Raw genomic sequence first — 72,089 nt, 5'->3', positions numbered from 1 at the left:
ACATTTCTAACTGCATTGATTCAATAACAAAGGAAAAAAACAATTATTTGTCTGTGGTGACTTTAACCTAGACCTTATAAAACACTCAACCCATAACTACACGAATGAATTCTTAAACACCATGTACTCAGCATCTTTATATCCTCTAATTGACAAACCAACTAGAATAACCACTAAAACATCTACACTTATTGATAATATTTTTACAAATGTACTTGACCAAAAAATAACTCCTGGTATTCTTTTTAACGACATTACTGATCACTTTCCAGTATTCCAAATCCTAAACAATTCCCATTCAAATCAAATAAAAAATTTAAAATGTAACAAAAAACATTACTCAAGAAAGATAAACCAAGAAAATATAGCATCTCTAGGGATTAACTTAATGAACACGAACTGGGACGATGTCTACCAAAATAACTCTGCAAATGAATCCTACAATATTTTTCTCGACAGATTTTCTTCACTATACGATACTCACCTCCCAAAGACAAGAACTAAAATTAACAAACGTAAACTTTGTAAACCATGGATAACAAAAGGTATAATCAAATCCATAAACACTAGAAATAAATTATATAAAAAATATATAAAAACACCAAATATGATTAATAAAACCAATTACATTACTTACAGAAATAAACTCACACGACTAATAAGAACATCATGTAAGCAACACTATACAAATAAGTTTAACGACTATAAAAATAACATTAAAAAAACCTGGAATATAATTAATAACATTCTCTGTAAAAACACCACAAAGACGCTACCTAGTTATTTTACAGATAATGGTACAAAAATTACTGACCCATCTCAAATTGCCAATAAATTCAATCGCTATTTTACTGATATTGGACCTAATCTTTCTTCTAAAATTTCGGCTACTCATGGCAACTTTACTGATTATCTAAAGAATCCCACTCAAAATTCAATTTTCTTCCAACCTACATCTGGTAAAGAGATTCTTGAAATAATTTCTAATCTAAAAAACAGTAAAAGTGCTGGCCTTGATGATATTGAACCCACGATTATTAAAAAAATTGGACCTTTTATTACCAGACCCCTTACCCACATTTTTAATCTATCACTAACTAATGGTGTATTTCCATCATCCTTAAAAATCGCCAAAGTAATTCCTATTCATAAAAAAAATGATTCCCATTCCTTTGAAAACTACCGTCCAATCTCAATTTTGCCTTGCTTTTCTAAAATACTCGAACGCCTTATATACAATAGACTTTACAACTTTCTTTCTTCACATAAATCTTTTCATGATAACCAATATGGCTTCAGACCAAAACATTCTACTGATCTTGCAATCCTGGACATTCAAAGTAAAATCTCTAACGCCTTATCTAAAAACCACCATACTATTGGCTTATTTTTGGACTTGTCTAAAGCATTTGACACTATTAACCACACAATTCTTTTAACTAAACTTAGTCACTATGGAATCCGTGGAACTCCTCTATCTCTACTTTCTAACTATCTTCAAAACAGACAACAAATCACCTCTTTCGGCTCCTACTCCTCAGAAGTTCTTCCCATAACATGCGGTGTGCCCCAAGGATCAATTCTTGGTCCTCTACTTTTTCTCATCTATGTCAACGACATCATCAACGCTTCCAACTCTTTTGAATACGTCCTGTTTGCCGACGACACGAACATTTTTTCCTCCCATCCTGACTACAACACCTTAACTAGAATTTTTAATAAGGAACTAAAACATATATCTCACTGGCTTAAACTTAATAGACTCTCACTAAATATAAACAAAACTGAATATATACACTTTTCTCCAAATAGAACATGCAATGACAATCAAAACACAATCCATATAGAAAACACTCCTATCAAAAGGGTTACTTATTCTCAGTTCCTTGGTGTAACTATAGATGATAACTTAAACTGGAAAACCCATATAACAAATATAGCTAATAAAATTTCAAAAAACATCGGTGTCTTAAAAAAACTTAAATATATTCTACCCTCTAATATCCTCTTTTCTTTATATAACACATTAATTTTACCTTATCTATCCTATTGTAACATTGCTTGGGGAATTACAGATACTAAAAATAAAACTCTCTGTCCATGGGCTTCCACACATATTTCTAAATTAGACAAACTCTTTAAACTCCAAAAACGGGCTATTCGCATTTGTACCAATTCTCACTATATAGCACACACAAAGTCCCTTTTCTTTAAACTTAATACCCTAAACATCTTCGATATTAACAAATTACAAATCGCCACATTCATGCACAGATATTCAAACAATCAACTTCCAAATATTTTCAAACATTTCTTCATCAAAAATAATGAATTTCACAACTACAATACAAGAAACGCCAACAATTACGCCACAATAAATTTAACCCATAACACAATCCGGAATTCTATCAAATACCATGGTCCTCTAGTATGGAATAATTTAAGTCAATCCTTACTATATACTAATAACTTAAATACATTCAAATCCAAATATAAACAATTCCTTTTATCACAATACAGATCGTATTAATAAAACTTTTTCATCAAACTTTTTTTTTTGTCTCACCTCCTGCAAGTATATATGATACCTGTAGTACATATACTATACCCTTTACGTTTGTCCTCTTGTTGTGTTTGTATTGTCCTGTAGCGTAATTGTGTATAAAAAAAAATATAAAAAATATATATATATATATATATATATATATATATATATATATAATATTATTTCTACTACTTTAATTAATATTTAATTATTGTCTATTGTAATTGATACAATTATTAGTGTATTTTGTACTGGTGAAACCAGGCTTAAAGCTCTATATTGAGCTTATTTGGTCTTTTCCAGGCTTTGCATTTTTTTATTTAATACTTATTATGTAAAAATATTAAGTTTGATGCATTGTGAAATAAAAACGAACGAACGAACGAACGAATATTAAGTGGGGTTGACCATAGTTGCGCTTCAATATATATCTTGCGCGTTCATACCCTTCATCTGGAAGCAATGCACAACTCTCTATACATGCCCCAGCGTTACCCTTACAAAGTTATAAAAGGTACTGCAACCTAGTTGAGTCATTGCTTAATTTACTCGCAACATTAACTTCAAAGTTTTTAATAAAGGGCCAATACCCAATAGCATTGCCGTGAAACTCAGCAATTTCAGCCTTTGGTAATTCTAAAGCTAACTTTAATTCATTCAAGGCAGAGTGAGTTTTAACAGTGGTACTAGTACTAATCTATATTTGAACTCGCAGGCTCAACCGGATTGCTCTGCACAGAACTGCTTATAGGAGCCTGATCAGGCATACTATTATCATCTATGTTGGAAGCACCATTGCTACCAGATACAACATTGGAACCGAGCTACAGGTTCTGCTAACTCTAACTGAACACTGGGTTCAGATACTCTGCCTATCACTTAAGCCGAATCTACATGGTCATTAACAATATTCACTGACCTCGTTAAATATTTCTCAACCTGTACTCTGGCTGCAACAAAAACAGCTTCAGCCTCTATCATCCAGGCTTCTTCTTTTTCGAATGCTTCATCCTCCTTGAGTGTGTTAACCAGTTCTTGATGCGCAGCCTCTACGGCTTCCCATTGCTGTTTTGATTTTTGATACCTTTCATAAACTGTTTCATTCTCCGCATCTACTGCCATTAGCGCTTCCAACGACTTCAAACTTCTGGTTAACGCTCCCTTTCGATTCCTCCGCACTACCACTAACGTACTGCTTACTACTACTGCTGGTTCCACCATGAGTGCAGTAATTCATTCACTGTAGAATATCTGGGCTTGATGTAGTTTACGAACAATGAGGGCACCAACACAACAACGCAAACTATGTAAAATTCAGTACCTTTATTCTCTGACTCTGAAAATAGTCTGGTGACTAGAAAAATACAAATAATAATCACTTAATATCGTTTAACAAGTCTCAAATAAACGAACAATTTGAATAACTAACCAGAACGTGGTTTTATGAACAATGTAATACAGTATGTTTAACAAATGATCAACTAGATGGTTTTAATTAAATACTACATATGAGTTAAATCCAATAATGTTCAAACCTTACATGAATTATGGCGCAAACTCATAAACCACAAGTCTTCAATTCAGTAATCGTTAAGTTACAAGTTGACTGAAAACAAATATCAATAACATATAACAATCAATTAATGACTTTCTTTCAATAAACCAATAGTAATTAAACCGAAATAATGAAGGTTTATAATCAATTATCAATATCACAAGCAATAATATAAAAAATGTATTAGTTCCGATGGGCGCAGCCATCTTGGAATCTACTGTTTTGACACGTGACCGTAAAGTGAATTATCTTTGTCACTTGACCTTAAGATGCTCGAACATGCTCGAAGCATGAGAACACATACATCGTGTTAGATGAATATCTAACTTTCAAACTAAGAAAACTACGTTAAATTTCCATCAAACATACTGTAGTCTGGCAATTGATGATCTCAAATAATTACTTAAACTAATAATAACAAATTAAAGATAAAACATACCCAAAAACAAGCTTTTTTGATGCTTAAGATTGAGTAGCAGCGACGACGGATGCATCTCATTCGTACCTCTTACTGACGCGCTAAACCAAATACTGTATAGCGCCGCTACAGTTACAAAATGGCATCTATATATAAATTATGGTTAATTCTGATATAGGCGAGCACAATGCAAAACCTTTGGTACAAATCTCCGCCTTATCTATCTGAGATGTACCGCGAAACGTAGATTTGATAACATTAGTGTTCACATCGACGCTATTGTTCCATATTTCTATCTTAGGAATATATTATAAAGAGTTTTTTAACAAAATTTATGATTTCAACACTAGATTTTCATCTCAATTTCAATTCTTCCCGGTCAAAGTAATTTCCGGGTTTAAGATAAGTTCACCTTGCAACAACCTGGTTTAAAATATTTCTCTCTTTTATACACAAGGGAGCAGTTAAAATAATAGATTTGACCCTAAAGGTGACTGGAAACAGGCACTTTCCATCAATCAATACAGTGTCCCTTTGGAAGACGAAAAAAAAATCAGATAGTAGGACTGGAGCTTAAGTTGGCCATTAGTCATAGCCATTTCTGTTTTTTTGTTTATTTTCGCTCGCGTACCATCTAGGTCGTGCCCACAGATGGTTCTCGAATACATAATAATTTCAGCGTTAAAAAACTGGCGATTTCAATAATACATGTCGTTTACAGGAACGAATAAATAGACACTGTGATTTATGTACTGAACTAAAATTAGCACCCTGGGAATGACTTTTGAAAGAGAAACTTGTCACAAAATGAGACCAATTGTTTAAGTCAAATTTAAACAAACTTAATTTGTGTTTTGTATGTAACAGGGTTGAGGGATAGGAAAGAGGATGGGTGCAAAGAGGAACAATTTTTAAATATATTCTTTATCCATGTAGTAACGAAATATTAATTGTTTTCATGTTTTACAAATAATATACCACTAAACACAGTAAAACATTGCGATGTAATACTTTGTTGAAACTATCACCGTCCTAGTCGATTGAAATAGTACAGTACATGTAACGATACATCACTACGACGTGTATGTTTATATAATGTAAAACAATTTGTGAAAACCACCTCTATTCGTGGCAAATCATAAATTCGATTTAATTGTCAATAAATATTAAATTATCTAACTCAACTTAATTAGTAGGCCTAATGGTTTTCAATTGTTTCTTAGAGCCAATTCATACTTAAGTTGGTTCCTACCCTAGTTGAGGAATAGTTTGCTATTTCTCAGTTAATTGTTACAGTATTGCATATTATTATGTACAGTATACTGTATGAATGGTAGTATTTTTTTGTGTTATTGCATAGAGATATAAGAACAATGATTTTGTAAATATTTAACAAATGGTATATGAATTGTAATTGAATTTAATTTTTTGGAAGTTATTTTATTTTAATTTGGTTTATATATATTATTGATTGATAACGGAAATTGATGTTATTTACTGATTTAGATTGTGATTGCATATACAATACAAATATGAAAGAAATATGCATTTATAATTAAATATCTAATGTCACAGTACTCTATAGCTTCTTTCTATTAATATATTACAGATCTTTGACTAAGACATGCTAGGTAGGCTGCTAGCCTTTAACCTGCTGATGAGGTAGCCTAGCCTATATATAATATAGGCCTAGCTAGGCCTGTAGCCTGGCCTACTCTGTACTCCTTTCCCAATATGAATGATTATTAAAAAAGCTTAGGCCTAGACTAGCCTAGGCCTAATTTTTAATTAGGACCAGCTTTAATTAATCAGCTTTATAACAGGTCAACTGTCACTCAGGCCCCCCGAATATACATGTTTACGTGTTAAAAATAAACAGCCATATAGTCTTACATAGCTGGTTTTAACCACGCAAGGGGGCCTGGGCATAGCCTATTATAAGCTAGCATAGGAAAAAATCCAGCCAGGAAATATGAATACGATCCTTGTTAAAACATTCAAGGATATCTAAAGTATCCAACTAAATCAAAGAATTCAACAGAAAAAATTACTTTAAACTGATATGGAAAACAACATTTATACCTACTTTTTAAATGTATCACTTGGGTGTACAATTTTCAATTACATTACCTCTTAAAATCCACGTGATAAAACGACGACAACATGTTTTTCACCTTCATCCAGGGTTGTTTTAATGAATATTCATTATTTTTCTGACTTTCGCGGTCTTTATTTGTTTTTATTGGGGTATTAAAAAACAGTCGTTTTATGCTTGATTGCTTCCGGGTTCCTCATGTGGTTTGTATACAATATGTTTTCGGAATCGCTACTCCATAAAACGCTATGAAACGTTGGGGGTGCTGCACTTAATTCATATTTCTGGAACAGCTGTGTACAGTACTTGCCTTTACGACACCTGAAGGAATAGACACTTGTGGAACAGAGATTGGAATGTTCCATTCATTTCAAATCAATACATTTGTATAAACGTAAATTAAATCTATCAAAATAGTATTTTTTAAAGAAAATCGGCCTGTCTTCAACATTATGATGCTGTACTCAAGCTGTTCAACCGGTTTTCAGCCATTAAAAACAATTATCGCAGGAGGAGATAGGAAAATGCGAAGCATCCTCGTATTATTGTCTGCGGGTATTTTTCAAGATGGACATACATTAGACAGTGTATACCACGATCGGAAAACACCCCTATTTGGGGCAAATCGTTGAACCTAAATTCGTTTTAATCGTCAATAACTAATTATCGAACTCAATTTAATTAGTAAACAGGGTTACATCAGGTGGTTAAAATCAGTACCGAAAGTACGAACCAACTTTATATACCATCGAGTAAACATTCTAGAAATTACGCGCGATTTACCGAATTTTGCCCTTACGTAAATTTATATATAGATACCGCGCGTGTGTGAAGGTACAGTAGTTAAATAATAGAAATTATACTGCAAATTAATAAAGATCAAATTAAATATACGCCATAAAGAATCAGAATATATTGTGGGGAATAGTATTATAAAATTACATAGGGAGATTTGATGATAAGAAATGTTTCGAGTGAAATCCCGATAGCTGAGTTTTATTGAGTAAGCTTGCAGGAATAACTGTAGGCTATCTTCCTGTGACCCGTTAGGACTGAGATGTCTGCCCATGTTGCAAGCCGTAATGTCTTCTTTCTTGGGCCCACTCTGTCACGGCAGTTAGTTTCAAAAGATGATTAAATTAAATAATGTATTAATAATTATTAAGATGGTATTCATTTGAATAATCGCCTCTCCAATAAAACATCACTTTGAATAATAACCCCCCCCCCTCCCCCTCCTCCAACCCAACTATCTAATAATAAACAACGTCCATCCACATATTTATAATAACACAATTATACTATTTGTAGTAGAATTTACCGCACTGTTATCTACAATTTACCAAGCATTTGTTATTCTTTTTTACCACTTTTCATATCTATTAGAGGATTTCATTTGATTATAAAAGTTACCATATTTTTTACTGACTCGAATAAATATATCGACCACTATTATCAGTAAAGTGAAGTTTATTGATACTCTATACTTCAACACTTAACATAACATGACAACGTTTCAACCCAACCTGCGTGAACACACCACGCTGTCCAAAACCCCCAGGTAAGTATGGTACGCCAATCGCGTACAATATTATTAAAACTAAAAAATTTAACATATATCCCTCGAATAAGAACCTCCCTCAAATGACCTCCGCCTCCCCAAAGGGCCCTACAAAACAATAAAAACTATACTTAAAAACTATTATGTTATTAATCATCTAAAACACTGTGAAACAAAGTAGTTTAGTTTACGAATGTCAAGCATTTTCAATAATGGTAACCGACAGAAAACGTATAAGGAGAACATTATCATTCCGAGAACCATCGTCTACACTTCCTAGAGGGGGAGCGAGCGAAGCGAGCTCACCCTCTAGTTAATCTTAAAGTTGTTTACAGGTACTAAGTAGGAACTAATATAAAAATACTCATACATGGTTTAAAGAACATAATTCATAATTAAACATTACCTATTTGATCCGTATGCTCCTATATCGACTGCGGTAAAACAGTAGTCTGCATCTACAAGGGCCAACAAAACGATAGAAAACGACCCCTTGTAATTGAAAAACAAACTGCCTGACTTGTTAGGGGCTTTGATGTATATATGCTTTCCGTCAATTGCCCCTATGCAGTTTGGGTATTGCCATCGCCTATTAAAACTTTCGGCAATCTGCCTCCATTGTTGTTCACTCGGTGATGACATATATATAGGTTGGAGACGCCTCCAGAGACTTAAGCAAACTTCGTTTACAATGGTTGACACGGTAGCCTTTCCCATACGGAAACTGAAACCTATAGTTTTATAGGAATCCCTGGTGGCCAAGAACCTGATAATTAAACATAACAATAATGCTATAGATTAATCTCATAACAGGAACTGTTGTCAGTGTGAAGCTTTACCCAAAAGAAAAAAGGTCGGGTCATCTTAACTCTAGTGTGATGCAGTTTTCCTGCTTTATTTGAGTATAATGATCCAGATCCAGACCTCTGTCAAAGACATTTTTCACTAAATATTTCTTTTATATTGCATTTCTTACATTCTTTTTGAATTAGGCCTATGTTATGCTTTTTATTAAACAGTTATAAATAAATGTCAATTAAATATTTCATTTTCATTGCTTATTAGCGACACAAGACGAGTCGAAACTTAATTGAGTTAAGACTCGGGTATATGCTCAGCTACGGTAATGACACTGTGACTGTGTTGCATGTCATTAGCACTTACTAAACTAGCTACCGTACACCATGTGAGTTTTTCCTAGTATCATAGGCCGACAGTGTATACTAGGCCTATAAAGTATTTTTTTTTTAGGAATTGAAAGTACGTATCTCAAGCATACTGCCAGCCTTTGTTCGATAGAAATACTTGGTCTAAATTGGGTATTTTCTTATGCGATATCGTCTTTGATTAATTCTAGGATTTCATAAAAGCCTTTTGGGGATACTAGGAAATAACTATGTTGATGTTGATTTTGTATTATTTTACGTCTAGATTAGCTGTTAGTGTTTCTACATTAGCTGGAGGTTTCGACATTAGCTGTCGTTTTCTACATTAGCGGTTGTAACACAAACCCTGGATTTTGCTTGCGTTTCATAGACTTATTCTTAAGAAACGGGTTCCAGTGGTGGCGCCAGGGGCCCCCACCCCGTCATGGAAAGCTGGAATATTATTTCTTTTCTGGTAAAAAATAAAACCATATTAAGTGTAGGCCTACTACTATATATTTTAAGTAACTGCGGCATTCCATTTTTGACGTACGTACGATACACTGACAGCGAAGTAAACAGTATGTGGTACGCACGGTGTATCTTTGTACGAATCTTTCAGGGCCCGGCCGCGATTTTTTTTTTTGTACATAAGTTGGGGATCCCCTCATGAAACGTCACAAACTAAACATGAATAATTCATCAGTTAAATTGTCTTGTTCCGTGTGCACCCAAGCGTATAGCAACAAGAAATGATTACACAAGTGCGGTACGATTCTAGGCCTATCTCCGCTGTGGTTGCCGCGTGGGATTTCATAAAAGAATAGCGGCGTTTTGTGTGGATTGTCGAAATAATCAGCCTTTAGTTTACCTCCGCCAAGGAGGTATATGTAATCGGTAGCGTGTGTTTGTTACTTGGCAAAAAAGAATTTTGCCAAGTATAGTATTCACTTTGTTTGTATGTTTGTATGTATGTATGTATGTTTGTTTGTTTGTTTGTTAGCACGATAGCGCCTCCCTACAGTTTTCAAATTATCTTTCTGAATTTTTGGGTGTAGATAGGTATTTACTTTCAGACCATGCCTATTGAAAATCAACAAAATTTGTTTATTAATAACTTCACAAATAACAAAAATGGTATTATTTTCAGACCGGCTAGTGTTAAAAGATAGGAGACAATTTTCAAAAGCCGGCGAGCAGTCTTAAAGTAACAAGTGTACTGAAATTGCATTTTCTCGAGAACTACTTGTCCAAAAAACTAAATTTTTGAACAAGAGGCAAGAGTTATAATTTGTGATTTGTAATTTTAAAACATAATTTGATTTAATGTGCACATTTTTTGATGCGAGTAGTTTAAAAAACCTATTTCTTTTCAAATTCACTCGTTTGATTTTCTCGTTGCTGTTCTATTGTTAGTCAACTGAAGCTATTGTTAATTGAAAGGCTTGTTACATAACCATTACACCAAACTCGCATACACATGCTTGTAATGAAATTAGCCTAAATCACAAACAGCATTAAGACACACACAAATAATTATATATATATTTTTTTTTTTACCGGAGAAATCTCATGTAGGAGAATTTTACAGTAGGCGGAGGTATGCCCTTTCGGAGTGGCTTTCTAGATTATGGTGTTTTTAATATAATTATTACTAAATAATTACATATTAGGCCTAATTATTAGTCTCTAAACCCATGTCTATTCTAGTAGTAGCTGTGTGGGTGTGTGTGATGTGTGTGTGTTAGGTATGACACAGTCCGAGTAATAAGTCAGGAAATTAAACAATTATAACATTACACAAAAGTACATTTTTTATTCTCGTGGGTATAATTTTCACATCCCATGTGCTCATATACGCGCATTTTTAAAGTTCCTTTGAGTACATGCATATTGTTTGATAATAAATGAGCAGAATTAAAAATTTCAGTACACAAATTATACACATTCTTTATTCTTGTGGGTCTAAGCTTTCTTTGCGCTATGTCCAATTACTACTTAGTTAATGTCTTGCCTAGCTGTCGATTAGCCTCGACACATTTTGCATAGTATGGTGTGTGTGTGTGAAAAAGAGTGCGCGAAGGCAATCACGTGAATTGACCTAGAATCCTAGGCCTACTGTAGAAAGAATCGTATCGCAGTTGACCTAGAATCCTAGGCCTACTGTAGAAAGAATCGTATCGCAGTTGTATAATCACTTCTTGTGTCTATACGCTTGGGTGCACACGGAACAACAAATTTAACTGATGAATTATTCATATAAGAGAACGTGTAAATTATGTAAAAAGAACATTGTTGAGGATGAATATCATTTTATTTTGCAATGCACATTTTACAATGATTTAAGAAAAAGTTTTATTCCAAGATTTATTCGTGTTTTTCCTTCTATTAATAAGCTTTGTTTATTACTTTCCAACACAAATTTTACTTATAATTTAGGAAAATACGTCTACTTTGCTTTTGAAAGAAGAAACCATTATCTTAAGTTATAGTTAATTTGTATTTGTTTGTATTAGGGCCAAAGGCCAATATACTTTGAACCAATAAATTCCCTGAAAAGGGAAAGAAGAAGAATTATTCATATTTATTTTGTGACGTGTCATGAGGGTTCCCCAACTTATGTACGAAAAAAAAAATCTACAGTATACACGTCGACATATCTGGGCTGTATCATATTACAGTACATCCAGGAACCAAAATGTGTATTTTCCAGATTCCAGGCGAAAATCGGAAATTCATTTGCAACTACGCATCGACGTACGTTCATACAGGGATAAAGGTACGAGTTATGTTCTCACGGTTGAGTTTACGAATTGTTTTAATTTACCAATAACCATTTGTGTACCGCATATATTTCGCTGTCGATTAAAGGAGTTGGGGTGGGGGTTCGATTGGGAAAAGGAAGTGGTTGGCCCGAACCATAAAACAGGGTCTGGTCACGTTTCTTTTCGCGCATAAATCTCGATCTAGGGGGGTGAATAGGATGGCTAGCCAACCCCCCTAATTCTAAAGGGAAAAAAAAGATGCACCAAACCCACGACCGTAGCTAGACACGGATTCGACGCACTTGACTCTTTTAATTAAGAAGAGTAGGCTAGAGCTATAGTTGTGTAAATAGGCCTACATAGTGAGCTTAGAGTTTAATTACTATTTATGAATTCAAGAGTTTAAAAAGAAAATGCGATTTAAAATCTTCGGAAAATACCCACAACTGAGTTATTTTCAAAACACATGCACTCCCACTACCAGCATCATGTTGTCTTAGGTCGCTTCACGTGTGAATGCTGACATCATCACTCTCTAAAAATACACCATTTTCCGCCCTGGACCGTGTGCAAGCGTTAGCCCCTGTACAGAGTGGAGTGTAATATCGTGAACTTTTTTCTCGCGTATGAATGTGTTCACGCTGCTGCTCTAGCCCGCTACGTCACAAGAGATAAATCATTCAGATATAAAGCAAGCAGCAGTTATAGTACTAGACACTGACATTTTTGCAAAAAATGATTCTCGACTATAATTTATAGGTACCACCTGTTGAATCCGAAAAACCTCTGGGAAAGAAGTCTAACGACAAATCCAAAATCATTTCTGGTATTTATGAGTCCCATGATATTACTATAATTCGCTGTCAGATAATCATTGAATTATTATCAAAACAGTCCATTGAAGTTTTTGTTTGTAATAGGATACTTGAAGTATCTAGGCGTGATGAAGTAACCCCCAGACTTGACCTTAGCAATAACAATAAGCCAGCAGCGTTTTTTGTAAGAAATATTCTTGTTTATATAATGGTATGCAGTATAAACGATAAAAAAAAAGAGAAACATGATGTTCTTTTATTATTATTTCATAGGCATAACATAAACATGAAATGTCTTATTCTATGTACACGGCCGAAAAAAACGTGTGTGGCGTATTTGGCATTTTATTGATTTGTGTTATAGACACAGCGATTATGGCAATCATTGTATACTAAATTACATTGAGTTATTCACCCGGCTATATATATCTGAGGTTAACAGACCACCAAAGCACAGTCGTACACTAAACACATGCACTATCGAGGCATTTTCGGAGTTCCGCATTACCAAATGTTCATTTCGTTTGAAGTGTTTTTCGATCAAAGTTTATTATTAGTTCGTCGAAAAAGATCCGTATTAGAGTATTTAGGAAGGATTTATTTAAATTTACATTATGTGACATTGTTATTAAATGTAATGGAAACAGTTGCTCTAGCCTATTAAACAGTGTGTACGCATCTATTTGTTCTCTTTCGCGCGTACGGCCCCCACGTCGGAGAATTCTCCTAATGATGTGAGCCTCACTTCACCAACTTTGGACATTCCATCTATTGCCGGTTTTCCTGTTTTACGTTGTCATGTGGAGTCTGCTATTAAAAACTTCACAGCAAATAAAGCTCCTGGTCCTGATGGTTTGAGCATTCACATGCTGTAATTATTTCAGCTATTACAAACTTGTTTCATCAATCGCTTTATGTGGTATATTCCCTACTATGTGGTAGCGTGCAAATTTTGTATCCAAAAAAGGTGACAGGAGCATGCAACTAATTATCGTCCAGTCCCTCTTATGTTGGTGATGTGTAAAATTTGTTTTCCAACAAATCTTAACCACTGCCAAAGTAACAGCCTATTGGCAAGTCACCAACAAGGTTTTCTTCCTGGTCGATCCTGTACCCAAGTCTTGGTGTCAGCAACTACTGACTGGTTACGTGCACTTGATTAGAAAACGCCAGCCGTTGACATTATTACTTTGGATTTCATCCGTGCGTTCAATAACATATCGCATGATATTCTTCTCCGCAAGCTACTGTTGACATTTTGTCACAACATGAGTCAAATGTTTTTTTCAAATTTAAACAAACTCAAATTGTGTTTTGTATGTAACATTATGGCTGAGGGATTGAAGAGGGTGCAAAGAGGAACATTTTTTAAATATATTTTTATCCATTCAGTAACGAAATATTAATTTGTTTATGGTTTACAAATAATATACCACTAAACACAGTAAAACATTTGCGATTTAATACTTTGTTGAAACTGTCACTGTGGCATAGTCGATTGAAATAGTAAAGTACATATAACGATACACCATGTACACGATATGTTTTGTAATTAATTTATACAAACGTTAGGAAGCAACTGTCAGTAATAAAGTTTATTTGTATATGTGATTATATAATGTAAAACAGTTTGTTACAAGATAATTTTAATAATAATAATAATAAATAATATATTTATACAGGATAAAAACAATCAGATAACAGTGTATCTGTTTTACATTGTGGTCCTGTCTTAATAAAAATATACAAAAGAGAAACTTAATTAAATATAATACATGTCAGTTTTTTTTATGAAAAGAAATGAGATTTGTATCTAGCCTTAAAGGACGTAATTGTTGGTGCCGATTTAATATTAATTGGTAAATTGTTCCATATTTTTGCGCCTGCAACTTTAAAGGACGAATTCATTTTACTAAGGGTGTATTTAGGTATTGTTACATTCAAATTTTCTACTATACGTGTTAAGTGGGTGTGAATATCGCGAATCAATTCAATTTCATTTACTAATCTAATTGGTGCAAGGCCGTAAACACATTTATACATTAGGCATGCTAGGGAGAAATCTCGTTTCTCTTCAAGAGTTTGCCACGATAGGTTCTGGATGATGTTGTCACCCCTTACATTAATATAATCGAAGTTGTTAGTTACAATTCGAGCAGCTCTTTTTTGATGTCGCTTTAAAATATTTTTGTTTAACTCTGTCGTATTTCCCCAGACTGTTATAGCATAATCACTACAAGGCTGAATTGTACTTATATATAGAGTTTCAAGTAACGGTTTACTTAAACTACTAGCCATTTTACCTAGCATTGTTATTTTATATCCAATATTTTTACTAATACATTGAGTATTTTGTTTCCAAGTTAACATTTCATCTCCAGTATAAACAGTGAAAACTAAAATTATAATTATTATCAAAGTAAATAAATTTACAATATTTAAACATCATGTAGCTGACACATTTTACACTAAACAAGAACAAATAATGCTTTCACCGTGTTAATTGCCACACATCGTGCACCTATTAGTTAAAAACAGCAAGTTGTATTGTTCGCTTATTATCAGGTGGTTTTGTCCCGATATCAGTTACAACCACTATATGAAATGCTAAATGAATGTAGAGTAACATGAATATATTATATAATGACAATCATAATTAATTTCTGTACACCCACAGCCACCTGATTTTTGAGACATACAATGTGACGACCATTTATTCTAATCTAATTTAGTCTAATCTAACTTTTTTGCTGTACAGGATGGAGACACACCGCTACATGTACACTTAAGGCATCAACATGCTAATTTAGAGACAGTAAATAGTCTTATAGCTCAAGGTGCATCAGTCACAGCAACAAACAAGGTACCGTCGATAGTATACATTGAATTTTACAATATTTTTTATAATTAATAACATTATAAATCGTATTAGTACACTACACGTTAAGTTTAATCATTTCTGTATAAAGAAACCATATTTGTTTAATGTCTGTTTAATTGTTAAACAAAATATTAATTATAATTATTATTTAAATAAAAGTAATTTTAAACATCATGTATCTGACGCATTTTAGATTAAACGCTTAAATTAATACTTTGAAATTGTTTTCATTGCTATCACATCTGCACGTATTAGTACAAAATCAACATACCATAAATAGACAATAATATTATTCTAAATTGGTTTTTGCACATCTATAATGGTAAACAAATAATTATAATATAATCATTATAAGGCGTAGTATATCAGTGTAGTGAAAAATAATTTCGCTATGGTTACTATAATAAAAAAAAAGAAATATGAAGATTGATGAAATATACAGATTAACAAGAAATAATAGCACACTTATTAATAACCGTAAATAATACCAATCTACATTTTGTGAACACTTTGTTGACTTATGCACACCGTAATCGTCATCGTGATGGGTCAAAGATGATCGTAAGAAGGAACAATTCGTCATTTTTTCTTTAACACTAACGGTTTTCCATGGTGTAATCTATTTGCAACACTGGTTGTTTAAAGTCAATAATCTGGAAGGTGGTAAAATTCTATCAGTACCGATCATCCTATTATATAATTATTGTTTTTAATTTATTGTTAAAGTGTAACATTCAATCCTACTAAAAAAAGTTAAACAGTTATAAGTGTTGATTGAAAATGTTCATCTGGTTTGTAGGTATAAGTATATTGAAAATATTCTTTTTTCCAAACCAATAAACTGTCAAGGTTAGTTTTTACTAATTATTGGTTTGGAAAAAAGAATGTTTTCAATATAGTTATAAGTGTTGTATGCTGGTGTGTTTGTTCGAAATTAATATTCCCGACCTATGAACATTTTGTTGTTAGGATTTGAAGTAGTATGTCAATAGTTAGTACTTAAGTAACAGTGGATATTAAAATTTTTATAGCGAGGACAAACACCAACATCTGTTTTAAAGAGCAATTACCGTATAGAAAAAGAAGATAAGCAAAATATGTTAAAGTTACTTGACAGTAAGTTAAGTTTTTATCAATGTATTTAGATTGAGTTTTGCATCATGTGAATATTAATCACCAATGACACGTTTCACTTTGTACTAGGCTTTCATGTGATGTGAATGTGATGAATTATTCCTTATACTTTTTTTAGTGTAAAACGTATGTATGTATACAGTATTTTTGTATATCTTACATTATTTATTTAATTGTAATTTAGTTCCAGTAGAGATATTAGCACGAGGTGAGCTTGCAATTAAAACATTTCAAAATGAACTTGAAAATGGTGAGATTGCAGTTGTAAATTCAAGATGTATGTTTCTCGGGAAAGAAGGTGCTGGCAAAACTAGCTGTGTAAAAGCTATGCTTGGAGAAAGGTAATAAGATGTTATTTAAACGTCACCAATAAAATATACTATGAATTTCATCAGTACATTCTTTACTCTCTTCATTTTATAGTTACATACACATTTTTAATTTTAATGTTTGTCTTCCTTCAATAATTCCCATAACAAAAAAAAAATAATAAAGTTAAGATACTCATTTATTTTAAATCTTGTCGATACTTGCAGTAAAGTTTTGTCTTTTAACGTTAACAATTTTTCATTCATATACTAGTAATAATAAATCGGCCTACTGGATTATGTGCTTTTAGATAATTTGTATTGAGTCGCTTATTTTTCTTTTTCTTTTTTCTATTTTTTTTAATTTTTTTTTGCAATTTCAATATCCTTACACTATGTTGTTAATCTGTTATCTTCTTCGCTAATAAACTTGGCGCTAGTAATGAATTCCTACATTGTCAGTTCTACTTTGTCATCCCGTCAAATGTAGCCTGGCCTTATTATTAGGGTTGGCAGGTTTGTTAAAATATCTTCATGTATGACGTATTTGCTTATTTCATTGTAATTTTAGTACGTAATAAAGTAGAGCTATTGGATACATTCTACTTTCTTATAAATAATTTAACCTTTTGGGGTTATTAAACATTGTTATAGATTTAAATCCAACGAACCATCTACGAATGGCATTGTTGTCACAACGACAGTATTTCAAACAATTGGGAAAGACTTTAACAAGTGGAAGAAGGAGGATATTGACGGTAAGAATTAAAAAAAAAGGGATATTACCTATTATTGTTCTACTCAAACCTACTTATCTGATTTAGCCATTCTAGATAGATATCTGATTTCTCTAATTTTAGTCTATTAATTAGTCTGTGTAACTCTGTAACTGCTCAACTGTTTTACCTTACATTGTAGTTTCCTTTTTACAGTCATGGTGCTCAACAAGAACATACGGGAAGATGCACTTTCAGAAAAAATTGCAACACATGTTACAAAGAAAGAAATGCATGAAGGTGAAGGAAGGACAGATATGTCAACATCTAAATCTCAGTCCATACAGGAATCATCAACAATCTCTTCCATGGATCTAGACAAAACAGGTATGATGAATATTTACTACATTTTTTATTATAAGTGTATTTTTAATGTTTACTAAACAAAGTGTATTGGTGATATATAATGCAATCAAGCAGACTTAATAATGAAATGTTAGCCACCTTAATAGATTGTCTCAAAAATATATTTGAATGACCTGCAGGAACATCCCCGAAAACGCCTGAACAAATCACAACACAGATGGAAAAAAATACGTCAACTGAAACCAAACACCATTTACAGGGTGCAGTTTCAACTTCTTCGATATCTGATTCCGAAGGTTCTATATCCTCTGACTCTATGTCTTCAGTGGAAGGTTTGAATAATTATTATTTATTAATGTGTTTGAATAAACAGAAGTATATAAAAGTATTGACGATCATGCATCTGGCAATGTTGCATAAATAATGTTCTGTCGTTTCGCATTTTATTCACTATACTATAACATCACGCGAATATCACCAGATTAATTTGAAGATAAAAAAAGATTATTATTATGATATTATTATTATTATAGATTATTTTTTAGTCTTTGTGAAGGGTAAATAAAAGTTGCGAATTATTAATAGTAGTAGTAGTGCTACTAGTATTAATAATAGTAGTGCTACTAGTACTAGTATTAATAATGCTACTAGTATCAACAGTGAATTTTATACAGGTAAATAAATGATTGTCCTGTGCTCTGGTACACAATTCTAATTATCAATTTTATTCTGTTATGTGACGCACGCTGTGCAACTTGAAACGCGGCCAAATTGTGCAAACATTATCCTTTTTAGCATGTTTTTTTAAAAGTTTTCTCCACTAATATACCTGGTCGGATTTACCTGTTTGAAACAGTAAAATGTGTAGAAATGAAAGCTTCATTTTATTTCATAAATCACATCACTTAAATTATGTTATCTCATCTGAAAAATCCAGTTTTTAATCACAATTTTGCTGCCTTTTTATAGTGTAGCCACTCATACTTTGTAGGGTGCATGTAGTTCAAACCATTGTAATTGGAAGACTACTGTTTTGATTTCGCTGGTTGAAGCGGAATTAGATTTCTAAATGAATATTTATGAAAATGATATAAAACTTATTTCTATTAGTTGAGAAATGACGTCGGAAAACCTGTTTTGTATACGTGATTTAATGAACAGGTTTTAGAAGCCCGTAGAAAAGATATGATACCCAAACCCTCCAAATGCCATATCTTGGTTGTCAATTTTCTTAAGGACAAGTCGGATGATATTATATCGCCTTCTTTTAGTCTGAGTGGTTCCATTTTACAAGTAGTTGATCACATGACGCTTCTTGGTGTAATCATTCAAAATGACCTGAAATGGGAACTTAACACTAATAATATTGTGTCTAGAGCTTCTAGACGTTTATTTTCCTTGTGCATTTTGAAGAAAACAGGAATCTTAATTAATGATCTGTTGACTGTTTATATGGCGTATATAAGACCTATTTTAGAATATGCTGCCCCTGTTTGGCATGGGGCTATCACTAAGGACATGTCCAAGTCTATTGAAAAGGTACAAAAGAGAGCATTGCGTATCATGCTAGGTAACAACTATTTGTGCTATGATTATGCATTGTCTGTTACTGGTTTACCTACTCTTGTAGAGAGAAGAAACAAACTTGTGTTGTCTTTCGGGGAAGGCTTATTAAAATCCGAGCTGTTTAGAAAAATACTTCCCCCTCTTCATAAGCCAGCTTCTGACTGATTTTTATCCATTTTGTTGTACACTTTCTTAATATCCATTATATATTCACTATGTCTACCTCACAACAAATCAGATCAGTCCATTTAATGCAATACATGCGTATTTAATTTCTTTTTAATTGATACATCTGTCAACATCCACTCCATTGATTTGTAGTAATTATTTGAATTTAGAGAGTCAACCAAAAGATAATCAGACAATTCTTCCCGACTCAATTCAAAGAAAAGTTGTTGCTAAAATAAAAAAGAAGAGACAGAAAAAAAGCTGGCTGAGAAAAATGTATAGGAAATTTGTAAAAAGAAAAAGTGATGATTCAGAAAGTATTTCAAGTGACGTAACTACTATATGGGACTACGCAGGTCAGCTGGACTACTACATAACGCATAGGGTATGTTCGTATCTTGTTGTTTATTATTCTGTAAAATTGTCTTAGACATATGAAAATATATGTATTTCCTCATGCTCACAAACTTAAAGATTACGCACTAAATAAACTGAAATGGCTTTCATTCTTTTCATTTGCTTATTCACGTATATGTTCTATTTAAATGCTATTTTAAGTTGAATTTGATTCATATTTAAATTAGACATTGCTTTTGTCCATGTTTTTGTTTCATAAGTTAAAGAAAATAATGGGATTGATCATAGTGATAGTACGTTTTGGTAGTATAACATGTTTGCTTAAATGGTATACATGTATCGACTAAGACATCCCCGATGAATTTATTGGAGTATAGAAAAACAGTTATTATTATCAACTTTGGTTTGTTTAGTTCTTTCTCACAAATAGAGTATCGTACTGTGTTGCGTTTAATGCATGTGATAACTTGGATGAACCAGCTACATCACGAGCGTGTGCTAACTTGGATGAACCAGCTAATCCGCAAGATTTAACCACAGTAAGTTCACGACTATTATTGTTAATTCATTATGTTGTTTATGGGATGCACTTCCATCTTCATTAAGAAATAATTTTACTTACCTAATTGTAGCTATAGCCGAAACATAAACTAATAGTCCATGGGCTGGAGGGGGTTACCGTGCACCCCCCCCCCCCCCCCACAGTTAAACTTCTTTGGTATCATTTTCTTTCCATGGACATATAGAGTAAACAAATCGATGTTAACAAGAAAAATATAGGGATGCATTGTATGTACTTGCGTCATTTGTAATGATCATCAGTGTTTTATCTTCAAATATTTTTTGGGGTAGGGGGTAACATTTATCCTAATAACTCAAGAATCCAACATCTAATTAGTATTATCTTAGTAACATTGTGTAGTATATATCTTTTAAAATCTTTTAAAATTTAAATAAAATTAATCGGAAGATTATTAAGGTCAGTAGAGGTCAAGAGGTCATTGACCTTTTGCAAAATGCAAATTTTTCCCAAAATATAGATAAATTGCAATAAAAAATGATTAAAAAAACATATATACTACACATCGATACCAAGATCGTACTAATTAGATGTTTGATTCTTGGGTTATTGGTATTAATGCTACCCCCTACCCGAAAAATGTCTTTCTATTGCAATTTTGAAGAATAATAAAATTACATTACAATGGTATTAATGCACTGCAATTTTTTTCATGTTAACACACATTTTGTTATTCAATGTCAGTAAACACAAATAAAACACAATTAAAATGAAAAGTATTGAAAAAATTGGAGATTTGATATTGAAATGTATCTCATTATGGCAAATATTTGCAATTTTGCAAAAGGTCAGTGACTTTTCTGACCTCTACTGACCTTAAACATGGTTCAATTAATTTTATTAAATTCTATATGATTAAAAAACACGAATGCTACACAACGACACCAAGATCATACTAATTAGATGTTTGATTCTTGGGTTATTGCTATTAATGTTACACCCTACCCCAAAAAATGTATTTTTATTGCAATTTTTAAGAATAAAAAATGATAATTTGTGTATAATGAACTGCAATTTTAATCTTGTTAACATATATTTTCTTATTCAATATGTCAGTAAGCACAAGTAAAACACAATTAAGATAAAACATATTGAAAATTATAGATACTATGTTGAAATTTATCTATATTTTAGCAAAAATGTGCATTTTTGTAAAAGGTCAATGACCTTTTGACCTCTACTGACCCTACTAATAGTCCGATAAATTTTATTTAAATTTTATAAGATTTTAAAAGATGTATGCTACACAATGGTACCAAGATAATACTAATTAGGTGTTGGATTCTTGGGTTATTGAGATAATTGTTACCCCCTACCCCAGAAGAAGAAGATAAAACACTGATGATCATTACAAATGACGCAAGTATATACAATGCATCCCTATATTTTTCTTGTTAACATCGATTTTTTCACTCTATATGTCCGTGGAAAGAAAATGATACCAAAGAAGTTTAACTGTGGGGGGGGGGGGGTGGGAGTGCACGGTAACCCCCTCCGGCCCATGGACTATAAATTGTATTTGTAAATGCATGATTTTATTTTTATCCTTTTTTATTTAGGCCTAGTAAATCTAGTACAATGACATCAATATTATTATTTTTAATTAATTTTGATATAGGTTTTTATACTTTAACATTATACACTAGAGTATTTGTATACAGTTACACACTTACGCCCGTATTCTTAAACCGGACTTTAGTCGTAGTTCAAAGTTCGACTTGAAAAAGTCGTAGTTCGAGCTATTACTTCAAATTCGATTCAAAATCGAAGTAGTCGAAGTTTGCAGTTCGACTTAATGAAGTAGAGTTTTTAGTCGAGTTGCACACGTCTGGGTAACAAAGGCTAAACATTGGCCAATGACAAGAGAGTATTTGAGGAGCAGACGAAATTTTGCGCATTGATATCACTTTCCATTTTCTTACAAAACTTTTTACGCATCAGGACTATATACATGAAAAATAATTTTAATCGTTAATTATTAGAAAAAGATCAGTATTAATTTAACAGTGAAGTACTTTTGATTAACAACAAACAAAATCTTCAAAATATATTTAGGAACCATGGCGGTACGGTAACTTTCATATTTTCTAGGCATCCAACAAAGTATGATCGCGACGAACCACGCACTTCCTAGTGTGACAAGAAAGCGCTAGGCCCCCTAAACAGTCGGAAAGCCGCGTTGGTAACGCATTGTGATATAACGATATACTTTTATATTTAAGAAATTGACCTTTGTATCGGAATTCAAATAGGTTCACAAACTTGACCCAGAAAGTCCAAAGGAGAGTTTGTCCAGATGTTTTAATGACCATTTAGTTTATAATAGAATCCCTAAAGAAAACCCTTAGCTTAATTTTGTGACTGTTCCCATCGTAAAACAATTAGATATTGACAGTTTTAAGCAGAGATTCGACAGGGCCAATTCATCATTGTAACCTCCCCAGATAAGATCAATCATTCCCACTTAAACACCCCTGGATCAACTTAGGACCAATCGTTACCCTCACAGATGATGTAATGACATTATGCAAATGAACTGAGCCAATATACTCCCAAGTTTCAGAAGGGCCCAGACACACCTTACAGCCACCTCACGGAGCACACACCTTACAGCCACTTCTCCAGAAGCAGACTAACACACTTCACACCTCACCGACAGCATCATTGATCCTCCGCGTTCCTTATCTATACTTATAGTTGTATATTGTACTGAAGTATTATACTGAATAAACAATATATGTGTTACGACAGTCAAGCGAGTTAGAGTCTTTCATTAGTACCTCAACAACGCAACAATATATTACATGGTGGAAGACCCAAATTTCATAAGGAACGGAGTGAGAAAACAAGAAATAAACACTTAACAAGACACGAAGACGAAGACAAAGACAAAAATAACCATATTTGTTTGAAAGGAGAGAAATTTACTTTGACTCAAAAGACAAGCTGAAATTATATTTGAATGAGATCGAGACAAGCAGAAATTTTATCAAATTATTACCATTGGATGAAGACAAAGAAGGTAATCGAGGAAGACACAAAAGACAAGCTGAAATTATATTTGAATGAGATCGAGACAAGCAGAAATTTTACCAAATTATAACCATTGGATAAAGACAAAGAAGATAATCGAGGAAGACCCAAGAAGAATCAAAACAGAAGCAAGCGGACAAGAACTGTTTCGTTTAGACACTTTCAACTTCACGCCGTTTTTTTTTCAATCGTTTTTTTTAACATTTACTTTTTTGAACATTGATGAACACCTTTCGCATTTTTTTTAATTCGTTGTTTGAAAATTTGAACATTGATGAGCACCTTTAACATTTCTTTAATTCGTTGTTTGAACATTTAGACATTTTTGAACACTTTTTGCATTCCTTTAATTCATTTTTAATTGGATCCGAAGCATTTGGGGTAAGTCGAAACCATTTTGATTTTTGATTTGTAACCTTGATTGAAAAAGTGAGAGTTTACATATACACTAAATTGTTTTTGATATTTGATTAATAATTAATATTATAAAGTATGGTCGACATTGTTGATAACGAAGTAATTTTAAATGAGCCCGTCAATCCTCACCCCGTGCCCCACCTAAGACAAACCGATTTCCTTCCCAAAAGATATGACGGTTCCATAACCGATCACGACCAATGTAGTGCACATTACTTATCGTTTACCGACTACCTTGAGGCCCACACATTAGAAAACCCTGTAAACAATGCCCAATTAATTAATGTAATAAGTATTTTTAAACGTAGCCTTCAGGGCCAAGCTAGACTCTGGATTGAGGGAAAGCAGTTCGATTCACTAGAATCCTTAAAAACCCAATTCATCAACAGGTTTAGTAAAAACAAATCAATCTATGCGCACATAAGAGAATACGATTCAATTACATACACCACTGGCGACAACGCCGAAAAGCACTTAACCAAAATCAAACAAGCCGCAGACAGAATTGGATACGCTGACCAGCAGATAAAGAATAAATTTATTTCGACCCTTCCACCAAAATGTAGAGCAGCTGTAGCCATGTCCACCCCAATCGATGCCACTATTGAAAATATTGTAAATAGCACACAAAATTACCTTGACCTTTCCGTAGATGATGCCACACGGGAAGTTTCATTCAATATCAATAAGGAAACAGATAGGCCTAATAGTCTCGAATCGCTCCAACATGAGATAAATTCTCTCAAGTTAGACATGGCCACAACAAAACGATCCCTTAATGATGATACTCGACGCTCACGTTCCCCCACCCGAAATTATATCCCAAGACGAAACCGAAGCCCAAGCCCATACAAACCCCGATTCCAGACCCCACCGACCCCAAGATATAGACAACCTCCCCCAACCTGTTATTACTGCGGGAAACCAGGCCACATAGCAAGGCACTGCCGACAACAAAACCGCTCTTACGGAAACTATCCCCCGCCATACCCATACCAACAGTCAAACAATTACTACCCTAGCCACCAGCAGGATTTTTAAAAAGGGGACTAGATGCCGCCTATAATCTGGCCCCCCATACTAAATACGACAATTTTAAGGCAAAATACTTAGGGAATTCAGATAATATTGATTTGTTACTTAACGACAGAAATTACGTTAAAGGAAATTTACCAGATGGTAGAAATGTTTTAACTTTATTTGACAGTGGTTCAACTAGAACTATAATCTCACAATCGTACGTTAACTCCTCACTTTATTTATCGCGTCTAAAGCCAATTAAAGTGAACACAACTAAATTTCGATTAGGTAACGGTGACTTCTTATATGCCAACCACTTAGTGCAATTCGAATTATTTATCCAAGGACACAAATTTAAAATTTCAGCATTAATCGTTAAAAATTTGACAGGTATTGACCTGATACTTGGAACCGAAACATTGTCTGAACTCGACGGTACTTTAAATTTTAAGGAAAACACATTTCGCATTTTTTTTCTTAAACCCGGTGATACTAAAACAGTTAAATTAAAAGGAAGGGTTCCCGCCTTTGTACGCAATTCTGATGTTGTTCTACATGCAACCACCCATATTTCAAAACTTTGTCCATCAGATATGTTAGTAAAATTACACAGAGGAGAAACCAACATTGATATCACTAACAACACAAACAGAAACGTATCTCTAAATACACATCAACCTATCGCGAGCCTTCATTTAACCAACCTTGTAACAGTTACTAATGACCTACCAATTGATAGAATAAAGTTGACCAATGACAACGCAAACAAGTACCCACATTTAGAACGTACAGACCCATTTCTATCTTTAACCGAGGAAGAAATAATTAGAAAACAAGTTGATTTAACAGACAGCGTTTTAACACATAGAGAAAAAGAAGATTTGTATAAAACCTTACAACAAAACAGAAACGCATTTTCACTTTATGGTGAACTATCTAGCTGCCCAAACTTCAAAGCTGACATACACCTCTCTAACGATGAACCATTTTTTATTCGCCCATACTTTGCGACAGACAAAGTCAAACATGTTATTGAGGCCGAATTGAACAAATTAGTCAAACTAGGAATCTTAGCAGTAGGACACCAATCGTATACTTCCCCTGTCCTTCTTGTTTCAAAGAAAAATTCAAAAGATAAAAGAGTTGTCACAGACTTCCGCTATCTAAATTCCAGGATAAAACGTATTAATCACCCATTCCCATTATTAGCCGAAACTTTGAAAACAATAGGTAACGCTAATGCACAGATTCTTAGCGTAATTGATTTGAAATCAGCGTTCCACTGTGTACCATTAGCCGAACATGCCCAACAATATACAGGTATAGCTTCATATCATGGTGGAAAACATTATTATTATAAGAGATTAGCACAAGGATTAAACGTTTCACCAGGTATATTTCAAGCAAAGATTGACGAAATTTTAAATGAAATCCCAAATTCTAGAGAATTCTGTATCGCCCATCATGATGATATTATTTTATTTAGCCAAGACAAATTTGCTCATAAGCAGCACCTCGTTTCCGTTTTACAAGCCCTACAATTAAATGGTTTTAGAATTTGTCCAAAGAAATGTAAGTTATTCAAGAATAAAGTGCAATATATGGGACACACCATCCTGATTAATTCTTCAGGACGCGCATGTATCACACCATTAGGCGACAGGTGTGCAGCTATCCGAAATTTGCCAGTCCCACGAACCCATAAAGAAACTAAACGATTTATTGGTGCAGTAAATTATGTATCCCATTTTTTCCCTCAAATACAATCAATTTTACGTCCGTTACACACACTCGCAAGCAAACGCCGAAAATTGTGTTGGTCTACTGAACACCAGAAAGCATTTGACGAAATTAAACAATTAATGGTTAAACCACCAACTCTTCAAATGCCTAGAAAAGAAGGTAGATTTACGCTATATAGCGACACTTCAAGAACCGCAACAGGTTCATATTTAACACAAACAGTAAACGGTAAAGAACACATAATAGGTTATTATTCCAAAATCTTACCACAAGCCTGTCAACGATATAGCGTCACAGAACTAGAGTTATTTGGACTTTACATTAACGTTTCAGCATTTCGACACTTACTAAAGGGTTGCGAATTTGATGCATTCGTAGACCACTCAGCAATTGTACAAATTTGGAATTCAAAAGATCAGCCATGTACACCCCGTCTACAGAAACTAATATTACGATTGTCCGGATACATTTTCCAAATTGGTTATAAGAAAGGAACTGAATTAGTTTTAGCAGATTTCCTCTCCCGAGCCCCTCGTGATGACGATTCCGAAATTGATCAAGTTGTACCCATTGCATTTAATATTACAGAGACTGAATCCTTTAACCCGATTACAAACACATCTACTAGCAGACCAGTAACAAGGTCATACGCCAAGAAAATGGGAATAAATATACCTGACCTACATAAACCCAAACCCAAACAAACGCCTGTCATTAATCAAAACCCAGTGACAACAAACACGCGACCTACACCTCAACCTACCGCTACACCACAGATAATCACGAGACAACAAACAAACGCACATCGATCACCGCCTATCATAACGCCACCTATCGTAACGCCACCCCCAATACGTAATGTAAACATTCGACAACCTCCAGAGGAACGACTAGTAGACAAAAATAAGCAAAGCAAAGATACTACACATCGAAACGTACCTGTTGAATTGTATACATCGCCCAAACCACTAGTACCAAACATAACTGAATTTAAGTCAGCACACATCCCAAAACAACAAGACTTAGATAGATTAATGGATGTTATTCAAAGAAAGATAATTAGAGATTATAACCTCCCAGTAGACGTTAAACAATTACGTGTTGAATAAGAAACTTTACCATTTTTTAAGCCAGTTTACGATTATTTAGTTCATGATATCCTTCCAGCTGATAAGAAAGCAGCTCGTGCAGTTCAGAATAAGTCAGAGCAGTACATATTGTGCAACGGTTTACTATTCCGTTTATTTTTCCAAGATAAAGGTGGAGAATTTGTATTGCAATTAGCTGTTCCTGAAAACTTAGCAGAGACTGTTATTTCTCAGTATCACGACAATTTGTTAAGTAGCCACCAAGGTACGATGCGTACTTACCTTACTATTAGGAAATTATTTTACATGCCCCTTATGTTCGAGAAAGTCAACAATTATACCCAAGCGTGTCTTAGATGTCAACAATTTCGTCCCAAAACCGATAGATTACGTCCTTTACACGATCGAGTACCAGCAACTTACCGTCCCTTTCATACACTCAGTCTAGATTTTAAGAGTATGCCAACTTCACCTTCAGGTTTTAAACATATTATGGTAGTATGTGATGAGATAACTAGATTTTTGAGTTGTGTACCTTTGAAATCCATTGATGCCGAAACAATTTGTGAAGCACTAATTCAAAAGGTCATCAGTATTTTTGGGCCCCCATCTCGTCTTATTTCAGATGCAGCAACCTCCCTTACAGGAAAATTATTAACACTATTATGTAACACCCTTAATATTGATAGGAAAATCATCAGCGTCCACAATCACGGTAGTTTACAAGTTGAACGTCATATCCGCACCGTATCGGACCTGTTAAAGGTCAACCTTAACCAATTCGGAACAGATTGGGTTAGATTTGTATCAACAACATGTTATGCTTATAACTCGTTTTCATCCCCACATCTAGGAAACCACTCCCCTTACGAATTAGTTTTTGGCCGCCAACCTCCAAGTTTGACCTCATTAGCATTTAACCCTATTTCAGGATTGTCTCATTCCTATGAAGAATACTTTGAACATCTCAAGAAGAAATTTCAAAACATTTCACAGACAATGCTACAATTACAGCGAACACAACAAAACGTCCAAAACTCAAAGATTTCCCAACGCTTAGAAAAAAGTCCAATTTACTCAGTAGGACAACTCGTATATTTATACAAGCCAACATCATCATCACTAACAGCAAATTCAAAGAAAATCGCCGCAGAATGGGTCGGACCATTAGTAATTCATGAAGTACTAGACAGAACACACTACATCCTAGCGACGATTAAAGGAGAAATACTTCGCGACGTATTCAATTATAACAGACTGAAACCCTGTTTTATGAGAACACCCAAAGAACGCAAACATTTTACACATCTACAAAAACTTAAACAATTGTTGAATGAACCAACTGATGATAATAACGATAAAATCCAAAACACCATTAATGTAGTAAATGACGAAATCAATGTTGAATTTGTAGACGAACATGATAGGACACCCACCCAATTGCAATCAGATACCCTTACACATCCAACTAAGATAGAACCCCTTAACTTGCAACCTTACATTGACTGTGTAGAGAATAACATGGGATTAGCAGCCCCATTCCAAATGAAAGAAGAACAAATAAAGGAACAAACTAATCTAATTATGACAGCACCTAATGATTCAAGTATGACATTAAACCGAGGTAGATTTAAAGCAGGACATTTCCAAGTTTTAGTTTCGTATTCTAAACCGACTTCAGCCAAACGCAACACCGATAAAACAAAACACGAATCTAATGATCGCAAATTTTGGTGGAATATTGACAGATATAACGATACAGATAAATTAATTAAAGAGATCATTAATGATAAACTGATACCGATAAGTGGATCGCCAAAACGATTCATAAAACGTTTGTATAATGCAACAAGTTACTGATTTAATTTTTTTTGCAAGATTATTTTTAAATTACGACATTTGCTAAATTATTGATAGCATAGTCTACGTATTTGATGAGATTTGTTTAGTAATGATGTGATTTCAGTTAAAAGAGAATTAAAATTATGATTAAGTATTGATTTTGTAACGAGTTTTTTTTGATAAAGATTAATTTTGAATTTTGAATGATCGATATATTGAGATATTAAAAGGAACGACAATCATTTTGTAACAAATATTTTGTTTAACCTTTGAGTCGTTAATCTCAAGCATTAATTAATTGATATACAATAACAGGAGATTTTCTTAGTACTTTTAATTGTAATTTTTTTTGACATTGAGTACAAAAGTCGAATTTGTCGATTGATTGAAATCGTAATTACCTGTGAATATAAATGCTTAAATCGATAAAGTTGTGACGATAACGATATATTGTGGATAAGTTTGTGTCAACGGGACACACACATTTGTTTCTTTAAAGTTTTAAGTGATTAAGTTTGATATTTTTATTTTAGGCTAATCAGCCACCGTTTCTTGAGTTTTATGTTTTAATTTGATGATTTATGTTTGAAGGCCATTAGAACGCGATGAGTTGTCGCACAATTTGATGTATGTTCAATGTAACATACTATTTTTAAGTTTTGTAATTTTATTTTCAACCGATTTATGTTTGATTTACGCGAATTTTATACCAAATTCATTTTTATTTTAATTTTTTTAAGAGAGAGAAGAGAGAGAGTGAAAGTGATAAGGTTACACTTCAGAGTCAATGGTTTTGGCTAACTCAAATTTGCATATATATGTATAATAATGTTTTTTTCTTTTATATAACTTTAATTTTGCATGCCACTATTATAACCATTTTTATATGTTAAATAGATTAGAAAAAAAAAAGAGGGAAACAGAGGGATGTGATATAACGATATACTTTTATATTTAAGAAATTGACCTTTGTATCGGAATTCAAATAGGTTCACAAACTTGACCCAGAAAGTCCAAAGGAGAGTTTGTCCAGATGTTTTAATGACCATTTAGTTTATAATAGAATCCCTAAAGAAAACCCTTAGCTTAATTTCGTGACTGTTCCCATCGTAAAACAATTAGATATTGACAGTTTTAAGCAGAGATTCAACAGGGCCAATTCATCATTGTAACCTCCCCAGATAAGATCAATCATTCCCACTTAAACACCCCTGGATCAACTTAGGACCAATCGTTACCCTCACAGATGATGTAATGACATTATGCAAATGAACTGAGCCAATATACTCCCAAGTTTCAGAAGGGCCCAGACACACCTTACAGCCACCTCACGGAGCACACACCTTACAGCCACTTCTCCAGAAGCAGACTAACACACTTCACAATCTATACTTATAGTTGTATATTGTACTGAAGTATTATACTGAATAAACAATATATGTGTTACGACAGTCAAGCGAGTTAGAGTCTTTCATTAGTACCTCAACAACGCAACAATATATTACAGCATCACTGATTTCATTCATTGTGAGGGCGCGCTTCGTGGAAAATGTTGGAATTTTTGCTATTTTAGTACACTTTGAAAATTGTATAATTTTGATATTAGATGAAATCAATAAACGTATTTCAATAGTTGAACTGCAAGCGTAAATAATGATAAAAACTGTGATCTAAATTCCACAGTTTTTTTGTTTCGAGAAATATCATTATTTTGTGTAAAAACATTTTTATTTATATTTTTTTTTAAATGATGGTAAAAAATCATTAAATTTCATATTTTCTAGATAAGGTTTCAAAGCGAATTTAAAATCCTTTCAAGATAAACTATTAAGCTATCTATTAAAATAAAAATCTAATTTTAAGCTTTCTTGGGATGCAACTCCCACTAATCAAACCAAACCTACTACATTTCTGTTCAGTTACGATAGAAAAACCGCCATTTTGAAACTTTGTTTACGTTTTACGAAGCTGGTACGAATCGACCCGGACCGAATCGTGTCCCTGTTTAATCCGGTTGTTCATGCAGGCGTACTGCGTCACAGGCCTAAGGTTTCAATCTGCTGCCCGATTATTGTTCTATTTGGTTTCTGAGCTAGGAAAGGCCTACTTAGACTAGCTACTATAATTACTTACTTAACTTCTAGCCTAGCTAGGCCTAAAAATAGTATTTTCTAGGCCTAGTTAGGCTAGGTAATTCTGATAGTAGTTTGTGTTATAGTAGGGCCTATAGTAGCTGGAGTAGAAGTAGACATAATCTGGGTATTCCATAATCTAGGCTGATAGGTCTATCCCAGCTCATATACCAAGCAAGAAGAAGCCTGAAGAAGAACCTAGGCCCAGAAAAAAATTACAAACACTGTTAAAAAACAATAAATTGAAAAACAAAGTGCCAAAAGATAACCCATTTTCAATTTATATATAAATATGGTGGGGAATGTTATTTATAAAATCAGGCATCTTTTGTTTGAGAGACTCAACCATGTATTTTTATATGGTCATGTTTTTAAAAAAGATAATTATTAGCCCATCATTTACTTGAGTATTGTTAATTGGTTGGTACTTATAAGTATATCAATATCTGGCAGTAAATGTCACACTTGTATACAGAAATATTCTATTACTTTATTAGATACAACTTACATTTCACACAAGCAATACATTTTTTCTTTTTATGTATACATATACAGAATGTGAAAAAATACAACCTTTCAAACAATTACTGATACAAATAGTAAATACTACTGTGTATAAAAACTTCTAATAGCACCTTGTTCATCAGACATAACAAACTAGCTAGGCCTAATACTGTAAATATAAAATATGCCACCATATGTACTTTTTGAGATATCATTTTTACTTGAGTCTTACTGTTGTACTGATTTTATGATTGTTTTATGTTTATATTGTATGCATCTGTGCGACTCTGGTTAATAAAGTAAATAAATCAATCAATTGCAACTTAATTTATATCTTTATAAAAATTTACTGATCTGAAACACTTCTACAACTTAAATGAATATAAATTTATATGTTATATTAGCGAATAAAATGAAAAACTATCAGCAATGATATTGAAATCGAGAAAACCACTTTCAACCTCATATTGAAGAACGAGATAGAAAATCTTGATACCAACAAAAAACCTGAAATGAAAATGAATAGCTGAAATGTAAAGAACTATTTAAATAATTGTCACTATGACGAAAACATTTTCTTAAATACTGTATAATTATATAATTATTCCACAACCTGAAAACATATTCAGATAAAATATGACTGTATTGTAGGCCTACCATAAAAAAGCACTAAACACAAAACTTCCTTGTGTCTGTATATTTATTGTATAATTATTAATACAGTAAATAAATTGTACCCATCAGTTGCCAATAATGAGGATATTTAACTATATGTCAGGCTGCGATTGGCTTAATTATCTTTTTAAAACCTTCCCAACGCATCTTCAATATAGAGTAGGATTAACGAAACTTTAATAATACTAAATTGTAACTAAAGTATTTTAATTATCAACATGTTACTAAGGCTAAGCCTAGGCCGATATTACGACAACGATCCACCAGGTCGTGCACACACCCACACCTGCAACAACCACAATCAACACACCATGCACCACACACGACGGAACTAGTGCCGCGAGACGTAACAATTATGTGAAATGAGGACCTTTTTTAAAATGTTCGCTGTAGGAAGCTTAAATAGGGTTTCAAGCCAATTTTAACGTAAAACAGACTATTGATACTTACTCTATCCATATACGCCGATTTTTTGGTAATTCACTGTATGGGATGCAAATCCCACTAATGGAAAATTTGTAAACAAACACAAGTTAGAAAACTTCAGCTTTGACGGCTGCACACGAACTTTGGAAAGAAACTGTCACTGACAACAAATCCAACAAATTATTTCGAAAATTAGGTGACCTGCGACATCTTAAACATAATAAGGAACTGATCTTACCATATGGTTAATTTTTCGCCCTTTAATTTTTATTAAACAGCTATAAAATGACGTATACTTTATGCTAATGTTTTCGCGCGAAACGTTGATGCCTCTGTGCCGAGAAAGGGCTTCTAAAATTAATGACGTCATGCGAAGTCGAAAATTTCGCGATAACGGTCATATTTCCCAAACATTCCATCGCGTGGTGAATTGCCGCATCTCCCATTGTCGCTATGGCGTGACGTAGTTCAAGTCGGACTTGCGCGAAGAAAATAATGTAATTTGTATACAGTTGTAAATAAAGATGATTTTCATTATTATAACTTATACCAATGTATATTTAATTAAGCTAATATAAATATAGATATTTCATTCTTCAATATCTGGCCAATACAACAACTCAGTGACTGTTACGTTTTTTATAAAAATCGTTTAAAAACCATTTAGTCGACAATTTAGCCTGCCCCTCCAGGACTAAAAAAATCGATCAAAATCCGTCTCGATTTAGTCGAGGTTGGCTTGATTTAGTCGGTGATTTAGTTGAAGTTCGGTTTATGAATTAAAATGACGTCATTTTTTTAGTTTTAGCTCGTACTACGACTAAAGTCAGGTTTAAGAATACGGGCGTTAGATGAAAGTGGTATATTTGCCGACTTCTTGAACCTTCCTGGAAACTGGTAGACAATTATATGTTTTTCTCACATATTGTTCGTTGTATTTGCTAATAATGTTTAATATTTAGAATATTTTTAGCTTAATTTGTAAGATTGCATCTATTTATGATTTTAGAGTTTACTAGGAATGACTAATTTGGAAATGAATATGTTCTGGATAAGGTCCATTTATGAACATACTGTGAAACAACATGGTCCAGGAAGTCCCATTGAAATTGATGGCAAGATCATCGAGTCACCTCCTATCTGTTTGGTTGCTACACATATGGACACATTTCGTAAAAAGTCAAAATCAAAAAATTGGATCAAGGTAACAGACGTACATTAACATTAAATAAGCTTACAATCTTGCAACGGTATGTGGTATACACGGACAGGATATTAGGGCTGAATTAGTTAAAACCGATACAGTGATGAAATATAAATAGCGTAGCCTACGGTCCTCAAATTAAATCGTGTATTAAGTTTAATTATCGGTTATACTTATTCAAATCAGAATATGAAATAACAGTTTGTAAGAATAATTACATTCTTGTTGTTGTTATAGCATGTAATTATGAAAACACTTTTTATTAAAGGAAGTGGAGGATAAGTTTCGTAAAATGTTTGAAAATATGGAAGGAATGCCATATGCCGACCATGTAGATCGTGAGATGTACATGGTGGATAACACTGTAAAATCGCATGAAGGTATAAAACAACTAAGGAGAAACGTTGGTCGTTACATGAAGGCCATGGTGAGAAGTATTCCATTAAAATGGGGGGATTTGCAAGAACAGTTGCAAGGAATTGGAAAAACAACACTGTGTATTACTTTTACTGAAGTAAGATTTTGGTTTTTAATGTATAACCGTGAATTGTATGTTGTAACGTCTGTAAACACAGATTGATAAAACATTATAGAGTATGAACGCTGGTAAAAAATGTTATTATCTTATTAAAATAGTGTACTATACGGTAACAATTATAATGTATAACGTCATAATTTGAAGTTCACATTTCTGTCTACAATGTAATGTTGACAAGTTCTTTGTTGAGCCAGCGATTTGAATTAATATTACAATAGTCAATATAGATGTCTTGTCATTTTTTAGTATTTGGAAATCTTCATCATTATTGTACTATTTTTCTTGTTTTAGTTGTTCTCGCAAAACATGAACAACTCAGATTATTGATAAAATCAAACATTGAATTGGTTATTTCGTAATGTTAATAAAGTTATTTACTATCCTAAAAAAATGAACAAAAATAACGTAAAATAAATATAAACAAGGCCAACAGCCATAAGTCGCGTGCTCTCAGAAAAAAATGAACTTTCAAAAAGTAATGTACTTTAAAACTTTTCTGTACATCAAAACAGTTCAAAAAGTACAGAAAAGCGATAAAACGCATAGTGATACCGGACCGACCGACAGACCGACCGACCGACCGACCGACATAGGGAACTATAGAGTCGCGTCCACGCGATTAAAAATGCAATGAAACAGTAACATTTTACCAGAAATAGGGCTTCCGGACAATGCCCTTTCTAAAATGTGTATTCAAAAATAAATCTTTACAATTATTTTAAAAGAAAATAACAATACTTAATCATCAAATTCAGTACACTCTATTTTCTTATTAATTTGCATTAGACATCTAAAATCGGCACTCAATGTGGAATTTCAAAAGACGGGCTATCTACTGCCATAGCGTACCTGAATGACATTGGAGTTATCATGTATTCAAGTACTAACAAGAAATTAAGAAACACAGTGATAACAAATCTTTACATGATGCTTGAAATGGTGACAAGAGTGATCACAGTGAAACGACCAGTTATAAAAGTGGTAAGTAGATATGGTTAACAAAATAATTGTTACAAAACAATGTGAATATAAAACGTTTTAGTTGTTTTTTTTTTTTTATCTTATGTGGGTTCATCCCACTTTTATTTCCAAACCACTGTTCTCTTTACATATATTTTTCACTATACACTATACATATCATTATATTTACAATGTTTGTTTAATCATCTGTATACATATACTTATTTATTCATTTGTTTACATATTATCACATTGATTAAACATATTATCTGTAACACATTTTCAATAACAAGCTTTTTTTTTTCTTACATAGTTGTTTTTGATTTTTTCATCTACCACATTTTCATTTAACAATGCATATTCTCTGTTATACTCATTACTTACTACATGTTTACTGTTAACATAATATTGTTCTCATCCTTTAACATTAATATTAATATTTTTGTTCTTTAATGTTTACAAAACCAGCAGATCCTTTTTTTCATCTATAACTTCTTAAATTTTCATTTAACTTTTTTACTTTCTTCTCTTATGTGGATTCATTCCACTTTTTTTTTTTTTTACTTATTTTCTTTAAAAAAAAAAAAACTATTTCCATATATTATTTTGTTTATACATACATTATCATTTAACCACATTGATTACATAGTTTCCTCTTTTTATACATATTATCTATAACACATTTTCATTAACAAAGCTTATTTTTTCTTACATAGTTGTTTTTGTTTTTTTTTTTCATCTACATGCATATTTATTTCATACAATTATAATACGTTTATGTTTAATAAATCCATCCCATGGGTTTGTCCCATCCTTTAACATTGATTTTTTTGATCTTTAAATGTTTACAAAATTTATTTCCAACAGATTATCCTTTTTTGCATCTACAGTATAACCCATCAAAGTTTCATTTAACTTTTTTTTTTCCTATGTGGGTTCATTCAATTATTTTTTTTTACTTATTATTTATTCTATTATTTTTTTATACATACATTATCATTTAACAACATTTGTGTTTAATGATCCATTAAAAAAATTAGACATTCTTTTTTTCTTTTTAACCATTTTATCATTTCAAAAATCCACATGCAGTAAGAATGTGCAAATTACATATATACGGTATATACCTATAATATGAAAGCTTTGATGAAAACACTTCCCCACTTAAACCTAAACCTTCTTATCCTTCATCATTTTTTTTTATCTTCAATCTATAAAAAGCTTTTCACATTTTGTCTTTTTGTTTTCAAATCATCAAGGTATACATGTTTACAAAACATACAGTATAGTAGAAAAAAAAAAACATAATAGATTCATCATTCATGGTATCTCATTTACATATTTTCTTCCTTAATCTGGTTGAGCATATACAGTATACCTGCAGATTTACATATTTCTTATCTTTTTTTCAGATTTAAACATTTGTAGGAGATTGATTTTTTTTTCTTTTTCCAATAAACTTAATATCTTTACTTTATAAATACAAAATGCTCCTAAAGTGTATAATTTATTTACGTAATTATTGTCAGTTTCAAATAAAAGTCTTTTGAAAGAAAAAACAGGAATATGTATGCTTACTGCTCTAATTATTTCGTTTATCTCTCTCCATAAACATTTTACTGTTATGCACTCTACTAACATATGTTTATCATTCTCAATAACATTGCAAGTGTCACAACATGGGGAATTTACAAGTCTCCACCTATGTAATCTTTCATTTGTTGGCAATATTCTGTGCAACAATTTAAAATTAAAATGTGCCAGTTTTTTTTCTTTAAGACCAGAAACTTTTTTAACCCATATTTTTGTCCATGGCATATTACCAAATATGGATTCCCACTTAACCTGTGCCGTAGGTGTAATATATTGAGCATCTATTATGAATCTATATAATTGTCTAGACGTCATATTTAAGACCTTATTGTTTGTAATAGGTATATCATTTACATTAATGTCATGTGTTGATTTTAAAATACATTTCCATTCTTTTGGAATGGCTTTCAATATACATGAATATTCACTGATCCAATTTTGTGTACATCTTAACCTTCTTTTTATCTCTATCGCAGGCTTAAACACATTATTATTTATTACATCATATATTTTTAAAAACCCTGAACTAATCCAGTTACAGTTATATAACGGCTTCTTTTTAATACATATAAACTCATTACCCCATAATGATTGATTAATAATGTCATCATAGCTTATTGGTTCCTTATTTAATCTATTATTACAAGCATTAGCTACTGCTATAGACTTAATAACTGAGAGGTAAAATGGTGGTACGGATATATTACACGGAACTTTTGATAAATTTGAGGTTAATGATTTTGGGCCTATCTTTTCTATATAAAATGTAGGTAAATATTTCCATTTGGCATCATCGTTTTCATACAGTCTCCTGTACCATTTAACTTGGAAAGATATTACCTGAGATCTGAATTCTACCATTTTTAGACCACCTTGACTGTAATTGGCACACATGGTTTTTCTTTTTATTTTCTCTTTCTTAGTTTCCCAAATGAATTTAAAAATTAATTTATCCACCTCTTTTATTACTTTTTCTGGTACTAGCAAAATGCAGGAATTGTATATAATTTTTGAGAGCGCTAATGTTTTTACAATAGTAATTCTTCCAAAAAAAGTGAGGTGTCTTTTCTCCCATGTTTTTAGGGTATTTTCTAATGCGTCTATTTTTTCTTTCCAGTTCTTTTGATAACAATATTCCTTATCATGTCCAACATAGATACCTAATATCCGTTTTAGTTGTTTTGATGAAATATATTGCGGTTTTATAGTGTATGTATAAGTTATTATTCATTAGTTTTTTTTCTCTATTATTTGGTAACAGAAAGAACTAAGAATGCTATGGAATAAGCTTAACAAGGAAGGAATACTTGAGGAAAAATTGTTACGGCATTTATGGAAACATGAATTACAGGAAGATTCAAAGCGTTTTGAAATCTTTACTGAAGTGATGAAAACATTTGGTTTGCTCTATGAGAAATTACAAGTAGGTTAAGCATCTTGGCTTTTGATTAAATCTGAGATTATTATAGTAGGCCTATTCCAAATCGATGTTACTTTTTCATAACACTATAATTAAACTTTTTTTACATCAGCACCGAAGCGAAGACAACCGGATGTTCCTTGTTCCATCTCGAATGCAAAACACGAAAGAGAGCCTGAAAGTTGAAAAAGACGAGAAACACACGTTGTCGATGTATCTTACACCTACTGACTTTCTGCCTAATGCTGTGTACAATACATTAGTTGTTGCATTTCTGTATTTAATGGAGAGCAAAGGTAGGCGTGGTGATCAAGTGGTGTTCCAAAATCGCAGTGACTTTGATTTTGGGGATCATGAAGTTCGTTTAGGTGCCGTAAATATTGAGCATCAAAGGGAAAATAAGCATGCATTAAAGGTACAGTATAAAAAGTTATATTGTATGAATTCGTTAGAAACTAACATTTCACTAATGTATACAGTATAAAGCTACTGTTAAAAATAAATAGTAAACGCATAAATTAGGTTAAGTGGTAAACGCTAGCTTGAGAATACACAATGCAAACCACCTACATTTATTAATTGTATAATTTACTTATTTACTGTTACTTATACTTATATTATACTGTATTTCAATATCGGTTTGATAATAGGCCTACTATGGTCCCGCGGTATAGAAATTAAGTGAATTGTCAGTTCATAACCTAAAATGTTTGATATTCAGTGTCGACACGATAGTCAATTGTTTTGATCCTTTTATATTCCATTCCAAATATTTTAGTCGGTAGGATAGCAGGGAAGAGTAAAATTGTCACTCTCCCCTTGTATAAGTGTACTATATGTAGGCATAATACTAACAAAGAAGACAACTTTTCTCATCAGCTTGAAATATCCCGTCGGATTGAAGTTGATGATAATAACACAGAGGTAATATATGGACCGCAACCGAGCTTATGCATTGAGGTAAAGATTATAAGGTTTCTTTTTAACTACAGTATTACAATCATTTTACAAAAACAGTTTTTTAACTCATCTTTTCTATTATCAATTGGTTTGTAGGTGTTACGATATTTAACGCATCAACTAAAAACTGTGCTGAAAACTAATGAAGGAATTGGTTACAACCTACGTGTGTTGTGTATCGCCTGTCATACAGCAGAACATATTCATTTACACGATCTCGAAAAATGCCTGAAAGAAGATACTGTTCCATGTGGCAGAAAGTCTATGAAAACTGATCGTTTAAAGTATCTGCTTGTAGATGGTTAGTTGAAAGTATACATTGTTATTAACATTTTCTAAAAAAAATATTATGTTGACCTACAGAACAGAACTACAGATAATTGTCACTAATGCCAAATGCCTTCTAGTGCACTGGTGTATTGTATAATTCACGATAGATAGCAACACAATAATAAATCAATCAATTTCAACTTTGTACACATACAATATTCTGAAATCAATTAGTGGAAAGTAAGTAATGTTTATTACTGTGTTACGCATTAGATACAGTTGAACAAGAAGATGCAGCTGCCACTGGGCCAACAGGAACAACAGCGAAACGTAAGTAAACAAACATTGACTACATTCTTTTTACTGCCGATTTATGTTTTCGGTTTATTTTTTTCAAATTAAACAAAACATTTTTGAATTTGTGCTTTCAAGTTATATTTCATTAAAAACATTATTTTTAATTTTTGTACAGGTGATATTAATACAGCAGTATGCCTACCTGAAACACTACCATTGGCTCCATTGAATACAGGTAACAATCTTACAATACGTTATAATCTCACTGTCACAACATTGAAAATAATGCGTATGCGCATATTACGTCCAGCGGACACATTGCTATAACATATATCACATACCTGTCCAACTTTATTTTACCATTGTCATGCAGCGCGGTTACCCTTGATATTTTCTATAATAACAGTACATTCGCATCATCATCATGCGATTATTATCATTTCCAAATTTGTTTTCTTGTAATATTATATATCCATTATTTTTAGGCCTTTCACTTATTGTTAGTTATTTTATTTTTCTTTCGATATTTGGATAAATTGAGATTTTGTATATGAAAATATAAATTTTACTAAAATCAAATTTGTTTTCTTTATAAGATCTTTCTGATGAAGCCTTTCTGGAGCTTCTTGTCGACTTGTCAAGCTGGGTAAAAGATGAAGGGAATGTACACATGTTAAAGTTACTACTTTTAGATTTCAACGACATTGCTGTAGCAGCCATAGAGAAAGAAGGAGACCCATTCAATCTATTCAGATTACTTGTTACTACTGGACGTATTAGCAGTACAAATGTTGATTTGATCATTGAATGTTTCAGTTTGTGTGGATGGCATGGTGCTGCGAATATCATTAAACAGAAGATGCCGTGTTTCAATGGATTCGTTACCGGTATCACAATAACTAAGTTTTCCCAACTTCGACAAAATTTGATCCTATTTGGTCGCATGTTAAATGAAGATAAGAGAAATGCGATTTGCCGTTGGTATAAAATTGCTGTTGACCAAATAGCAAATGAGTGGGACCTCTTGTTTGAACTGGATAAGAGATATGTGTTTAATGACATGGGTGTATTTATTGATAAACTTGAAAGGAACAGAATGATGATCGAAGCCAATGTGCTAAAAAAGGGTTTAGGTCTATAAATCAATGTCAGTGCATTGGTAGATTGTGTTTAAAGATAGTAACATACAATGTACTGTAATTCGAAATGCTTCACGACATTTTATGAATACAATTCTCATATGTAACACCAATTAAAATAATCTTTGAAAATAATCAAGTAGATCTAAACGTCCAATAATCAACATGCCTTCAGTCTCCTTATATGGAGCTACCCTGGTTGATGTAGTTTATCTAAATAATATTCTGGTATTTACTTATTTAGATTAGTTTATACTTAATGATCAAGTAAAACTTTCGTATTTGAGAATGTGTAGGCAAAGTACTATTGTGAAGGACGTAAACGTTAAGCGTCTGGGGGTTATAGTTGCAAGATCTTTATAATAATGTTTTACTTTGAGTTCTCTACATTAGAGTATTACTTAGTTGTGTTAGTTGCAGTTCAATTTATAGTGTACTATACTATAAACTGTCAATTTAATTCAAATAAGTAGTCCTAAATGAAATAATAATTCAAATTATGAGTAGTGTATAGTAATTAATATAGTTTTTTAGTTTAAATAGCTTTTGCCCACTACCAATGGTTACACTTTTAAAGTATGAATTATTAATACTCATAAATTGACATTGACCATATATTTTAGCTTGATTATTAATTTGTATCAGTCTAACATAATATATACATGATGGCATGGGTTCACATGAAATTTCCTACGAAACTTAAAACTGGTATACTAAGCATAGAGGTACTATTGCATTATCGTTAAATATATACCAGTAACTATCCCAATTGCATAATATATTATTGTTCGTGTAGGTTAGCATATGTTCTGTTCGTCCTATTATGAAATTAATTAATTTAAAGGCGTTAATACATTTCTCCAATTTATTAGAAATGATTTTACTTATTACATGTGTTGCTTGCATCTCGTTTTTTATTTTATGGTTAGTTTTAAATTATATCTGAACACGGTATTCATTTAAATTGATATTAATTATAACGATACTATCAATAACATATTAAATAAAGTACAGGTATATGTGAAATTGGACGAGTTTGGTTGTCTGCGCTGCGCAAACGAAACATTATAACGCACGTATGAATGAACGAACAATTGATTATGCAATCCTGTAACAAAAATGTTTACAGTGCATGAGGTGAATTTAATTTTGTTTTTAATAATTTATGTCTAAAGGATAACTCATGTGCAGAAAAAAAAATTCTTTTGACATTTATTCTTAAACAATCATAATAATTTTCTTATATGTTCTTATCTTGTATATACATTATATTCTTGTATAAATGTATAGTATACAATTATAATAATAATAATATAATTTGAATGCAGTTATTTCTTTGTATTATGTATACAGCAATATTGGTTTTACTATAATTGAAATAAACATTTCATGACTGTTTCAGCCACGGGCAACTGATATTATGCTTAAAGAAATTATATATATATATACCTGTACAGCTTACGGTTACACAATTTATTAAGGTTAGACTAGTATTTGTTAACATAATTTACATTTAACTAGCATGTGCTCTTTATTTTAGACACCTGCATTACATTTTTCATACATCTATTGGAATTTGATAATTTCTATTTGCTTAGATTTTTTTTATAAATTAAAATGTTATGCAAAAAGCTTATATAATTGAACTGTGTTTAGACCTCATTTTTTCAAACACCACACTTGATTATGACATTATTGCTTCCCAATGTAGTTCTTTTATATCAGAGAAAATATCCTATTTGTTTTGTACAGTTGGAGTAGCATAGTTATAATCAGTGAAAAATTTGTAGAAATGCCTTGACTTAGGATTTGTGGAGATCCCATATGTGCACTGAATGACTAAAAGAATCAAAAGAACACTAAAAACGCACAGCATAAACACGCATTTCACATCACAAAGCAAATTTAGATTGGGTTTAGTATCACCAAATGATGACAATAAAAAAAGAAAAAGCATTTTGACTGTATACATAAGGTTTCCCGAATTTTTTTTAACAGTTTACATTATATTCGGTTAAAAAGGCGGAACACTCAAATAAAGAGTTGGGACACAAATCATATGTAAAAAAAGAACACAAAACAGATCAAGAAACATATGCATACATCCAAAATCTTCCAAAAACAGACCATGCTATTTAACTAAACATAATATATCGTGGATTACCATATGTTATGTTCCCGACTCCGAAAATGAATATAAACACTTCAAATATAGTGGTTTGGGATGGCTTTATTCTCACTGAACATTTATAACATTACACATGCTCTATGTTATGATCTTTCTAATCTCTCTATCTGCCGCCCTCTATCGGACGATATGTCTTTTGTATTGGAGGGCTACACTATTACAAACATAATACTTCATTTTTAAAAGTAAGAGAATCTATTTGGATAAGAAAAACCACAGATACAAGAACGAGAGACGACGGTGGACACAACCTCTAACATATGATAATATACGATGACATCATTCAGACCCAGGAAACAAGCGAGAGGGGACCAACGTCAATGTCGCAGAGAAAAAACACAGGGCCAAAAAAACACCGAGGTAACTAGCCCACGGGTAATACATTTTTAAATCAAACTAATTGCAAGAAAAGGTTTTTTATATAAAAATAATTTGCATAATCTATGCAATCATAATCTATATAAAATGCAAACACAAACAGTTTGTCCTCTATGCCCGCCGTGGTGTTAATTCCCGGAGATGGTTATATAATAAGTTCGTAAACCAAATAGTTACTGAATTATGACTTAAATTATGAATTAAATATTTTAAAAATTACCTTTGTATCAAAAGGCTATCAAGTGTGGAATTTCCAGAGGGTTTCATTCAAGACTATAAAAGCAGTAACGGCGAAAACGGCACCATTTATTATTTCGGTTCTACAGTGAATTGTATTCACTGTAGATATGATTCCTACATGGTCTGTTTATTCAAATTTGAATTATACGTATGTAGTCGTTATCAAAACGTAAAACGTTTTTTTCTAAATTCCAGTGTTTTACATTTTATTCACTGTAGAGTTTTATGTTTATCTTGAAAGAATTTCATTTAGCTTCGATTTTGTATAGATGACAAATTTCGTTTTTGTAAAAGCACAAGTTAACGGAGTACTTACTCGAACGTTTCGATCTCTATCAGAGATCCTTCTCAACTGACTGCGGAGTGTTAATGCAGCTTGGTCATTCTTGACGTCATCTGTTGATGACGTCGTACGCCTCCGGTTGTAGGTTGGAGGTTGTGCGGGGCTCGGCCAGGTGATGTGTCTATCAAATCATTGTACAAATGCGAGAGTTCGTCGTGGGCTCCAGTGTCCCGGTTCATGGTCTTCTCCTTATTTCTCCTTATATGTAATGATTCTCTAATCTGTCTGTCTTTGCGTTTAGACTCTTTGGTTAAGATGGTCGCCTCCCAGTTCGGTACATGATTGTGTTTTATGACATGTTCTGTAATGGCAGATTTGTGTATGATCGAAGATGTGGATGTTCTGGAGGCCCTAGTCATTACTCCCCCCGTGTTTGTTGTAACATCTTTTTTGTGATCATTAATTCGTGTTTGTAATGCCCTCCCTGTTTCTCCAATGTAAACTTGTGGACAGTTGCGGCAGGTGACTTCGTAGATTACTCCACATGTATCCATCTTCTCGGTTTTATCTTTTGGGTGGACGAGGCTATTCTTGATTTTATTTTGGGGTAGGAAATAGGTTCCGACATTGTGATAGGAGAGAGTGCGCCGTATTCTTTCTGCCATTCCTTTTACATAGGGGATTCCTATGCTACCTCGCATCTTGATCTTTTCCTTCTGTGGTTCGTTTCCTTTGTTCTTTTTTCTTTTTCGGTTTTCCATAACTCTCTGGAAGGACCACTCTGGATACTAGCAGTTGTGTAACGCTTTCTTGATGTTATCCATCTCAACTTTCCTCAAATCCATATTTGAAACGAGACAAATGTTTCACTTGGTTTGACTATTATTTCTTTTAGTTCACTCGCCAACTCTCCTGAGTAAGTTACATGATGTTCTGTGTTTCCGACAAGCGGACACAGGATTTTGGTGAGGAATTGTGCAACGGTGTAAAAAACGGTGTTGATGTTATCTACTATAGGTCTTAATGGCCAATTTGGTTTATGTATCTTCGGAAGACAATACAACCTAGGTACAATTTCAGCCGTGAGAAACAGCCATTCTTTCTCTCTGTAGTTGATTTTCTTTTCTTTGAACAACCTGCCTATGATGTTGACCACTTTTCGTTTATAGTTTTGTGTTGGATTACGTTTTGGCAGTTCGTAAACATTAGTGTCGCTCACCATGTAGAAGAGGCCCTCAAAGTTGTCGAAAATCGCCTAACAACAGATCCGACACTTCTGGATAGAACTAAACTACATGTGACAGACATAATGGAGCTCCTCGGTTTAATTGTGAACAAAACCTATTTCTCGTTCAATGGTAACATTTATAGGCAAATACAAGGCATTGCTATGGGAAGCCCAATAAGTCCTATATTGGCGAACTTGTATCTAGAGTGGCTCGAACATCAAGCCATAAACACGGCACCCACTAACATCAAGCCTGTGTATTGGAAACGATACGTTGATGATGTATTAGCTATCATCCCCACAGGTACAGTACATACATTTAACACACATCTTAATAACATCGATATAACTGACAATATCAAGTTCACCACAGAATCCATGACAAACAACACAATACCTTTCCTGGACATGCTCATCACACTCAATGACAATGGAACTGTTACCACCTCAGTCTATCGGAAGCCCACTCACACAGACCAATATTTACATTTCAACTCACATCATCCACTCGAACACAAACTGGGGCTTATAAACACGCTTGTGGACAGAGCTGAGAAGGTAGTGGGAGGTATGGATTTGAGGAAAGTTGAGATGGATAACATCAAGAAAGCGTTACACAACTGCCAGTATCCAGAGTGGTCCTTCCAGAGAGTTATGGAAAACCGAAAAAGAAAAAAGAACAACGGACACGAACCACAGAAGGAAAAGATCAAGATGCGAGGTAGCATAGGAATCCCCTATGTAAAAGGAATGGCAGAAAGAATACGACGCACTCTCTCCTATCACAATGTCGGAACCTATTTCCTACCCCAAAATAAAATCAAGAATAGCCTCGTCCACCCAAAAGATAAAATCGAGAAGATGGATACATGTGGAGTAATCTACGAAGTCACCTGCCGCAACTGTCCACAAGTTTACATTGGGGAAACAGGGAGGGCATTACAAACACGAATTAATGATCACAAAAAAGATGTTACAACAAACACGGGGGGAGTAATGACTAGGGCCTCCAGAACATCCACATCTTCGATCATACACAAATCTGCCATTACAGAACATGTCATAAAACACAATCATGTACCGAACTGGGAGGCGACCATCTTAACCAAAGAGTCTAAACGCAAAGACAGACAGATTAGAGAATCATTACATATAAGGAGAAATAAGGAGAAGACCATGAACCGGGACACTGTAGCCCACGACGAACTCTCGCATTTGTACAATGATTTGATAGACACATCACCTGGCCGAGCCCCGCACAACCTCCAACCTACAACCGGAGGCGTACGACGTCATCAACAGATGACGTCAAGAATGACCAAGCTGCATTAACACTCCGCAGTCAGTTGAGAAGGATCTCTGATAGAGATCGAAACGTTCGAGTAAGTACTCCGTTAACTTGTGCTTTTACAAAAACGAAATTTGTCTTTTATGTTTATGTTAATCCAGGAAAGAATATTCACTGTAAGTATTCTTAGACGGTATATTTATATTCAAATTCGAAATATTTGTATGTAGTCGTTATTAAACAACATAACGTTTTTCCTACATATTCCAGTGTTTTACTACGAATGGTTATTTATTTAACTTCTCACCAACACTGTTAGTAAAGAATCGGGACCAACAGCTAGGTGGTAAACACCTCTAAAAACGGTCCAGTCCAAATTGCACAGTGGTTGTGTGTGACAGTGGCTGTGTTTGTGTAGACTAGTACACCTGGGTAACCCCCTACTCGTCTCGAAAGATGTACTAGGTTCTTTAAAGTGCACATGAGGTATGTGTACACTGGACCTATGGTTTATAGTCCTTATCCGAGAAGACTCGTTCTACCACCAGAACCATGGAGCGAGTGAGCCTAGAACCCTTGCCGATGTTATGGCTACGTAATTACGGTTCCACAGTTTCATAACCGCTCGGCCACTCACTCGCTGGTTCAGGCCAGTCATCAACCACATAACCATGTATGTTCTGCTGTTGTCAAAGGAGTTTGTCAACAGGAATTATAGGCCTACAGATGCGGCGAGAATGTAGTAAACGAGAATGTAGTAAACCAGAATGTAGTAAACGAAACTCATTGTGTACAATGCGTTTAATATTTCCTTTTGTGTAGTAGTTGTTTCTGTATTTATCAAACTGTCTCCAACGACCGCAACCACAATTACTGTAATGTCCTTTCTGTTTTTCCTGACAGTTAAGAAATTAAATGTTACCTCTCTCGAAATTCTAAACTCAGATTTCCACAAAAACAAATCATAATCAACATTTTAACAGGTCCGTACAAAAATGAAGATGTTTTCATACCAAAAATCCCAGTTATACCAAAAGATCTTCCGTTTGAGTTTCGGCGTCTACAATTTCCAGTCCGCCTGTGCTTCAGTATGAGGATCAACAAATCGCAGGGACAATCTGGCTATTACCAAGTATAGCAGTTGCACAGCTATTTGTTTGCTATTTATGGCTATATCAAGTATAACCATTGTACAGCTATTTGTTGGCTATTTATGGCTATATAAAGTATAGCAATTACACATCTATTTGTTTGCAATTTATGGCAGCTATATAAAGTATAGCAATTGTACAGCTATTTGTTTGCAATTTATGGCTATATCAAGTATAGCAATCACACAGCTATTTGTTTGCTATTTATGGCTATATAAAGTATAGCAATTACACAGCTATTTGTTTGCTATTTATGGCTATACCAAGTATTACAATTGTACAGCTATTTGTTTGCAATTTATGGCTATATAAAGTATAGCAATTGTACAGCTATTTGTTTGCTATTTATGGCTATAAAGTATAGCAATTGCACAGCTATTTGTTTGCAATTTATGGCAGCTATATAAAGTATAGCAATTGTACAGCTATTTGTTTGCTATTTATGGCTATATATATTATTACAATTGTACAGCTATTTGTTTGCAATTTATGGCTATATAAAGTATAGCAGCAATTGCACAGCTATTTGTTTGCTATTTATGGCTATATAAAGTATAGCAATTACACATCTATTTGTTTGCTATTTATGGCTATATCAAGTATTACAATTGTACAGCTATTTGTTTGCTATTTATGGCTATATCAAGTATAGCAAACAGCTATTTGTTTGCAATTTATGCTATATCAAGTATAACACCCGATTCTGCTACTGTCCATAGGTGGTAATTGTAAAACTATAGCAAGTCACACACGTTGCTGTCTGTATAATGTAATATAATGTTTGCGGTTGTTGAGGTACTAATGAAGACTCTGACTCGCTTGACTGTCGTAACACATATATTGTTTATTCAGTATAATACTTCAGTACAATATACAACTATAAGTATAGATAAGGAACGGACGATCTATGATTGATGCTGTCAGTGAGGTGTGAAGTGTGTAGGTCTGCTTCTGAAGAAGTGGCTGTGAGGTGTGTGCTCCGTGAGTTGGCTGTAAGGTGTGTGCTCCGTGAGGTGGCTGTAAGGTGTGTCTGGGCCCTTCTGAAACTTGGGAGTATATTGGCTCAGTTCATTTGCATAATGTCATTACATCATTTGTGAGGGTAACGATTGGTCCTAAGTTGATCCAGGGGTGTTTAAGTGGGAGTGATTAACGGTATAATAAGGTATTTCTGTGATGGATGACACTGTCAAATCTGTACTTAAATAGTGTCGATCACTCCTGGTTTAACGATGGGAAAGTCACAAAATTAAGCTAAGTGTTTTCTTTAGGGATTCTATTATAAACTAAATGGTCATTAAAACATCTGGACAAACTCTCCTTTGGACTTTCTGGGTCAAGTTTGTGAACCTATTTGAATTCCGATACAAAGGTCAATTTCTTAAATATAAAAGTATATCTTTATATCACATCCCTCTGTTTCCCTTTTTTTTTCTAATCTATTTAAATATAAAAATGGTTATAATAGTGGCATGCAAAATTAAAGTTATATAAAAGAAAAAAAACATTATACATATATGCAAAAATTGAGTTAGCCAAAACCATTGACTCTGAAGTGTAACCTTATCACTTTCACTCTCTCTCTTCTCTCTCTTAAAAAAAATGAAATTATAAAAATGAATTTGGTATAAAAATTCGCGTAAATCAAACATAAATCAGTTAAAAATAAAATTACAAAACTTAAAAATAGTATGTTACATCAAATCGTGCGACACTCATCGCGTTCTAATGGTCTTCAAACATAAATCATCAAATCAAAACATAAAACTCAAGAAACTGTGGCTGATTAGCCTAAAATCAAAATATCAAACTTAATCACTTAAAACTTTAAAGAAACAAATGTGTGTGTCCCGTTGACACAAACTTATCCACAATATATCGTTATCGTCACAACTTTATCGATTTAAGCATTTATATTCACAGGTAATTACGATTTCAATCAATCGACGAATTCGACTTTTGTACTCAATTTAAAAAATATTAAAATTAAAAGTACTAAGAAAATCTCCTGTTATTGTATATCAATTAATTAATGCTTGAGATTAACGACTCAAAGGTTAAACAAAATATTTGTTACAAAATGATTGTCGTTCTTTTCAATATCTCAATATATCGATCATTCAAAATTCAAAATTAATCATTATCAAAAAACTCGTTACAAAATCAATACTTAAACATAAATTCAATTCTCTTTTAACTGAAATCACATTATTATTAAACAAATCTCATCACATACGTAGACTATGCTATCATTAATTTAGCAAATGTCGTAATTTAAAAATAATCTTGCAAAAAAAATTAAATCAGTAATTCGTTGCATTATACAAACGTTTTATGAATCGTTTTGGCGATCCACTTATCGGTATCTGTTTATCATTAATGATCTCTTTAATCAATTTATCTGTATCGTTATATCTGTCAATATTCCACCAAAATTTGCGATCATTAGATTCGTGTTTTGTTTTATCGGTGTTGCGTTTGGCTGAAGTCGGTTTAGAATATGAAACTAAAACTTGGAAATGTCCTGCTTTAAATCTACCTCGGTTTAATGTCATATTTGAATCATTAGGTGCTGTCATAATTAGATTAGTTTGTTCCTTAATTTGTTCCTCTTTCATTTGGAATGGGGCTGCTAATCCCATGTTGTTCTCTACACAGTCAATGTAAGGTTGCAAGTTAAGGGGTTCTACTTTAGTTGGATGTGTAAGGGTATCTGATTGCAATTGGGTGGGTGTCCTATCATGTTCGTCTACAAATTCAACATTGATTTCGTCATTTACTACATTAATGGTGTTTTGGATTTTCTCGTTATTATCATCGGTGGGTTCATTCAACAATTGTTTAAGTTTTTGGAGATGTGTAAAATTTTTGCGTTCTTTGGGTGTTCTCATAAAACAGGGTTTCAGTCTGTTATAATTGAATACGTCGCGAAGTATTTCTCCTTTAATCGTCGCTAGGATGTAGTGTGTTCTGTCTAGTACTTCATGAATTACTAATGGTCCGACCCATTCTGCGGCGATTTTCTTTGAATTTGCTGTTAGTGATGATGATGTTGGCTTGTATAAATATACGAGTTGTCCTACTGAGTAAATTGGACTTTTTTCTAAGCGTTGGGAAATCTTTGAGTTTTGGACGTTTTGTTGTGTTCGCTGTAATTGTAGCATTGTCTGTGAAATGTTTTGAAATTTCTTCTTGAGATGTTCAAAGTATTCTTCATAGGAATGAGACAATCCTGAAATAGGGTTAAATGCTAATGAGGTCAAACTTGGAGGTTGGCGGCCAAAAACTAATTCGTAAGGGGAGTGGTTTCCTAGATGTGGGGATGAAAACGAGTTATAAGCATAACATGTTGTTGATACAAATCTAACCCAATCTGTTCCGAATTGGTTAAGGTTGACCTTTAACAGGTCCGATACGGTGCGGATATGACGTTCAACTTGTAAACTACCGTGATTGTGGACGCTGATGATTTTCCTATCAACATTAAGGGTGTTACATAATAGTGTTAATAATTTTCCTGTAAGGGAGGTTGCTGCATCTGAAATAAGACGAGATGGGGGTCCAAAAATACTGATGACCTTTTGAATTAGTGCTTCACAAATTGTTTCGGCATCAATGGATTTCAAAGGTACACAAATCAAAAATCTAGTTATCTCATCACATACTACCATAATATGTTTAAAACCTGAAGGTGAAGTTGGCATACTCTTAAAATCTAGACTGAGTGTATGAAAAGGACGGTAAGTTGCTGGTACTCGATCGTGTAAAGGACGTAATTTATCGGTTTTGGGACGAAATTGTTGACATCTAAGACACGCTTGGGTATAATTGTTGACTTTCTCGAACATAAGAGGCATGTAAAATAATTTTCTAATAGTAAGGTAAGTACGCATCGTACCTTGGTGGCTACTTAACAAATTGTCGTGATACTGAGAAATAACAGTCTCTGCTAAGTTTTCAGGAACAGCTAATTGCAATACAAATTCTCCACCTTTATCTTGGAAAAATAAACGGAATAGTAAACCGTTGCACAATATGTACTGCTCTGACTTATTCTGAACTGCACGAGCTGCTTTCTTATCAGCTGGAAGGATATCATGAACTAAATAATCGTAAACTGGCTTAAAAAATGGTGAAGTTTCTTGTTCAACACGTAATTGTTTAACATCTACTGGGAGGTTATAATCTCTAATTATCTTTCTTTGAATAACATCCATTAATCTATCTAAGTCTTGTTGTTTTGGGATGTGTGCTGACTTAAATTCAGTTATGTTGGGTACTAGTGGTTTGGGCGATGTATACAATTCAACTGGTACATTTCGATGTGTAGTGTCTTTGCTTTGTTTATTTTTGTCTACTAGTCGTTCCTCTGGAGGTTGTCGAATGTTTACATTACGTATTGGGGGTGGTGTTACGATGGGTGGCGTTGTGATGGGCGGTGATCGATGTGCGTTTGTTTGTTGTCTCGTGATTATTTGCGGTGTAGCGGTAGGTTGAGGTGTAGGTCGCGTGTTTGTTGTCACTGGGTTTTGATTAATGACAGGCGTTTGTTTGGGTTTGGGTTTATGTAGGTCAGGTATATTTATTCCCATTTGCTTGGCGTATGACCTTGTTACTGGTCTGCTAGTAGATGTGTTTGTAATCGGGTTAAGAGATTCAGTCTCTGTAATATTAAATGCAATGGGTACAACTTGATCAATTTCGGAATCGTCATCACGAGGGGCTCGGGAGAGAAAATCTGCTAAAACTAATTCAGTTCCTTTCTTATAACCAATTTGGAAAATGTATCCGGACAATCGTAATATTAGTTTCTGTAGACGGGGTGTACATGGCTGATCTTTTGAATGCCAAATTTGTACAATCGCTGAGTGGTCTACGAATGCATCAAATTCGCAACCCTTTAGTAAATGTCGAAATGCTGAAACGTTAATGTAAAGTCCAAATAACTCTAGTTCTGTGACGCTATATCGTTGACAGGCTTGTGGTAAGATTTTGGAATAATAACCTATTATGTGTTCTTCCGTTTACTGTTTGTGTTAGATATGAACCTGTTGCGGTTCTTGAAGTGTCGCTATATAGCGTAAATCTACCTTCTTTTCTAGGCATTTGAAGAGTTGGTGGTTTAACCATTAATTGTTTAATTTCGTCAAATGCTTTCTGGTGTTCAGTAGACCAACAAAATTTTCGGCGTTTGCTTGCGAGTGTGTGTAACGGACGTAAAATTGATTGTATTTGAGGGAAAAAGTGGGATACATAATTTACTGCACCAATAAATCGTTTAGTTTCTTTATGGGTTCGTGGGACTGGCAAATTTCGGATAGCTGCACACCTGTCGCCTAATGGTGTGATACATGCGTGTCCTGAAGAATTAATCAGGATGGTGTGTCCCATATATTGCACTTTATTCTTGAATAACTTACATTTCTTTGGACAAATTCTAAAACCATTTAATTGTAGGGCTTGTAAAACGGAAACGAGGTGCTGCTTATGAGCAAATTTGTCTTGGCTAAATAAAATAATATCATCATGATGGGCGATACAGAATTCTCTAGAATTTGGGATTTCATTTAAAATTTCGTCAATCTTTGCTTGAAATATACCTGGTGAAACGTTTAATCCTTGTGCTAATCTCTTATAATAATAATGCTTTCCACCATGATATGAAGCTATACCTGTGTATTGTTGGGCATGTTCGGCTAATGGTACACAGTGGAACGCTGATTTCAAATCAATTACGCTAAGAATCTGTGCATTAGCGTTACCTATTGTTTTCAAAGTTTCGGCCAATAATGGGAATGGGTGATTAATACGTTTTATCCTGGAATTTAGATAGCGAAAGTCTGTGACAACTCTTTTATCTTTTGAATTTTTCTTTGAAACAAGAAGGACAGGGGAAGTATACGATTGGTGTCCTACTGCTAAGATTCCTAGTTTGACTAATTTGTTCAATTCGGCCTCAATAACATTTTTGTCTTTGTCTGTCGCGAAGTATGGTCGAATAAAAAATGGTTCATCGTTAGAGAGGTGTATGTCAGCTTTGAAGTTTGGGCAGCTAGATAGTTCACCATAAAGTGAAAATGCGTTTCTGTTTTGTTGTAAGGTTTTATACAAATCTTCTTTTTCTCTATGTGTTAAAACGCTGTCTGTTAAATCAACTTGTTTTCTAATTATTTCTTCCTCGGTTAAAGTTAGCAATGGGTCTGTACGTTCTAAATGTGGGTACTTGTTTGCGTTGTCATTGGTCAACTTTATTCTATCTATTGGTAGGTCATTAGTAACTGTGACAAGGTTGGTTAAGTGAAGGCTCGCGATAGGTTGATGTGTATTTAGAGATACGTTTCTGTTTGTGTTGTTAGTGATATCAATGTTGGTTTCTCCTCTGTGTAATTTTACTAACATGTCTGATGGACAAAGTTTTGAAATATGGGTGGTTGCATGTAGAACAACATCGGAATTGCGTACAAAGGCGGGAACCCTTCCTTTTAATTTAACTGTTTTAGTATCACCGGGTTTAAGAAAAATCTTGTGTACTGGACGAAAGCTAAAAATCTTTGGTCTATTGCGAAATGTGTTTTCCTTAAAATTTAAAGTACCGTCGAGTTCAGACAATGTTTCGGTTCCAAGTATCAGGTCAATACCTGTCAAATTTTTAACGATTAATGCTGAAATTTTAAATTTGTGTCCTTGGATAAATAATTCGAATTGCACTAAGTGGTTGGCATATAAGAAGTCACCGTTACCTAATCTAAATTTAGTTGTGTTCACTTTAACTGGCTTTAAACGCGATAAATAAAGTGAGGAATTAACGTACGATTGTGAGATTATAGTTCTAGTTGAACCACTGTCAAATAAAGTTAAAACATTTCTACCATCTGGTAAATTTCCTTTAACGTAATTTCTGTCGTTAAGTAACAAATCAATATTATCTGAATTCCCTAAGTATTTTGCCTTAAAATTGTCGTATTTAGTATGGGGGGCCAGATTATAGGCGGCATCTAGTCCCCTTTTTAAAAATCCTGCTGGTGGCTAGGGTAGTAATTGTTTGACTGTTGGTATGGGTATGGCGGGGGATAATTTTCGTAAAAGCGGTTTTGTTGTCGGCAGTGCCTTGCTATGTGGCCTGGTTTCCCGCAGTAATAACAGGTTGGGGGAGGTTGTCTATATCTTGGGGTCGATGGGGTCTGGAATCGGGGTTTGTATGGGCTTGGGCTTCGGTTTCGTCTTGGGATATAATTTCGGGTGGGGGAACGTGAGCGTCGAGTATCATCATTAAGGGATCGTTTTGTCGTGGCCATGTCTAACTTGAGAGAATTTATCTCATGTTGGAGCGATTCGAGACTATTAGGCCTATCTGTTTCCTTATTGATATTGAATGAAACTTCCCGTGTGGCATCATCTACGGAAAGGTCAAGGTAATTTTGTGTGCTATTTACAATATTTTCAATAGTGGCATCGATTGGGGTGGACATGGCTACAGCTGCTCTACATTTTGGTGGAAGGGTCGAAATAAATTTATTCTTTATCTGCTGGTCAGCGTATCCAATTCTGTCTGCGGCTTGTTTGATTTTGGTTAAGTGCTTTTCGGCGTTGTCGCCAGTGGTGTATGTAATTGAATCGTATTCTCTTATGTGCGCATAGATTGATTTGTTTTTACTAAACCTGTTGATGAATTGGGTTTTTAAGGATTCCAGTGAATCGAACTGCTTTCCCTCAATCCAGAGTCTAGCTTGGCCCTGAAGGCTACGTTTAAAAATACTTATTACATTAATTAATTGGGCATTGTTTACAGGGTTTTCTAACGTGTGGGCCTCAAGGTAGTCGGTAAACGATAAGTAGTGTGCACTACATTGGTCGTGATCGGTTATGGAACCGTCATATCTTTTGGGAAGGAAATCGGTTTGTCTTAGGTGGGGCACGGGGTGAGGATTGACGGGCTCATTTAAAATTACTTCGTTATCAACAACGTCGACCATACTTTATAATATTAATTATTAATCAAATATCAAAAACAATTTAGTGTATATGTAAACTCTCACTTTTTCAATCAAGGTTACAAATCAAAAATCAAAATGGTTTCGACTTACCCCAAATGCTTCGGATCCAATTAAAAATGAATTAAAGGAATGCAAAAAGTGTTCAAAAATGTCTAAATGTTCAAACAACGAATTAAAGAAATGTTAAAGGTGCTCATCAATGTTCAAATTTTCAAACAACGAATTAAAAAAAATGCGAAAGGTGTTCATCAATGTTCAAAAAAGTAAATGTTAAAAAAAACGATCGAAAAAAAACGGCGTGAAGTTGAAAGTGTCTAAACGAAACAGTTCTTGTCCGCTTGCTTCTGTTTTGATTCTTCTTGGGTCTTCCTCGATTATCTTCTTTGTCTTTATCCAATGGTTATAATTTGGTAAAATTTCTGCTTGTCTCGATCTCATTCAAATATAATTTCAGCTTGTCTTTTGTGTCTTCCTCGATTATCTTCTTTGTCTTCATCCAATGGTAATAATTTGATAAAATTTCTGCTTGTCTCGATCTCATTCAAATATAATTTCAGCTTGTCTTTCGAGTCAAAGTAAATTTCTCTCCTTTCAAACAAATATGGTTATTTTTGTCTTTGTCTTCGTCTTCGTGTCTTGTTAAGTGTTTATTTCTTGTTTTCTCACTCCGTTCCTTATGAAATTTGGGTCTTCCACCATGTAATATAATGTTTGCGGTTGTTGAGGTACTAATGAAGACTCTGACTCGCTTGACTGTCGTAACACATATATTGTTTATTCAGTATAATACTTCAGTACAATATACAACTATAAGTATAGATAAGGAACGGACGATCTATGATTGATGCTGTCAGTGAGGTGTGAAGTGTGTAGGTCTGCTTCTGAAGAAGTGGCTGTGAGGTGTGTGCTCCGTGAGGTGGCTGTAAGGTGTGTGCTCCGTGAGGTGGCTGTAAGGTGTGTCTGGGCCCTTCTGAAACTTGGGAGTATATTGGCTCAGTTCATTTGCATAATGTCATTACATCATTTGTGAGGGTAACGATTGGTCCTAAGTTGATCCAGGGGTGTTTAAGTGGGAGTGATTAACGGTATAATAAGGTATTTCTGTGATGGATGACACTGTCAAATCTGTACTTAAATAGTGTCGATCACTCCTGGTTTAACGATGGGAAAGTCACAAAATTAAGCTAAGTGTTTTCTTTAGGGATTCTATTATAAACTAAATGGTCATTAAAACATCTGGACAAACTCTCCTTTGGACTTTCTGGGTCAAGTTTGTGAACCTATTTGAATTCCGATACAAAGGTCAATTTCTTAAATATAAAAGTATATCTTTATATCACAATAAATGCAGACAGCAACGGAAAATGTTGAAGAAAATATTGTAGAAAAGTCACCTTAAGTTTAGTAGGTAAAAGGTTATTTCAAAAGTGGAAACAAAATACTATTTAAAAGCTTCCGGGACTAGCTTATTTTTAGTATTACCTTATAAGCTACAGTTTTACAGATACACCTATGGACATTACCAGAATCGGGTGAGTATAACAATTTCACAGCTATTCCTTGCTATCTATGGTTATGCTAGTTGATGACTATAGTTTGCTATTTATTACTATGACCAATCCTGCGCCTTAGTGTCACCGTAGCAGGACTGGATTTAACATCGCCATGTTTTTCACATGGTCAATTGTATTATGGTTGTTCCAGAATTGGATCATCAAAATCATTGTATATACTATGCCAAGACAACAAAACAACAAACATTGTATATCTATAAGAAATTTCAAATAATGTAATGTATATTACGTTGTTTCTTTTTAAATGTATTTTAAAACTTTTCTCACGGTAAAAAAAAAAAAAAAAAAAAATATATATATATATATATATATATATATATATATATAATGTAGAAGCATTTCAGTTACCATTTATTACTGTTTTAATTGTATTGTAATCGATTATTATCCCGGTGTCTGAAAATTCAGGGCATCACATAAATACGGTCTATTTAAAGTACTATAAAATTAAAAAAACACATGACGACTGCATTAAATCCAACGACTTTTTTTTTATTTCGTGAGGGCGACATAATGAAATAACTAGTCTAATTAGATTATTACTATACAGTACTATTTATGTATCTTTTTATCGCTTTCATTTAAATGTTACGTATGGTTTAAAAAGTAAAATGTCAAACATTGTTCGTAACCATTTCATTCATATTGGTCTCCTTGCACTAAGTGACAATACTCAATCACGAATGCAGCTCAATATAGCCTATTGTTTGATATTGACTTATTTAATTGGTATTACTATTAGTTAATACTTATTAGTTAATACTTAATATTAGGCTGGTTACTTAGTCTTCAAAAAAATATTCCATTTTCCAATTTATAACTTCTCTCTCAATCATTTTCTCGGTTGAACTCTGTGCTTATTAGATACCCCTCCCCCCCCCCCCCCCCGTCGAAGACGGGTACTGCTGCTAGTGTTCTATATATCTTTAAAACTGCTAGTATATTATAATGTGTGCAGTCACTAATACATTCCTAATGTCTATCACCTTGAGGATAGTCGAAGTTATTTTGTTTTTATTTGAATGGAACAACACGAATTTTATCATTTGTTCTGTTGTGTGTTTTTGTTTATTGTTTGTATAATTTTATTGCGGTTGGTGAAACTGACTTGGTGTATTGTATTGTACTGTATTGTACTTGTGTGTATTTTATCAATAATACTTACACAGTTAATCCTATTTTATAAATACTAGACATCTATTTATATAAAAAAATGATTTCGGCAACAACAATCCGTCTTTAATTCAGAATGTATAGTATTTGTGAACACAGTCATAACACTCTTTTTGATCCACCTCTATCGAATTATTTGACCCTGATTATGTATCTTATCAACACTTATAATGTTTTTAGGTAGTTGCTACTTATTTTATTTATTTAAGAGGTCAAAATGACATGTCTGTGTTTGTTAACAGCGATTTAAAACTGTACTTTGCACCTATCTAGTCACAAAAAATGTTTGTTTAAAAGTATATTCTGGTGCATTTCAACAACGCAACCCTACTGAACAACTATGCTTTAAAGGATACCAGCTTTTTTGAATAAATTGTGAGTATTACACACTATCACTATTCTTTAATATTATCCTGAATCACCCACAAAATAATGATAATCACAAGAATACTGACTGCATTATTTGATACCTAACTTTGAAGTAGGTAGATGAACCCTGTCAATGATATCTGACGCAAACTCTCAGCTCGGTGAGAAATTGTATTTGGAGTCTTGGTTATTGCAAGTTAAAAACCTCCACTGCGACAAACGTTAAATAAGGCATAATTTAATTTCTCAAATAACATACTACATGCCCATACTGTATAAATAAATGGTTCTCGAATACTGCAGGCAGGCAAAGGGACATATACCTGTTGTCCAGAAGGAGCGAATACATACAGATACGGTGATGTATGTTGTAAAATAAGATTCGCACCCTTTAAATTAATTCCGAAAGATAAACTTTTCACAACATTGAGTTTAGTATGGTATCGCTAACCGAATACATGTCCTGGTATATTTGATGCATTTGGAGTGGTAGGTCCCCAATTACTATGTTGAATTTGCTTATTATAAATTGAAATAGTGGCATGGCACTGGCATAATGTTTTATTTAAACATATTTTCCACCTTCTGTAATACAGTAATAAAGTTAACAAGGCCATATACATGGTTGCAGTCGCGACAAAAAATAATAGTTTTTGTTTTATAACAACGTAGGCTACCATACTAAACACAGATGGTAACTGTTATAGATTGTGCTCATAGAATGTATTATAATACAAAGTATTTCAGTATGAAATTATATCATGTGGTGATGTTCAGCCATCTTGTAGAACTCCAAAGAAGAAGAAGAGACTCCAGAGAAGTCTCCAATCCAGTCTTTAAATTGCTCATATGAATATATTACATTACTTATTTACATTATTTATTACCTTACCTTCTTTTAAAATTGAGTCAAGTTACATAAGTATTGGTTGTGGAATACAGCATTAATTACAATTTACTTTTTTATCTATAGCTATGTCGGTCGGTCGGTCGGTAGGTCGGTAAACACTTTAACTAAAATTCATATTTTTTCGTTATTTTGACAGTGGATATTAATATTAAATATAAATGTTTTAAAAACATTTTCAACATTTTAAAACATCTTCAGCAATTCCGGTCGGTTTTTCCGTCGGTCGGAAAACACTATATGTCAGTAAACACTAACTCAAATGCATATGTTTCGTTATTTTGACAGTGATATTAATACTTGGAAGCAAATATAAATGTTTTTAAAAATGTTTCAACATTTGTTAACATTTTCAGAAATAGATGGTGTTCACTTAGTAGTTGTCTGATTTGTTATTCTGTAACTGAATAAAACGTTAGCTAGTCTAACTTTGTATATTATAATTTTTTCCTTAAATCACTTGTTTTCTTACAGCCATTTGAATGACTCTAACCGATCTCTCTGCAGCCCCATTAGTGGGTGCATGCTAGACGGGTGAAAACATTAATACAATACCATTCATTTTGCAAATTACGTTAAAATGTATACATGCAAACTAAGGACCGTTATCAAAAACAATTTCTTCGGGAAAACTGAAACAAATTACTGGATGTTTTCATATGAACTACCTCTTAACAAAGTTTACATGCAGAATCATTAGGCCATTCTTGCTTTACATTATTAAGTGTTATGTCTAATAGGCTTACTAAATTTAAAATAGAGCAAAACTATGTATTATTATTATTATTAGTAACAGAAAATCAAATAAAAATAACATTGTCTATTCATATTTATTATATTGGTAAGCGGATGCGTTAAACGAAACATTTCTCAAAACACTTTAATCAATACATATTTTATAAACAACTTTCTAATGATATATCGCAATATATTCAATTTTACAGTAGAAGACCTTTAAATTATCCTCCAGAAAGTTTCATTAACTAGTTCAGTGTTAAATTATAATTGTTAAATTGTTTTTTTAAATATAATTTATTTAATGACAATTTTAAATTTATGATTTATAATTGTTGCTTTAATATAAGGGAATGGATCATAACCACTATCAGATCTCTAAACAACAATGCTATCAGTGCAGTCTTTGTAAACAACATCCTAATTGACCAATTAATACAACAGTTGAAGTACGACATGACTGCTTACTTTCCCCATGTTTTTTTTTATTCTGTTTTTGAACAATGCTCTAGAAGGCTTTGAAGGAACTGTGTCAATTGTTTGAAGAAACATTAATATCCAATCTGCGTTTCTTGGATGACATTTATTTACTAGCTAGAACTAGAGTAGAGCTTGGTGACTTGACAACACGATTGGATTATGTTGCAAAAGCCTGTGAAATGGAAATAAGCACCGACAAAAGCTATCAATGACAATGGGAAGTGCATCTGACGTACCAAGCTAAGGAGTACTTGAGTACTTCACATATATGTTGGTGGAACCATTACAGCGGATCGGATGGAAAGTCTTAAAAAGAAATCAGGACCAGAGTGGCCAGATCACTACAAATTCTGACTCAACTAACCTCCCTCGGTCTGTAGTTTTCTTCACATTCCTCGATTAATGTGAAAGCTGGACACTCTCTGCAAGCTAAGAAAAGAAGATTGAGGTATTAAGAATTAAAATTATATCGTCGTCTCCTGCTAATAGAACCAATGAATCCATAAGAAGTGAGATAACTAATTCATTGGAGTCCACAAACATCTCTTTCAGATTGTGAAAGAGAAACTTATGTTTTGTCAAGAGTAAGAACAACATCAAACCTTTCGTAAACCATCTTCCACGGATCTGTGGAACGAAAACGAAAACGAGCCGGTCCCATAATGACTTGGAGAGATAACAGGAAGACATTTCCAAACCATTCTACCAGCTTCTGGATTCCGCCAAAAAGACCATCAAAGATAGAAGGACTTTGTGCACTGTACTTCATACTACACCTCTACGATCTACTTGGTTACGCAACAACTATAAATAGAATTGTTGTTTTGAAAATGTAATGATGAAGTACAATAAACAGTAACAAGGCCAACAGCCATTAAGTCGCGTGCTACAATGCATAGTGATACCGGACCGACAGACAAACAGACCGACAGACAGACAGACCGACAGACAGACGGACCGACCGACATAGTGAACTATACTGACCGAAATTACTGAACATGTTTAAAAATGTTGAAATGTTTAAAAACATTTATATTTTTTAAATTTACACGTGCGTAGCCTGTCACTTTTGACGTGCTCGTATAACGTAATTTCGAGTTGAAAAGTAAGTCAACAAAACAGAAATCGGGCAAAAAGAGTGCGGAATAACATTTAACGCGCAGTGCGCGCGCAAAAATCTGCGCACTCATGGCAATTTTGTAAACGCTTAAAATTGCCTGAAACGTACTCTTATTTCATCGAAAATAAATTTTGAAAATTTTAAGCGCGCGTACGCATGCGTTACATGCGCTACGCACGTAATTGTATTGCCATATGATGATTTATGCCCTGAAATTTATGAGTACCAAATTTTATTTAATTGTGATTCATGGTTGTTAAGATAATATGATTACAAACGTGATTTCGTTAAATCGTGCGTAGACCGCGTAATTTTTTATTGCGCACCGTGAAAACATAACCACATCGATTCCTGGCCATAAGGAATATTCTGTAAAAAATTGACTTAGCTAGATTAAACTGATATCAAGATAAGGTCATAAAGCGATAAAACGCATAGTGATACCGGACCGACAGACAGACAGACCGACAGACAGACCGACAGACAGACCGACCGACCGACATAGTGAACTATAGAGTCGCTTCCACGCGACTAAAAATAACATAATAGCTTTGAAACATTATCAGTGTTTACAACGAACAGAAAGCACCCCTATTTGGGGCAAATCGTTGAACCTAAATTCGATTTAATTGTCAATAACTAATTATCTAACTCAATTTAATTAGTAAACAGGGTTACACCAGGTGGTGAAAATCAGTACCGAAAGTAAGACCTAACTTTGTATACCATCGAGTTAACATTCTAGAAGTAACGCGCGATTTACCGAATGTTGCCCTTACGTAAATTTATATATAGATATAGAGCAGAGCCGTATATCTACTCGGCCTACTCGAATAAATATCAATTCTTGTAATTTTTCTAAGACAATATGCCTACTATATACAAATGTATTTTGTTTTCTGTTCATTTTTCAATTTAGTATGCTATATTACAAGTAATATACATATAAGTTTCGGTTTCATTTTTCAGCAACTGTGCTGACCTCACGAGCTTGAACCGTCAAACTCGCTATTCAGTAGATAAACCCAATCCACGACAAAAAATACTGCAACACAATCACTTGTTGACTGACTCTTTAATACAGCAAATTCAGCCATAAACAGGGTGAACTGAAATTAAGCATACTTAAATCCAGCTCCAAATAGTAATAATAAACATAACATAAACTATCTGCAAAACAGATCAAACGTAGCGCCCTCTTACGGAGGTGTACATGCCTAAAGAACATATTAAACAAAGTCATCAAATAATCAACAGCGCCCTCATACGGACGTACTACTTCTATAGATACGGCATACAAAATAGAACACCGCCCTCTACACGGAGACTCGTGTTTATCGCCATGCTGTTCAAGCGATCGTATACGATTCAATCTACGCAGGCCTAGGCCTACGACCACAATGTAGTACATTATAGCATTAATAATCTAGGCCACTACTGTGGTTCATATAATTCTAATTATTGTAATATAATACTCTAACAACTTACAAGCAATGTGCGGCCTACTAGTTTAGTAAATTACACACTATCTCGGCACAATAAGACCTTTAGAAGCCGAACTCTAGAACACATGTAGTCAATACGAAACTTATAACATGGATCCTATTTACATACGCCCTCTCTCGGAAAGGAACGGTGCAGCTAAAATAAGAGCAACACACTCCCCGTCTGGTATCTAAAGGATACCATTATACAAAAAGTTAAAACATAAACAAATAACAAAGGAATATGACATAATATTCATTATAATAATGTTCAATGTAACTCTTAAGGAGTCGGCATTATCAGTACCAATTCACTAATCGGTCTTGCAAAGGTTTTCAGTTCTCCACCTCTATAAACAGTCACTTCCACTCTCCTAACTCGTCCGTCTGATCCTTCAATTGCTTTAACGATTCGTCCCATAGGCCAATCATTTCTGACGGTGTCTTTCTCCTTTAGAAGAACAATATCTCCTTCCTTTATATTCCTCTTTTCATGTTGCCACTTGCTTCTGTTCTGAAGTGTAGGGATATAGTCTCTTTTCCATTTTGACCAAAATTTGTTAGCCAAGTGCTGTACCGTTCGCCACTGCTTACCATACAAATCAGCATTACAAAACGCTCCAGGAGGTGCTGCGAATGGTTGAGACTTTTGAGTAAGTAGAGTGTTTGGTGATATTATTTGTGGTGATTCAGGATCAGTAGAGACTTCTACTAAGGGTCGTGCATTAATAATTCCTGATACTTCTGCCATTAGTGTTACCAGGACTTCGTGGGTTAACTTGGTTTCTCCAAGATCTCTAAACATACCATCTATAATCTTCCTTGCTACTCCAATCATACGTTCCCAACTTCCTCCCATATGGGATGCATGAGGCGGGTTGAACACCCACTCACATTCACGGGTCAATAGATAGCGTTTAATTTTATCTTGTCCTTCTTTCTGAATACTTTCACCCAAGATATTGCACGCACAAACAAAATTCGTCCCACAATCTGACCGTAGTTGTTTCTGTAATGGCTCATCCCAATCTATGCATTGATCCTTTGTCATTTCCCTTAACAGCCTTCTTCCCTCTATAATGACAGGTGACGCAAAGCCGATTGGGTCATATATGCTGTTGATTTCTGACAGCACTCCTCGCTTAGTGAATGTCTTGCTGCTAACCTCCGTAATAGAGAAAGTAAAGGCATCTGACTTGACATCCCACAGTACTCCTAATGACCTTTGCGTAAGAGGAGCGTCGGATCCGAGATCGAGGTTGCACATGTTACTTGCTACATCTTGAGGTGAGAAAGCCGCTATCACTTTTGCATCGTTTGAGACAATTTTATGTAATCGTAAATTAGCTGTGGCTAACATGGCTTGTGTGCGCTTGAGCAGGTCGATCGCCTCATCTGAAGTAGCTAAAGACTTCAGCCCATCATCGACATAAAAATTCTTCTCCACGAACTCTCTTGCATCTGCGCCAAACTCGCTCTCTCCTTCTTGTGCAGTCTTTCTCAGTCCTAGCGTAGCAACAGCTGGAGAAGGTTTGTTTCCGAAGATGTGAACTTTCATCCGATACGTTCTCAATACTTTGCTGGGGTCGTTGTCTTCGAACCACAGGAACCGAAGATAATCTCTGTGTTCTTCCACGACTTGAAATGAGTAGAACATTTGCTCAATGTCTGCTACAAACGCCACAGGATCCTGCCTGAACCGTATCAATACAGCAAGCAACCCATTTACCAGATCTGGTCCACTCATTAACACGTTGTTAAGTGATGTATCTTGGAATTGCGCACTGGAATCAAAAACCACCCGGATCTTCCCTGGCTTTTGAGGATGGTACACACCAAAGTGTGGTAAATACCAGCACTCTTCATCATGACTGTCATCTTCGACGAGCTCAGCATGTTGCTTTGAGAATACTTTCTCCATGAACGCTAAGTAGTGAGCTTTCATCTCTGGCTTCTTATCCAGTGTGCGAATAAGAGACTGCATACGATTCATTGCTTGCTGCTTGTTGTTGGGTAACCTTTTTCTTTCTTCTCGAAAAGGAAGTGGGGCTATCCAATTTCCTTGTTCACCTCGTTTCATCTCTTTTCCCATAAGTTGCACGAACTCCACATCTTCTCTGGACATTCCATACTTCTCGTCATCTTCTTTCTGTTGGAATACATTACCACCGAGTCCATCACAGCTGTGTCTCAGGGTTATTTCCTTCGCACTGATCATTCCTTTACAAGTTGTAAACATGGCGGATGGCCTACCATTTCTCAAAACCTTTATATGGTTTCTGTTGGCGGTGACAATATTCTTTTGGTGGGCTCCCCCTAAGCAGACGTCGCCAATAACCATCCAGCCTAGATCAAGTCGTTGGCCCCATGGAGAGTGATTTGGTCCATTGCGTACTTCTCGGACTTTATGAGCTTGAGCAGCATCTCGGCCGAGCAGTATGGTAATATTTGCATTCTTATCCAAGGGTGGTATCTTATCCGCAATATCCTTCAAGTGAGGAAAATTGCTGGCTGTCTCTGGAGTGGGAATTTCTGCCTTGTTCCCAGGTATGTCATTACATTCAAGTAGCGATGGGGCTGCTATTCTTGTTTTACCATCCATGGACTCAATTATCAGCTTCTCCAGTTTTCGGCCTTGAACTTCAGCCGCTCCCGAACAAGTCTTCAAAGTATACGACGTAAGTCTTGCATTGATATTAAAAAGGTCGAATACCTCACTCTTGGCCAACGAGCGATTGCTTTGGTCGTCTAGTATAATGTAGGTTTTTATGAAAGTGTTAGGATGGTCTTCTAAATATATTTTTGCACACGATCGGCTCAGCCCAATTCCACCGCAGACATCCGTACATGTAGTACTTACTACTTTGTCTCTTTCCTTCGTCTTCTGCGACTCTGTCCCCTGCTCCCCGCCATTTGTCTTCTCACCTTTTGCCTTTTGCTCCATTTTTACTTGCTCCCCGCCATTTGCCTTTTGCTCCGCTTTTACTTGTTCCCCGCCATTCGCCTTCTGCGGACGGTCACCATGGAATGCAGTCGGGTGACGATCACTACCGCATTCTCCACACCTGACATTTCTATCACAATTCCTAGCCATGTGTGATGTAGATGAGAGACATCGGAAACATACTTGGTTTTCCTTAAAGAATGACTTCTTGGCAGCATAAGTCTTGGCCAGAAAGTTTCTACAGTCTACCAACGGATGCTGACCATTGTGTAGCGGACACATCCCTTCAGATTTATTCACCTCAGTCATTCTCACATTTACAGTTGAACGTTGCGTGGTCTTAGGACGGTAACCTGTCTGTGTACGGTAGTTTCCCGGTGTATCAGTTTTGACCTCATCAACAATTCCTCTTGGGACATCAGGATCACGTTGGATGTGAGCCATCTCACTTAGAAACTCTGTGAAAATGCTGAAATTCGGGAACGTTTTCATTTTCCTTTTATGTTTTGCGACCTTTTCTCTCCATTTATTAATTATGAAGTGTGGTAACTTCTCTACAATTGGTTTAATACCATGAGGAGTGTTTAACGTAATCAGATGGGGTAGCTCCTGCATTTGAGCAACTGCGTCTCCACACAAATCAGCCAGTTCTTGGAGTGCGGTCAAATCACCTGCTTTGAATCTTCTGTATTTGGTAAGTCTCAGGATGATTTCAGCTGATATTAAGGTTTGGTTCCCGAACCTGTCTTCTAGCTCAGTCCAGGCCTCATGATAGGCCTTGTCAACATCTTCAACATGCCTTAGTCTGAATCGATCAACCAAAACTTTTGCTTCGCCAGTAGTATATTTACACAGGAATGACAGCTTTTCAACAGTGTCCACATAGGCTGTTTTCACCATAGCTTCAAAGGATCTTTTCCACGGAAGAAACATTATTGGATCCCCAGAGTAAATATCCGGTTCTTGCAAGGGTAATCGCTGACGTGCCAGTATTCGAATGTACTCCTGCATATGATTTGGTTCGTAAGATCTAGCTCCAGGATTAAGAGTAGACGTTGGTACCTCTACAGCATTGTTTAGATAATTTTCTACCCGCTGACTGGGTTCCATCTTTGGAAGTTCGTTAAGTACCTCTGCCATTCTTTGACTGGGTACTGCATCTTGGGGTGCGCCTTGCACCTCTTCCATCTGATTATTGCTTTCTAGCTGTGAAAGCTCTTCCTCAATATCTTCAAAAGACATATGTTGCAATTCTGCTTGAAGGACATTGGCTCTAGCCTGTGCTGCAGCCATTTCTTCTTCTTTCTCTACTTCGTCTATGTCTAACATAGCTTTAGCTGCTTCCATTTCAGCCTTCAACGCCTCTAACTTAGCGGCACTCTTCTTCTTCGCAAATGTAACACGAGCTTTCGCTACAGCAGCATCAGCACGAGCTTGTGCAGCAGATACTTCTAATGATGACACTGACTGCGATGATGCCTTCGATCTATGGCTCCTTGACCCTATTGACCTTGCATCATCTCTCGCACCATCACGTCTTCTACTAGAAGTCGACATTGCTTTTCACTGTGCTGACCTCACGAGCTTGAACCGTCAAACTCGCTATTCAGTAGATAAACCCAATCCACGACAAAAAATACTGCAACACAATCACTTGTTGACTGACTCTTTAATACAGCAAATTCAGCCATAAACAGGGTGAACTGAAATTAAGCATACTTAAATCCAGCTCCAAATAGTAATAATAAACATAACATAAACTATCTGCAAAACAGATCAAACGTAGCGCCCTCTTACGGAGGTGTACATGCCTAAAGAACATATTAAACAAAGTCATCAAATAATCAACAGCGCCCTCATACGGACGTACTACTTCTATAGATACGGCATACAAAATAGAACACCGCCCTCTACACGGAGACTCGTGTTTATCGCCATGCTGTTCAAGCGATCGTATACGATTCAATCTACGCAGGCCTAGGCCTACGACCACAATGTAGTACAGTATAGCATTAATAATCTAGGCCACTACTGTGGTTCATATAATTCTAATTATTGTAATATAATACTCTAACAACTTACAAGCAATGTGCGGCCTACTAGTTTAGTAAATTACACACTATCTCGGCACAATAAGACATTTAGAAGTCGAACTCTAGAACACATGTAGTCAATACGAAACTTATAACATGGATCCTATTTACATACGCCCTCTCTCGGAAAGGAACGGTGCAGCTAAAATAAGAGCAACACAGCAACCACTGAATGATTGGCAACTAACTACAGAGTGCATTTTTTCAATGGATGAGTAAGTTATATCTTAAAATTGAGGGAGACTTCATTTTTTAAATGGAGTAGTAAGCTTTACCTTTTATATCCAACAAACTCTTAATATTTTAAAATAGTTCAAAGAATGTTATATTTTTATTATTATTTTTTATATTGTTTATAAACATGAAAAATAAACATATTAACTTTATTGCCCAAATATTCTTGCCATGATGCATTTTTGTCTTTTTTTTTAAGATACTTATTGCAAGACGCTGTAGGCCTAAGATGTAGAGATTTGGAAGAAATTGAAGAAATATGTACAACATATCCACATCTTGTGAACTCCGTAGCTAAGGTATAGAAACTATATATTTATATAATTATACAATCCAACTATTTTTCAAAGGATATTATTCACACTGAACACTGAATCCAGCGGATGAATAGACATACAGTAAACTGACTAAGCGGATTAATATGCATACAACGTTCGGTATGAGCTTTCTCATAAGGATTAACCGGAGCTTCAAAAAGGTCTTCAGAGATACTTCTAATTGCGTTGAATATGATGTAACTTTTCTATAAGTTATACTAGCTGCTTGTCAAGTGAATATGACAAATTTATGAAATAACAGACACAATATACTTTACTAATATACTAAAACTGCGGCCTCACTAGACACTTATTTGAGTTGAGATAACCCGTAAGAGAAAAAAAAAACGGAAGGCGTGTTATTATCAAGACACATTAGATATAATGTATTGTATAACTTCTCAATAGTATATGACATAACATGTAGAAATCGCAATACAACTAAGACCTATGGTTTATACGCTAGTATCGTCTCAACTAACTGCACTAGCTAGTAAGATTTCTAATATATGCCACATGTTATTAACTTCTAGAAGGGATCCATGATAATAATGACTACGAATTACTGCTTTATCTATGTTCACTTTAATATCTTTTTTCTATTTTGTATATATTCATTCATTATTATCTAAATAAATATTATCTGAAATATATTATCTGAAATATGCAAATTATTCCAGATGAGCATACCTTTTAAACGACAATTACATAATAATTAACTCAGTTACACATACTGCCGTTACATTGCTGTCTGTAATGTTTACACAGATCTGTTCATATTATATTATGTTATCTGTTTTTAGTCGCGTGGAAGCGACTCTATAGTTCACTATGTCGGTCGGTCGGTCTGTCTGTCAACCATGAATCACAATTAAATAAAATTTGGTACTCATAAATTTCAGGGCATAAATCATCATATGGCAATACAATTACGTGCGTAGCGCATGTAACGCATGCGTACGCGCGCTTAAAATTTTCAAAATTTATTTTCGATGAAATAAGAGTACGTTTCAGGCAATTTTAAGCGTTTACAAAATTGCCATGAGTGCGCAGATTTTTGCCGGCGCACTGCGCGTTAAATGTTATTGCGCACTCATTTTGCCCGATTTCTGTTTTCTTGACTTACTTTTCAACTCGAAATTACGTTATACGAGCACGTCAAAAGTGACAGGCTACGCACGTGTAAATTAAAAAAATATAAATGTTTTTAAACATTTCAACATTTTTAACATGTTCAGTAATTTCGGTCAGTATAGTTCACTATGTCGGTCGGTCCGTCTGTCTGTCGGTCTGTCTGTCTGTCGGTCTGTTTGTCTGTCGGTCCGGTATCACTATGCATTGTAGCACGCGACTTAATGGCTGTTGGCCTTGTTTTGTATTATATCACTGTTAAGTTTCCATTGATAGACCTATCTAACAATTATGCTTTGCTACGTGTTGGCTCCTTTAACGGGAATGAACATCCAATACATTTAATGTGATTTAGAGTTCATTTTATCTGTCTGTTAATAAAACCATACTGAAAAACAGTCTTATCTACATTAGTGTGGAATAAGCGAATATATTTTACTTCTGAAGCAACAACTTTACGCGATTCGTCATCAATTGAATCGGCCAACGGCAGATGAACGGTTCTACTGACTATATCACTCGGATTAGAAGATGTTTTCTAT

General features: G+C 34.2%; 1 protein-coding gene and 1 long non-coding RNA gene across 2 annotated transcripts; both read left to right on the top strand.

Annotated features, from left to right (window-relative positions):
- Positions 1-18,283: 18,283 nt before the first annotated feature.
- On the top strand, positions 18,284-20,288 carry LOC140044975 (uncharacterized). Its single transcript, XR_011844517.1, has 3 exons — positions 18,284-18,325; positions 18,484-18,636; positions 20,209-20,288. It is a non-coding gene; the product is annotated as an uncharacterized lncRNA (long non-coding RNA).
- Positions 20,289-35,014: 14,726 nt separating this feature from the next.
- On the top strand, positions 35,015-43,459 carry LOC140043586 (uncharacterized). The gene is made up of 10 exons (XM_072088109.1): positions 35,015-35,059; positions 35,328-35,573; positions 36,384-36,578; positions 39,412-39,573; positions 39,683-39,985; positions 40,450-40,530; positions 40,627-40,831; positions 41,074-41,130; positions 41,273-41,332; positions 41,694-43,459. Exons 1-10 carry the CDS (start codon positions 35,015-35,017, stop codon positions 42,236-42,238), a joined length of 1,899 nt encoding a protein of 632 aa, XP_071944210.1. The 3' UTR covers positions 42,239-43,459.
- The last annotated feature ends 28,630 nt before the right edge of the window (positions 43,460-72,089 follow it).

Source organism: Antedon mediterranea, chromosome 3 (assembly GCF_964355755.1).
Source record: "Antedon mediterranea chromosome 3, ecAntMedi1.1, whole genome shotgun sequence".
NCBI classification, from domain to species: domain Eukaryota; kingdom Metazoa; phylum Echinodermata; class Crinoidea; order Comatulida; family Antedonidae; genus Antedon; species Antedon mediterranea.
The sequence above is the reverse complement of the archived record's forward strand: the minus strand, read 5'-3'. Positions and strand labels throughout refer to the sequence as shown.

Excerpts from the sequence above, each read along its gene's own strand:
- LOC140043586 (XM_072088109.1), top strand. The coding sequence starts at position 35,015 with ATGGACACATTTCGTAAAAAGTCAAAATCAAAAAATTGGATCAAG. Across the intron at positions 35,060-35,327 it reads AATCAAAAAATTGGATCAAG|GAAGTGGAGGATAAGTTTCG; the intron begins GTAACAGACGTA and ends TTTTTATTAAAG. Across the intron at positions 36,579-39,411 it reads AACGACCAGTTATAAAAGTG|AAAGAACTAAGAATGCTATG; the intron begins GTAAGTAGATAT and ends ATTTGGTAACAG.